The sequence below is a fragment of the Mytilus trossulus genome, chromosome 5 (assembly GCF_036588685.1).
Source record: "Mytilus trossulus isolate FHL-02 chromosome 5, PNRI_Mtr1.1.1.hap1, whole genome shotgun sequence".
NCBI lineage: Eukaryota > Metazoa > Mollusca > Bivalvia > Mytilida > Mytilidae > Mytilus > Mytilus trossulus.
The window spans coordinates 4702073-4774161 of record NC_086377.1 but is presented as its reverse complement, the minus strand read 5'-3'; the positions used below and the strand labels follow the sequence as shown (position 1 = coordinate 4774161).

Genomic DNA, 72089 nt, shown 5'->3' with positions numbered 1-72089 from the left:
ACCTAGTGTATCTTTAGATTGCAATGTATTCTGCTAATAAGTTCACTATGTGTGTTGAGTTTTTGTCAAATAATGCAATCATTGAATTTCTTTCAAAAGAATGAGAATAGATTGATTCGTTATATACACTGAAACCTGTTCAAACCGAACCTTTTCGGGACTTAAGATTTTGTTCGGTTTTATCAGGTTCACAACGCATAAACATTGATATTACAGTGCTTAAGAACATGTTTGGTTTATACAAGTTTAACAGTGTATGCAGGATTCTGTTTGGCTAGGTTACACTGTATTTATATAACCTTGAAGAATATTAGCTGATATCCTGTTTTATGAGAAAATAACTGTTTATGTCTTCAAAAGGTTTTAACGAACGAATACTGTGGGCAATATAATTTTACTTAAAATGTAAATGACAATACAACGGTTATGTCATCTTGATGAAATTGAAAGAAATTTCACTTTGATCTTTGCTACAAAAAATATAAATTATAAAATTGAAATGGGGAATGTGTCAAAGAGACAACAACCCGAACATAGAAAAAACAACAGCAGAAGGTCACAAACAGGTCTTCAATGTAGCGAGAAATTCCCGCACCCGGAGGCGTCCTTCAGCTGGCCCCTTTAAAATAAATACTAGTTCAGTGATAATGAACGCTATACTAATTTCCAAATTGTACACAAGAAACTAGGCGCAAAAATATGTATATTTTGGTGGTTTCTTTTCTATTTTTCTACAAAAATAAACTTTCATAATGTCTTAATTGCACATTTCAATTTGTACACTCTTAACTATAAAACTTTAAAATGCTAGATTTAATTTAGACAGTTTGTATATGACAGTGTTATTTCTTCTCTGAAAAAAAATAATATGTATATTTTATAATCAAATTCGAAATTGAAATTGGGGATAACCTGACCAGAAATCAGCCGAAGGTCACCAATGTGTCTTCGACGCCGAGAGAAAATTCCGCACCCGTAAGTGTGGGTTACATTGGGTTTTTTTCTGCATGTTGACATGTCTGTGTTGTCGTCTATTACATATGACATTATGCTACTTTGTATCATTGCTTAAAATTCGATTCTTGCGTTTGTTTATTTGTTAGTCCTTATATGACATTAAAAGTGCGAGACTTGGCTAGCCACAAAACCAGGTTCAACCCACCGTTTATTCTTACAATATCCTGTACCAAATCAGAAACATGGCCATTGTTATTTTATAGATTAACGTTTCTGTATGTGTTACACTTAATTGGTGTGTTTCTGTTGAGTCGTAGTTCTCTTATATTTGATGTGTTCCCCTCAGATTTAGTTTGTAACCCGGATTTGTTTTTTTCTCAATTGATTTATTAATTTTGAACATCGGTATGCTACTTTTGTCTCTACTTATACGTTATCGTGTGATTAATTATTTTGTTGTTAACATTTTGGAAACCACCTTGATGATTAAAAATAAATTTACTGGACAATTATCTTTTTCTATATATAACATTTTTAATATACTTTTGTATTTTACAAGTATTATGAAATCTGTTTATGTATTGGGTCTACTTGCACTGCCAGAACCTTACTTATAAAGTTTTAAGAGTTGGTATTCAACTTTTGATTTATTAAAGCCTAGAAAAACGTCTAGATGAAAGTAGATGCACGACCCATTGACACTGTAATTTGAAGACATTTATCTATTTTATAGACGAGTGGAATAAAGTATGTGAAATGGCTATAAACCAAATAACATTAACAAATATAGGTTCACTGTCAGTAACAACCGTACCAAGTCTTAATACCAAAAACAATCAAATCATAAAACCCCAATTTTCTGATAAAACGTGATGTCTCGGTAACCAGCGAGACTCTCTGATATTTAGTGTTTGTTTTACAAACCTTCACATGAAAATTTACACTTGAAAATAATTGACAATGTTTACATTAGACATTTTATTGACAAGAAGTTTGATAAAACTTCAATATTTTTGATAAGCGTATAAGTGATTGTGATCATAGTCCATAAAAGGCTTGACACCTAACATTACCTCGGTATAATTATACAATATTTGCACAAATAGTGTTGCATCTCTTATCGAAAATAAAGTACTCATAAAAAAGATACATATTATAAACATAAACATTGCAATTTGACCTCGTAGCAAGAAATATGCAACTTACAAATGTATAGTCAATAAAAAGTATTAATTAACTACTGTATCACTGCAAAACATTTTAAGGAAGTTCGCTACTCGGTTTTAAAATAACAAGCTTTACAAGACACAAGTTTATATTGTTAGGGATTAATAATAGAACCAAAAGAGCAAAAATAAAATATAAATCAATGTGCTTGTTAAAGAATATTTAACAATGCCATGAAAGCGCGAGCTTTGGCTAGCCACAAAACTAGGTTAAACCCTCCATTTTTTTTAATTGTCCTGTACCAATTCAGGCAAAGGGCAATTGTCATCTGTCATCCTATAGTTCGTTTCTGTGTTTCATTGTCGTTTGTATTTTGTTGCACATTTATTTAGTGATTCTGTTGTTTTGTTGTTTTCCTCTTTTAGTTGACATGTTTCCCTTGGTTGTAGTTTGTACATTTAGGCAACAGTAGTATACCGCTGTTCAAAACTCATAAATCCATGGACAAAAAACAAAATCGGGGTAACAAACTAAAACTGAGGGAAACGCATTAAAAATAAGAGAACAACGACACAACATTAAAATGTAACATACACAGAAACGGACTAAGCATTAGACAAAATCCTATGAGAATTGCAAATATAACATCGAAACCAAATACATGAATTTGGGATAGAAAAGTACCGTGACACGTCTTATAGTAATGTGAATTCACACTCAAAATCAAAACAAAACAAAACAAACGACACAACGCAATTTTGTAACCCGGATTTGCAATCGATTAATGACTTTCGAACAGCGGTATACTACTTTGTCTTTGTTTGACAACTTATTTGAGTTTACTGAGCAAGGACTACTAAGTCAATGTTTATGTAAGACGAAAACGGGATTTCTTTTCGAGAAGTGCATTGTTTTAGCAAAAATGTCTACTGGCATTTTCAAAAACCTTATTTACTCGTCATTTCTTGACACCTCTCAGCGGGCTCTCAGTAATTATATAGGACTTGTGTACTCACATTTATAATCAGATTACTAAAACAGCATATACGTGTTATTTAACGGTTCTCAAAGATCCCGGATGAGCTATATCATTAATTTTATTAGACAGCTGATTGTTTGTGTCCATAATGTAAATGTCTATTTAAGAACTCATCAATCAACTTTCAAAATGGCTGCCATTGTTAGTGGGTCTTTTAAGACACAGTAAAAAGTAAACATGCGATTCTTCAAATTTTTTTAATTTATTTTGTTAGAATAATAAATTATGTTACGTCACGGTACTTCACGTAGGGTTATCAAATAAAATAGAATATTTTATGGATTTTTGATAATTTTACTATTCACATCCAAATGTTTTTTCACAGAGGGCTACAGGATTCTGCATGTTTGGACCACGGTGGTCCAATATTTTATAAATTGTTAATAATTTACGGACCAGAGTGTTAAGATTGAAATATTTAACATATCCCATTAAAATGTTATTTCACAGAGGGCTACAGGATTCTGCATGTTTGGCCCACGGTGGTCCAATATTTTATAGATTATTAATAATTTCCAAACCAGAGTGTTAAGATTGAAATATTTAACATATCCCATTAAACTGTTATTTCACAGAGAGCTACAGGAACCTGCATGTTTGTCTATGTATTAAGGCCTTAAACATGATAAATTATTGTTCTATTAATTTCTCAGTTCTCTATGTGATAAGTATTACATAGTTATCAAAGGTACCAGGATTATAATTTAGTACGCCAGACGCGCGTTTCGTCTACATAAGACTCATCAGTGACGCTCATATCGAATAAGTTATAAACCAAACAAATACAAAGTTGAAGAGCATTGAGGATCCAAAATTCCAAAAAGTTGTGCCAAATACGGCTAAGGTAATCTATGCCTGGGATAAGAAAATCCTTAGTTTTTCGAAAAATTCAAAGTTTTGTAAACAGGAAATTTATAAAAATGACCACATAATTGATATGCATGTCAACACCGAAGTGCTGACTACTGGGCTGGTGATACCCTCGGGGACGAAACGTCCACTAGCAGAGGCATCGACCCAGTGGTGTAACTTTTACTCACAAGTAGTACGTAGGATTTATACAAAATGTTGACTACATCCATATATAATTATAAACAGGACAAAATATTTTTTGTCAGTGTTTTTATAAATGTGTCGCCATGCTAATTAAAACTGTGTGTAATTTCTTGGTGAAATAAAATAGACCAGAACAGCGATCTTTCCCTATTTTAGGTCTGAAAGGATTTATAGTAAAAAAATAACAGTTGATTCTGGCTATATACAAGGGTTTAAGAAAACATTAGGGATGGTTTAATAACATAATGCACTGTAAACTGTATATAGTGTATCACAAAACATTCACTGCCAATTTTGCATAGGTACTATTTTTGTACTTAAAATCTGAAGTACTGAAAATTTACTTTTGATATTTAGGACTATTACTACTTTACAGTACTTGATTTGTACTTAAGATTTTGGTACAGAAATAATACTAAAAGCGATCACAATGTCCCATGTTTGAAATCATAATTTCAAGAGATTTGAAATAGGCATACTATCAAATTGCTGAAAATGTAACGTTGTAATCAAAATATGTAATACTTAAATTTTCAAGTACAAATCAAGTACTTTAAAATACAGGTACCTAAATATTACAATAATTTTAGAGTAACAAAATAGTACTGAATATGAAAAGTAGATTTTTAGTACTACAGATTGTTGGTACAGACATAGTACCTTTGGCTGTGTACGCAAGTTTTATTTTGATATATTTTCATGTCTTTTGACTTACAAATTTGATAACGAACCCTTAATCTCATGGAACATTAACTTTATTGATATATATAACATTTCTCACATAACGCTAGACTAGTAAACATAAGAAAGTAAATTATAAAATGGTTTATATGAAATAGATAGATTGCATTTAGTGATCAGTAATGCATTGCAAATTATAACAAATCTTCCATTGCTATATAACTCTTTTGTATTGGAAACCACGTTTAGTATGTACATTTATAGATTTTATTTAAATTACGTATGGGACATTCCGGCAAAGCTGATTTGTCTGGCTTAGAGCGTGGGAATGTAAAATGAATGTCATTTCTTATGTATTGTATAAAATCTATTTATTGTGCAAATATTACATTGACGAATAAATTATCAAACTTAAAATAGTTACTAGGGCTAAAAAATTAATTTGATCATTGACCTCAAGTGCAACGGGATAAACTATTGAATTTTGATATAAAATGTTGGATGAATAGAGAAGACTAAATAGAAATTAATGATCATCGAAAGATAAAATAACAAATAAAAGTTTTTAATTCTTTGAATGAAATATTCATGGAGGTCATCGCTTTAGAACGGGAGCTGATAGCGAACGAGTTAAATTATGAAATAAAAATGATTATGGTAAAATTATTAAACATAAATCATAGCTAATATTCTGTACAATGCATTGATGTTCTGATGACGACACGACATAATATTTCATTTGGATAGGTGTTTCTAAAATTTGTTATCTTCATCAAGTTGTGAAATGGACCGAAAAGTTCAAAGCCATTATAAATTAATAATTCAAAAAGATAAATATAGCTACAGAAAAAAACGAGAAAAAACAGGGAAATACTTACTAATGAACACAAAGCTCATATTTATGGTTCCGTCAGATTTATTAAAACTTATTCTGCTTTCACTTGAAAACTACCGTGGCCTACCACAATTCGCTCATACCAACTCAAAAATGTGACAGTCAACATTCAATTGGTATATTAGTTTTTTGGCGTTTTGATTTCGAGATTTTTCCATCTCAATGCACTTTGATATGTTCTATTGCGTAGCTACCGGTCAACTGAACGGTCTTCGTGACGGCGTCCATTATCGTAGCCGGTGTTATTTATAGACACTTCGTACATGTTCCATTTCTGTATCTGCCATCCATTTAAATGCAATTTTTGTATGTTCCATTGTCATAGACACCTTCCATCTGAATGCACGTGTTACAAAGTTAATTGTTGTGGGCGCCTCCTACGGGGCGCCGAATGGGACTCTTGTGGTTTTGTACTCAAAATTCAATTTTGTACGGACAAAAGTGACTTTTGTTCAACAAAAGTGAATTCAGTTTAACAAAATTTGTAACATACTACAAAATTATCTTTCAGTGGACAAAAGTCACTCTCGTCATGACAAAATTCATTTTTGTTACACAGACTTGACTTTTGTTACCTAATTTGAAAATTGGGCGACAAAAGTAAATTTAGCATGCACATTAGTTTAGTTTAGATTCTGTGAACTAATTTGCATACAAAATCGACTTTTGTGAGACAAAATTGACTTTTGTGAGACAAATTGAAGAGACAAAATTCAATTTTGTCGCACAAAAAATGAGACAACATTCAATTTTGTCAATTTTGTCTAACAAAAGTAACAAAATTTACTTTTTTGATACAAAATTCAATTTAGTAAGACAAAATTGAGACACAATTCAATTTTGTCAATTTTGTCGTGACAAAAACGAATGTTGTCGTCACAAAATTGACTTTTGTGAGACGTAATTAACAAAATTGAATTTTGTCTCACAAAATTGAATTTTGTTGTCACAAAATGAATTTTGTCGCACAAAATTTTATTTTGTCTTCACAAAATTGTGTGAGACAAAAATGACAAAATTGAATTTTGTCTCATAAAAGTCAATTTTGTCTCACAAAAGTCAATTTTGTCTCACAAAAGTCAATTTTGTCTCACAAAAGTCAATTTTGTCTCACAAAAGTCAATTTTGTCTCACAAAAATCAATTTTGTCTCACAAAAATCAATTTTGTCTCACAAAAATCAATTTTGTCTCACAAAAATCAATTTTGTCTCACACAATTGACTTTTGTGTTTTACTTTCCATATCAGGTAACAACAATCAATTTTGTATGCAAATAAGCTTATATTTGCATACCTTTTTGACAAAATTGACTTTTGTCATGACAAAAATGAATTTAGTCTACAAAAATGAATTTCGTCATGACAAAATTCGAACAAAATCGAATTTTGTCTACAAAAATTAATTTTGTCATCACAAAATTGAAGTTCTATTAAAACAAGGCTGTATCACATAGTTTTGTAAGACAAAAATGATTTTGTCATGACAAAATTGAATTTTGTACAAAACCACAAGAGTCCCATTCGGCGCCCCGTACCTCCCATCTAAATTCTCTATTTATATGTTCCATTGTAGCTCTTAGTCAGAAAATGAAAGAACTATATATATTCCATTGTCGTGGTCTCCCTCCATCTAAATGCACTTTATATATTGTCTCTTCCAAAAACTGTAACCACAACCGAAGCACATCAGTGTACCCATGGCATTTGATGGGGTGTAATGTTGCTCATTCCTCAATCAAAGTTGTCCGTGTAGTTAGTTGTGTGGATAGTTTGTTGTGATTTTTTTTCTTTTTTGGCAGTGGCTTTGTCTTCTTTGTTTTGGTTATTGATTTTTTGATTTTTTATTTTAGCCCTGGCTTTGTTTTTTTTTTTATTTTGGCCATAGTGTTGTCTTTTTTGTTTTGATCATGGTTTTGTCTTTTTTGTTTTGGCCATGATTTGGTCTTTTTTGTTTTGGCCATGCATGAGATTGTCTTTTTTGTTTTTGCCATGTTTTTGTCTTTTTTATTTTGGCCGAAATTTTGTCTTTTTAATTTTATCGGTGATGGCTCATATCTTAATACATATTTTTTTGTGATTCAGTGGGTAACCACCTTGCTTCTGAAAGAACCTTTTATATATATATGTGTTCCATTGTCATAGCCGGCTACCGTGTAAATGCATGTGCTACAGATTCCGTTATCCTAGCTGCCTTACATATAAATCCTCTTTGACATGTGCCTTATAAAATAGTTCGTTTCTATGTACGTTGGTTTTTATTTTTGTTGCACTTCAGTGTTCCTGTTGTTCGTTCGTTTGTTTTTCGCAGTATTATAGTTCATATGCTTTAATCGGTTTTAGTTTGTAACCCTGATTTGTTTTCTCTAAATCAGTTATTGACTTTGGCACACCGGTATATTACTATCGCCTTTATTATTCACCATAACTCAATATACAATATGCAAAAGGCCTCAACATAACCAATGGGAAACATAACAATTTCAAGTTTATTTCAATATACAAAGTGTGTACATGTTAAGTATGTTTAAATGAAGATATGTTCCCATAGTTTTAGACTATTCATTATAGGTTGGTTAATACAAGCAAATTTAAGATGTTTGTGAAGTGTCCCATTTTACTTTAGTACAACCTTAAATATCAAAAGGACTTTAAACGAATCTGCAGGTACATCTTAAAAATATTATTATGTAGACTCTAGATCAACTGATCAGACATTGTCATTAAAAATCGTGCTAAAACATGTAAAAGTAATTAAATTGAGAATGGAAATGGGGAATGTGTCAAAGAGACAACAATCCGACCATAGACAAAACAACAGCAGAAGGTCACCAACAGGTCTTCAATGTAGCGGGGAATTCCCTCACCCGGGGGCGTCATTCAGGATCAGCTGGCAGTAAGGACAGTTGTTTTAACTAGAAAATACCGAAGAAGACCAGTATGTACACCATTCGTGTAAGGTATTGTAATTAGGATATAGGTTCACTGATAAATAGTAAGTACGCTACATAAGACTCATCATTGGCGCCCATATCAAAACAGTTTTCAAGTTAAAACAAGTACAAAGTTGAAGAGCATGAGGATCCAAAATTCCAAAAAAATTGTTCCAAATACGCCTAAGGTCATTTTTTCCTGGGACAAAAAAATCCTTAGTTTTTTTTCTCGAAAAATTCAAAGTTTTGTAAACAGGAAATTTATAAAAATGTCAACACCGAAGTGTTGACTACTGGGCTGGTGATACCCTCGGGATAACATTGTCGCATCAGTCACGTTAGTGCATGAAGGTTTACCCAAAAAGTAGGTGATCTACTTTTCAAAATGATTGTAAAGAACCTGCATATACATGCATTCATACCGAAACTAGCTGTGTTTATTTCCTAAATATAGTAACACAGATATATTTTGTGCAAAATCAATTTCATTATGGATCACTTTTCCTACAACAAGGGGTTCCTTAAAGGATGAAAATGAGTTTGCAATTAGTTTAACAATTTAAATAGATATCACTGTATCATTTTAAATTGCAGTATAAAAACAATATTAGGTCAATATATCAGAAAAATATAAACTCTTTTGTATGCGGCATTACTGGGGAAGGGCTCTGTAGAACCTCGCCCTTCCCTAGTTTTCAGCCTCATACAACAAAGTGTATATTTTGCTGACATTGACCTAATATTGTATATTTATTGGTACTATTTGTAAACTCTTGGTTCACTGATCAGACATGGTCGCAGCCCACTAGTCAGCACTTCTGTTTTGACATGAATTATCATTGATATGGTCATATATATACTGTTGATTTTTGAAATTCTAATGCGGCTTGTCTACCTCGGGGAATAGATTTCCTTAGTTGTATGTATTCGGCAAACCTTTTAGGAATTTGATCTTCAATGCTCTTCAACTTCATACTTTATTTGGTCTTTTTGATTTTTTACTTTTTTTTTAATTAAGCGGCACTGATGAGTCTTCTGTAGAGGAAATACGCGTTTGGGTCAAATATAGAAATTTCAATCCTGGTATCTACGATGAGTTAATTCACAGTAGTCGTGTTATTACATGCTAAATTATTCACGAGGAAACACATAGTAAGAACAGTTGTGTATATCTAAAAATACCTAGCTGCAAAGAGCCTGCACTTACATGTCATTCTATTGGTGTATTATATACTATTGTGTATAGGATCTAGGTTCACTGACTATACATTGTCGTTTCTGTTTTGACAAAGATTCAGAATAGTCATAAATCAAAGAATATTTTACCGTGTGACGTAATAGGAAAAAGACATACTGCTGAATTATGTAAATCTGTTTGGTATTAAAATATGAAAAATCGTCGCTCTATAGAATTCTTGCTTTTACTTATATTTTTAACTGCAGAATAATGATAATATAGATTTACATTGTGCATATTCTCAGTCATGCTTTCGTTGTTTTAATGTGCAGCTAATGTGATTTTATATGTTACCTATGTCTGTTTGTTACTTTGCTTTTTATTGGTCTTATTTCCTTGTTAAACAGTGCGGGCATGTTCAGGGCCGTTTCATGTTTACATGTTTAAGTGCAAGTTCATATCTGTATATTTCAGTTGTAGATATTGCTGTATTTATTCACACTTTGTCGCCTGTTGAAATTTAAAAAAATAATATTTAAAATAAAAACGGGAAAACCAAGGTACAATAGAAAACATGAAAGTGAAATAAACAAAGACATAACCATGACCAAAACAAACAAAAAGTACCATGGCCAAAACAAAACACAAAAGACAAAACCACGGCCAAAACAAAGAAAAAAACAACACCATGGCAAAAACATACAGAAGAGACAAAACCATGGCCAAAACAAAACAAAAAGACAAAACCATGGCCAAAACTAAACCGACAAGATCGCAACAAACAATCCACGCAACAAACTTCCCGGAAAACTTTGATTGAGGGTTGAGTAATACGCATCCCATCAAATACAATGGGTAGACTGATGTGCTCCAGTTGAGGTAACTGTTTTTTTACCACTAGCAGCATCTGTCCTTCCTAATGTTTGAATGACATCGCGTTTACAAATCTATCAGGAAAACCTGCCCTTGGTTGATAAATAAAGATGAGGGAATGGAATTTTAATTTTATCGCTGATGGCTCATATCTTAATACATATTTTTTTGTGATTCAGTGGGTAACCACCTTGCTTCTGAAAGAACCTTTTATATACATATGTGTTCCATTGTCATAGCCGGCTACCGTGTAAATGCATGTGCTACAGATTCCGTTATCCTAGCTGCCTTACATATAAATCCTCTTTGACATGTGCCTTATAAAATAGTTCGTTTCTATGTATGTTGGTTTTTATTTTTGTTGCACTTCAGTGTTCCTGTTGTTCGTTCGTTTGTTTTCCTTAGTATTATAGTTCACATGTTTTAATCGGTTTTAGTTTGTAACCCTGATTTGTTTTCTCTAAATCAGTTTATGACTTTGGAACACCGGTATATTACTATCGCCTTTATTATTCACCATATCTCAATATACAATATACAAAAGGCCTCAACATAACCAATGGGAAACATAACAATTTCAAGTTTATTTCAATATACAAAGTGTGTATATGTTAAGTATGTTTAAATGAAGATATGTTCCCATAGTTTAGGACTTTATTCGTTATAGGTTGGAAAGTACTAGCAAGGTTTAGATGTTTAAGAAGTGTCCCATATTTTTACTTTAGTACAACCTTAAATATCAAAAGGTCTTTAAACGAATCTGCAGGTACATCTTAAAAATATTATTATGTAGACTCTAGATTAACTAATCAGACATTGTCATTAAAAACCGTGCTAAAACATGTAAAAGTACTAGTAATTAAATTGAGAATGGAAATGGGGAATGTGTCAAAGAGACAACAACCCGACCATAAACAAAAAAACAGCAGAAGGTCACCAACAGGTCTTCAATGTAGCGAGTAATTCCCACACCCGGGGGCGTCATTCAGGATCAGCTGGCAGTAAGAACAGTTGTTATTAACTAGAAAATACCGAAGAGTACCAGTATGTACACCATTCGTGTAAGGCTATTGTACTAGGATATAGGTTCACTGATAAATAGTAAGTACGCTACATAAGACTCACCATTCGTGTAAGGCTATTGTAATTAGGATATAGGTTCACTGATAAATAGTGAGTACGCTACATAAGACTCATCATTGGCGCTCATATCAAAACAGTTTTCAAGCTAAAACAAGAACAAAGTTGAAGAGCATGAGGATCCAAAATTCCATAAAAGTTGTTCCAAATACGGCTAAGGTCATTTTTTCCTGGGACAAAACAATCCTTAGTTTTTTTTTCGAAAAATTCAAAGTTTTGTAAACAGGAAATATATAAAAATGACCACATTATTGATATTCATGAAGTGTTAACTACTGGGCTGGTGATACCCTCGGGATAACATTGTCGCATCAGTCACGTTAGTGCATGAAGGTTTTCCCAAAAAGTAGGCGATCTATTTTTCAAAATGATTGTAAAGAACGTGCATATACATGCATTCATACCGAAACTAGTTGTATTTTGTCCTAAATATAGTAACACAGCTATATTTGGTGCAATTTCATTATGGATCACTTTTCCTACAAGGGGTTCCTTAAAGGATGAAAAAAAGTTTGGAATTAGTTTAACAATTTAAATAACTATCAATGTATTAATTTAAGTTGCAGTATAAAAACAATATTAGGTCAATGTCAGAAAGATAATTTTGACCTAATACAAACAATATTAGGTCTATGTCAGAAAGATATAAACTTTTGTGTATTCGGCGCAAAACTGGGGAAGGGCTCTGTAGAACCTCGCCCTTCTCCAGATTCTCAGCCTCATACAAAAAAAGTTTATATTTTTCTGACATAGACCTAATAATGTATATTTATTGGTTCTATTTGTAAACTCATGGTTCACTGAACAGACATGGTCGCAGCCCAGTAGTCAGCACTTCTGTTTTGACATGAATTTTCATTGATATGGTCATATTTTAAATTAACTGTTGACAAAATTTTGGATCTTTGAAATTTTAAGGCTTGTCCACCTCGGGAATTTTGGCAAACCTTTTAGAAATTTTATTCCTCAATGCTCTTCAACTTCATCCTTTTTGATTTCTTACCTTTTTTAAATTAAGCGGCACGGATGAGTCTTTTGTAGACGAAATAATTACGCGTTTGAGTCAAATATAGAAATTTCAATCCTGGTATCTACGATGAGTTAATTCGCAGTAGACGTGTTATTACATGTTAAATTATTCACCAGGAAACAAATAGTTAGAACAGTTATGGTGGGGTTCGTGTTGTTTATTCTTTAGTTTTCTATGTTGTGTCATGTGTACTATTGTTTTTCTGTGTCTTTTTCATTTTTAGCCATGGCGTTGTCAGTTTGTTTTAGATTTATGAGTTTGACTGTCCCTTTGGTATCTTTCGTCCCTCTTTTGTTTATATCTGAAAATACCTAGCTGCAAAGAGCCTGCACTTACATGTCTATTGGTATATTATATATAATTGTGTATAGAATCTAGGTTCACTGATTATACATTATCGTTTCTGTTTTGACATAGATTCAGAATAGTCATAAATCAAAGAATATTTTACCGTGTGACGTAATAGGAAAAAGACATACTGCTGAATTATGTAAATTTGTTTGGTATTAAAATATGAAAAATCATCGCTCTATAGAATTCATGCTTTTACTTATATTTTTAACTGCAGAATAATCATAATATAGATTTACATTGTGCATATTCTCAGTCATGCTTTTGTTGTTTTAATGTGCAACTAATGTGTTTTTATATGTTACCTATGTCTGTTTGTTACTTTGCTTTTTATTGGTCATATTTCCTTGTTAAATAGTGCGGGCATGTTCAGGGCCGTTTCATGTCTACATGTTTAAGTGCAAGTTCATATCTGTATATTTCAGTTGTAGATATTGCTGTATTTATTCACACTTTGTCGCCTGTTGAAATTTAAAAAAATAATTTTTAAAATAAAAACGGGAAAACCAAGGTACAATAGAAAACATGAAAGTGAAATAAACAAAGATAAAACCATGACCAAACAAAAAAGACAAAATCATGACCAAAACAAAAAAGACATAACCATGACCAAAACAAACAAAAAATACCATGGCCAAAACAAAACACAAAAGACAAAACCACTGCCAAAACAAAGAAAAAAGCAAAACCATGGCAAAAACATACAAAAAAGGACAAACCCATGGCCAAAACTAAACCGACAAGATCGCAACAAACAATCCACGGAACAAACTTCCCGGTAAACTTTGATTGAGGGTTGAGCAATACGCATCCCATCAAATACCATGAGTAGACTGATGTGCTGTAGTTGGGGTTACAGTTTTAGTACCACTAGCAGCATCTGTCCTTCCTAATGTTTGATAAATTATATTTTTAACTGCAAAATAATGATAATATAGATTTATATTGTGCATATTCTCAGTCATGCTTTCGTTGTTTTAATGTGCAACTAATGTGTTTTTATATGTTACCTATGTCTGTTTGTTACTTTGCTTTTTATTGGTCTTATTTCATTGTTAAATAGTGCGCGCATGTTCAGGGCCGTTACATGTCAACATGTTTAAGTGCAAGTTCACAGCCGTTCCATATTTGTATATTTCAGTTGTAGATATTGCTGTATATATTCACACTATGTCTCCTGTTGAAATTAAAAATAACAACATTTAAAACAAAAAATCAAAAACCAAGTTCCAATAGAAAATATTGGAAGTCAAATAAACAAAGATAAAACCATGACCAATCAAAAAATACAAAACCATGACCAAAACAAAAATAAAGCAAAACCATGGCCAAAACAAAAGACAAAAGACAAAACCAAGACCAAAACTAAACCGGCGAAATCACAACAAATAATCCACGTAACAAACTTCCCAGGAAAATTTGAGGGTTGAGCTATACGCATCCCATCAAATACAATGGGTAGACTGATGTGCTGCAGGTGGGGTTACAGTTTTTGTACCACAAACAGCCTCTGTCCTTCCTAATGTTTGAAAAATGACATCGCGTTTACAAAACTATCAGGAAAACCTTCCATTTGTTGATAAATAAAGATGAGGGAATGGAAAAGGGGAATGTGTAAAAGAAACAATTGAAACAGCACAAGGCCCCCGATGGGTCGTCAACGTATTAAAAATGTATGCCAAATTTGTCCAAGGTTTCCTAGGTGTATTTAACTTTTATGAGTTGATAATACGGTAAGCAATTTAACCCCTTTGTAGTTCTTACATTATATAATTTTAAACTCATCTCAAATCTTCACCATTCCAATGATGAACTGATTATCGTTAGAGCTCAACATGTCAACATAGTTTCGTATAGATATTTCAGAAGCTCAACATATCAACATAGTTTCGTATACATTTGAATAGATATTTCAGAAGAGGGCAATAAATTAAATTGCACAGAAATTTAAAAATGAGATTTTTCCAGCTGATTTCATTTTTGTCATGATGACATATTTAAAATTGGCATTGTGAAAATAAGTATGTCGTATAAATGTCATTAAAGCATGACAATGAGAATATAACAAGGGGAGACAATTGTAAAGACTTTTATATCTCTATAAAACGACATGAACTAATCTGTGTGTTCTATTTAGCTGAAAAAGGTAACAAAATAAATGGTTTAATTTGCAATTGTAATGAGCATTGGCTTTAATAAAATTGTAACGATCTCAATATAATCTGCAAAACACGGCAATAAATTTTATTGTTTGATAAACCATTACAAAAAATTCATATGGAATTTTAAAACAGTTCTGAGAATCTCATTGCTCATCGCGTAATTTGTAAATAGCTCATTCCCCATCACCTGATCAAATGTTAACTTATCTATGAGGTTCTGTCTGACCAATTCCTTGCTTATTCATTTTTCTGTTATTGCTTCTTTAATTGAGTTTTTTCCTAACCCGGCTGTTTACATATTGCCTCAGCCCTACTGAAGATATAACAGATTGCAACAAAGGGCGGATGCTGACCCTCTGTTTAACCTCAGATCCTGTTTTGCCCCTTGAATCTGTGGTTGTATCCTGTAATTTGAAATATTAGGTAATATTGATTACATTTCCTCGAGTAATTAATATATATTTCGGGATCCGGTTTAAAATGCAGATTTTAAATGCACAATAATATAATATCGGTTTATTGTTTCAGTGTTGGCTTGAAATATACACCGTTAACCGTCCTAAATCATATTTTAAACACGGATACGATGGTACAAGGTTGTGTCTATGCATATTATTTTTTCTAATGAAACCGGAGTTCTGTTTTACATTTTTATATTGTGGTGGTACCTAACACTACAGGGAGATAACTCTGTAAAGTCAGCTAAACGTTTTAATTACGTAGTGTTGTAAAAGGAATAATAAGCTTCTCAATGATCAAAATTGGTGGTTGTCAAATTGCTATATAACCAGTGTAACTTTTCTGACAAAACGGTTAGTACAAAAAAAAATGTTTTATACTTTTGTTAAAGTTTCAAAGTAAATACTTTGACAAAATTTTATGAAAATTCAACGAGCCAAATTAATCTTAGTGAAAGTGTTGGGTACCACCTTAAATGATCACATATAGTGGTACAATGTACTATGTTCTTGTTTATCAGTAATATTGAGAATGAAAATGAGGAATGTGTCAAAGCGACAACCACACGACCAAAGAGCAGACAACAGCCGAAGGCCTCCAATGGGTCTTCAATGTAACGAGAAACTCCCGCATCCTTTAGATTGGCCCTTAAACAAATATGTATGATAGTTCAGTAATAATGGACATCATACTAAACTGTATCTACAAAAAGACATGATCTTATATTAAAACAAGGAATTTTAATACTTTTTTTCAGCAAACTCATGAGTTGAATACCAGTATAGGAAGAAAGAAAAAATATAGCATATCTTTCCCATCAAACTTGAAATAAAAGTTACAAAAGATATGGTTAAGTCTGGCTCATTGGCTCATATCTGGACTTACATCTACTAATTGTCAAAGGTAGGCTGAGAAGAAAACTTAACGTCTATATAAAGGAACAATTTGATTAAATATGTATTCGCGTCTACAATACTAGAAGATACCCGCGAAATTGCGATACAGTTGGATAAGTGATGAAACAAAAAGTTTTCAAATTCCGCGGTCAGTACATCAATGAGCATGCACGAATGCATTTAAAATTGGCGTTTTCTGTAAAATAAAAGATGGTTTTAAAAACAAATTTATGATTTACAAAACACTACATTTATATGTAATGTCACAAATATTTCTGACTTTGTATGGTTTCAGAGAAGTTGTATGTCAATGAAACAGGGTTCTTCCTTTTGTGGTATAGATATAAAATATATATTAATTCTTAAAGACATTTTTGTATTTCTAATGGTCTTGGTGGGTGAGTGGCAAACAAAGGTTCATCTAAAGGGATCACTAGTTAAGGTTGTGGAGTCGATATGTGAGTAAAACTCATAACTTATGAAATAGATTGCAAGTTTCCACGATTAAGGGCTGTGATTCTTTCCGGTTATTTCGTGTGTTTTCAGTGGTTAAGGCATGGGTTAAACACTAATTTGGACCTTTTTTTGTAATAACAGAACTTCTCTGTAAAAAAAGGCAACAGTAGTATACCGATGTTCAAAACTCATAAATCGATAGACAAAAAAAATCCGGGTCACAAACCAAAACTGAGGGAAATGCATTAAACATAAGAGAATGACGACACAACATTAAAATGTAATACACACAGAAACGAACTAAGCGTTAGACAAAATCCGATGATAACAAATATAACATCAAAATAAATACATGAATTTGGGATAGAAAAGTATCGTGACACGTCTTATAATAATGTGAATTCACACTCAAATATAAGAGAAAACAAACGACACAAAAGAAACACAATGTTAAAATGTGACAAACACAGAAACAAACTATAATATAACAATGACCATATTTCTGACTTGGTGGGTTGAACCTGTTGTAACCAAGCAATTGGTCTTTCTGCAGTCATTAGAGTAACAAAAAGAACAGATGGCAGTTACCGTTGCTTTTAAGAATATATATAAGCGACTATAAAGGAGATTATTTATAGATTATCGTTTGTCATCTCAACGAACTTGATTTTATCGCTTGAGCCAGTAAGAAAGAGAGAAAGTAATCGAGTTGAGATGACCAATTATAATATGTTTGTACCTTTTTCCATATGACGACGTTGTTAATTTCATTGACAACAGGACGTGCGCTCTTAGTTTCTAGCGATAATTTTTCATATCACTCTACTGTGCTGAGAAATGAAATTATCAGTTAATAAGATCAATGGAAAATGTTGTAAAATAGCGATAAATATAATTTGTGTATAATTTCAAAAGCATTATGTCCAGATTATATATTTCTAAATCTGTTGCAACAAACTGCTCTGTTCATCATGGACCTTTTAATTTGAAAATGAGCTTTTCTAATTTTCTTGTGACAAAAATTGCACAAGCGCAAAAATTACTTTTAACTAAGCAATCATAAGCGTCACAAAAAAGGATAGATGACAGCAACCGTTTCATTCAAGTTTAAGAATACAAGCGACAACACCCTATTCTATATAAATACAATTTAAATACTTAAATAGAATCATTATCAGTAAATTTATCAATTGAAATTTAAATTTAAATGCACATTAATAGTAAATTGAATTAAAATCATTTTGTTAAAGAAAGAAAAAGGTTCCGATCTGACGTCATAATTAGGACAATATAATAGTGTGAAATTAAAGAGATATGAACACGTTATGACTTGTAACGATAAATGTCATAAACTTAGTTTCGTGTGACGGTTGTGGTGCGTTTTTCCCATCGACTTATTTCCACACACTATTTGACAGTCATGTACGCATTTAAATCAGTTGTGCAATTGAATTGTAATAAAATAGAAGTTTAAAATCATAAATGATAAGCAATCACAAAAACATAATAAAGGGCTTTATTGAGATGCAGAAGCAGTAACAACATAACATTAACGGTACCAATTTGTTTGCACCAGATGTGCATTTCGACAATACTTCTCTTCAGTGATACTCGTGGCCAAAATATTTGAAACAAATGGAAGTTTTTAACGACCTTGACTGGCTATACAGCCCTTGCACGGTCGGTATATTTGAAATCCAAAGTTTATATGCTTATATAACAAATTTGTAAGGGTTCCGCGGAACCCAGTGTCCCGCCTATTTTTGCTGTAAATCGCAGGCTCAACAACAATGAGGAAAAAAAATCGATAAAAATATTCCTCTTGTTACTATTTTATGATTGTAAGAAAATCAAAGTCCATTAAAAAGTAAATTACAGAAAAAACGGAGTAATCTTTTTACAAACTTTACTTCTGGATACAATCTTATGATCATAAATAGGCTTCTGTCCAAGTTTGGTACAAACCCAGGATAGTTTAAGAAAGTTATTAAAATTTTAAAAACTTTAACCACAGAGTGAATGTAATGGTGCCCCGCAGAAAAACTAAGTCCATTTAAAAGTAAAATATGGTAAAAATGGATATATTTATTTACAAGATTTACTTCTGGACACTATCTTATGATCACAAACAAGCTTCTGTCCAAGTTTGGTACAAACCCAGCATAGTTGGAGAAAGTTATTAAAATTCTAAAAACTTTAACCACAGAGTGAATGTAATGTTTCCCCGCAGAAAAAACTAAGTCCATTTATTAGTAAAATACGGAAAAAATGGAATTTTATTTTTACAAAATTTACCTCTGGATATTATCTTTTGATCATAAACAAGCTTCTGTCCAAGTTTGGTACAAACCAAGGATAGTTGGAGAAAGTTATTAAAATTCTAAAAACTTGAACCATAGAGTGAATGTTTTGTTTCCCTGCAGAAAAAACTAAGTCCATTTATAGTAAAATACGGACAAAATGGAATTTTATTTTTACAAAATTTACTTCTGGATACAATCTTATGATCATAAATAAGCTTCTGTCCAAGTTTGGTACAAACCCAGGATAGTTTAAGAAAGTTATTAAAATTTTAAAAACTTTAACCACAGAGTGAATGTAATGGTGTCCCGCAGAAAAACTAAGTCCATTTAAAAGTAAAATATGGAAAAAATGGATATATTTATTTACAAGATTTACTTCTGGACACTATCTTATGATCACAAACAAGCTTCTGTCCAAGTTTGGTACAAACCCAGCATAGTTGGAGAAAGTTATTAAAATTCTAAAAACTTTAACCACAGAGTGAATGTAATGTTTCCCCGCAGAAAAAACTAAGTCCATTTATTAGTAAAATACGGAAAAAATGGAATTTTATTTTTACAAAATTTACCTCTGGATATTATCTTTTGATCATAAACAAGCTTCTGTCCAAGTTTGGTACAAACCAAGGATAGTTGGAGAAAGTTATTAAAATTCTAAAAACTTGAACCATAGAGTGAATGTTTTGTTTCCCTGCAGAAAAAACTAAGTCCATTTATAGTAAAATACGGACAAAATGGAATTTTATTTTTACAAAATTTACTTCTGGATACTATCTTATGATCATAAACAAGCTTCTGTCAAAGTTTGGTAGAAATCCAGTATAGTTTAAGAAAGTTATTAAAATTTCAAAAACTTTAACCACAGAGTGAATATTTGTTGACGCCGTCGCCGACGACGACGGAATGTAGGATCGCTTAGTCTCGCTTTTTCGACTGAAGTCGAAGGCTCGACAAAAATGAAGAGCTATAATCCAAAAGGTAAAAAAACACAGATTGGTCCTATGCTTTCAACCTGAGGGAAAGGGCTTGTGGGGAAGAAAGACAGGATCCAAACACAAAATGCCCCATCCCACCAACACGAAATGCGTTATCATTTAAAGACTTCAGTTTGCACGTTTTGTTTTGTGTACAGTTGCTGTCTTTTGGTTGTTGTTTGTTTGTTTTTTTCTTGTTGTTTTTACTGATTTCGTCATTATCTGTTGGGGTGTTTTTTTTTACTAATGAGTTTGAAAATCCTTATAGATTATACAAATATATATACTAGTAGTCTATGCAGATCAAATTCTATCCTGATCTTTATAAGTACACGAAAAACTGATTTATTTTCATAAACTTTTTAAAGTTTGACTTTTGCTTAGCTGCTTTTGGCACAATTCTATAAAATAAATTTATACAACAATAGGTTTTGAAAAAATACAACGAACATGTATATGGAAAGCTCTATTATTGAAGAAATTTTAGTATCTTTCTTATTAGCGCCGCCATTGTTCAAGTTTTTTTTTACGTCAACATGTATATTAGTAAACGGTTCCAGCATCAACATAACTTTAAAATGATCATCTCTACAAAGGTACATAAATAAAGTTCGGAGGTAACTTGTTTCATCATGACTAAAGTTTATCAGAAAGTTACTTTTTTTCGTTTGCACTGATTTTCCTTTAATAATTCCTGGAATTTATATATATATATATATCTTCCACTGCGGCTTGGGTTTTGCCAATATTTGATAGCTGCATTGTGCAGATATTTATTTCATGTCGTTTCGTTCTTAAATAGAAAGGTGTCTTGTGTTTCATTTAAAATAAAACCATCACGATTTAAAATCAGGATGGGAAGTCCCTTTTATTTCCTGTTTTAAAATGAGAAAGGGTCTATTTTGGGTCATCATTCCTGTATTCTGTAAATAAGTAATTTTCTCTATTTATTTTAATGTTTTCCTTCTATTTGTTGTTCTCGGTTATAAAGCACTCCCATTTCTTTAAAGTTAGCTCCCAATTATTCTCTCTTTTTTATTGTTTGTCCTTTAGTTGGTCCTTTTTTTCAAATTTGTAAACCGTACGCTGTCCCTCTGAAATAAAATATTCTATTTTCTAGTGTTCTGCGACTGTCACTCGTCATCTCTATGTGTCCTTACTGTCCTTACTGTCACCTTCTGACCACTTTGTACCACCAGTTTTACTGTTTTATTTTAATTACATATACCCGTTTTCCTTACTTGATCTTTTGATTATCTTAAACTTCACAAAAACATTTCTTCTCTAAGTTGACAAATGTAAAAAGATTGAAGGGTGTGAACTACTTTGATCTTCTATTGTCGATATAATTGGTAAGGATTCATCAAAAGCTATCATTTTCAACACAATATTTGTACAAGTTATTGTATAAATTAAGTGTTTTAGTCAAATAAAAGTCCAGTGTTTATACGGTCATTATCTTCCATGTGATAATTGGTTTTCAACACAACCTTTCGATCTTTTGTCAATAGAGGCGTAAAAAGACGTGTCATCCTTGTTACAAAGGGTGCCCCATGCTGCGAATTATAGAAACTCAGAGAGAAAAGATAACTAAATTTGTTTCTATAACGTTTAGCATATTTTTTTTGTCAATTTAGTTTTTTCGTTTCACATGGTTCACTTTATACTGGACTCAAATTTATGCATTAAATTTTTTTGTTGGGAAACGAAGTCAATCATAAGTGGACTAATAAGAACATTATCATATTGCTGAAATTCTTTAATCATGCTAATAAAGGCACGGGCATTAATTAATCACAGACACACGGAAGATTTGAGCTGAAATGCTAAGGGTTCACCGACATAAGAGGTATCCAGAATTTTATTCCTAATTTAAACTCTTTTAGCATTGTACACATATAAAATATCTTGACAAATGAAATTCTGTACATGCATAACATATATCAATATAGAAATTCTATATTTTTTTTCAATTAGGAACAATTTACAATAAAACGGTTTTAAATTTCTACATGTGATTTTGTTTCTATGAATCACTACAATTTTTACTTTCTTTGATTGTGGGAAAAGTAAAGTGTTGAAATGAATAACGAAGTTTATAATCCTTTGATCTTTTAAATCATTCAGTTTTCACTTTACTTATTAAATTTTACAATATTTTTGCCGACAAGTTTGATTCAATAAATAAATTTGTGTCACTGTTCCCATTATAAATGTGGATGTAATCATTTTCATGAAAAATCAATTAAACTTTATTTAGTTGATAAATACAAATAAAGACGTCGTGAGGAAAGAGATTTATTAAATTCGGTGTATAGGGACGTACCCACAATTTGCTGGACAAAATAGTCGTATTTATAATGGCCTGACGGAGCATACTAACATTAATTTGAAACTTTAAGCATTGTCGTTGATATAGTCATCTTATCAACCTGACAGATTTTGAAGTGAGGAAATCACAATTTATCGACAAAGGACGTAGATATTTGAAACGGACCTGCATCTTGGTTTTTCTATTATATATCATTTCTCACAAAATTGCGCATGTAAACTGTACAGTGCAAGTATTAAAACATCGCCAAAATTAACAACACAGATGTGAATAAATGAATAATTTATAATAACTAAAATCGAGAGCAATGTATAGTACTCAAGAATAGTAAAGTTTTTTTATTTATCCAATTTTAATATAGTTGATGTATGCTTATTAATAAAGTATCATTGAATACCGTATATTATTTACAGTTTGTATTTCTGTGTTTGTATGCGCATATGTTTGTTCGTACTCACAAAATATTTCGGCATGTTTTAGAATGGTACCGACTTTTACAACATAAACATGATAATTAAATACTTCTCTAATCGTTAAATCTTCAAGTTTAATCCACAATTTTCTTAATACGAAAATGCTTGTATCAAGTCAGAAATATGACATTTGTTACTGGTTTGATGTGTATGAGCTTTTGAATTTGCAACTTCACAAGGGTCTTTCCTTTTGAATTTATCCTCGGAGTTCATTTAATTGTAAATACTCTTTTTTTAGAATATAATAGTCTTGTTTTACAGGAGTTTCCATAAACGACAAGTCTAGGGTTCTTTGGCATCACTTTATACGGTATACTCTTTTCTAATTTATTTTTGTTTTCTCTTCTTTTTATAGTTTTTGTTACAGTCTCAGTGTCAGAGGATCCAAGAGAAAACAAATGACATCCGGGAATCGACACTGTGTTACATGTATGACAATGTCATAAAAAGTCACGTTTGACAAGTGATGTCTTTGTAAATGTAAGTCTCGTTTTGACAAGTTTAAGATCGTTTAATATTTCTATCTCTTCACAAAAGATCTGATTTCATACCGATATTACTGTATTCAGGATGAAGACATATTAATATCTACAACGCAAACGAACTTTAATACTACATGAAAGATGATAATATTTCTGTTTTCCATTGTAATTATATATATACCTCGTGTAATTACAGATGTAAAATAAAAATATTTGACAGCTTATTTTTGATGAGTAGTTCTCTGCATAATTCTTTGGTTTATCTATAAGAAAGCGATTTAAGAAGAATTTTAAGATTGTCTAATTGCTATAGTATATCTTTTTATCAGTTCAATTGGGTAGAAAGTATTTATATTTGGACCTTTATCAGACTGAATGAGTAAGACTGTTATGTGACTGAACCCTTATAGGAACGTAACAGGGATTTATATTGATTAAGATTTAATCCTCTACAAACATGGTATATCGTAGAGAACGTGTAGTAGATTTACTGGGCGATGTGATCAAAGTGAAAATACAAGTATTAGAGCCTGAATTTGTAGAAACATGAATTAAGAAATAAAAAAGCAGCGGTAAAGAAATAAGCTTAAAGAAATAAAATTAGAAAAAAAGCTTTGTTTGAGCCTTTGTTTTAGTATTACTGAACAATGATACATTTTTGTTTAGGGACCATCTGATACACACTTCCGGGTATGTGATTTTCACGCTGCATTGAAGACCGATTGGTGGCCTTCGTCTATTATATCTGCTTTTTTGTCAGTTTGTTGTCTCATTGACACAATTCCCGTTTTCATTCTCTTTTTAATTTGACCAATAATGGTTTACCTTTACAAATTATGACTTGGATGGAGAGTTGTATCATTAGCACTCATACCACATCTTGTCTTGTCTTGTCTTGTCTATATATCTATACAATCGGAACAACTCGGCCTTTCTGGTTGCACGAAGAAATAACTATTGTACTGCGTAGCGAGAATGGCCGAGTAGTTACGATTGTATATCTATATACTGTAGAAGACTTGCTCCTGGCGTAACAAATGATAAGCCAGTTATCATTGATCAGGTGTTTTTTCGACAACAACTGTGACAATTTTCGAAAGGAAAAGTTGGATATTTGTTAAAATCTAAAATTTTATCAAGAAAAGTCACCGGATCAAAATGTTCATGGACTGTGAATCCAAAATAGATACACACATCAATAGTTTTTACAGAAAAAAACTTATCTATAAAATTTGTTATAAATTTTGTCATAACGGGGCAAACATTTACTAGTAGTATAATATATAGTCTTTAAACAAAGATTTTGGACGAAAGGAAGTCACTTGTAAAAACATTTTCAAACTGTTTCTATGGCTTTATGTTATTACTTATAATAAGAAACTTGCCTTGAACATCTTTTACGATACGTTAATAATCGTGAAAGTGTGGTACTGATACTTCATTTCTTCTTTGTTAGAAACCGATGTAGATTAAAATATGACGACAAACATGATCTTAACCGAAAAAGGTCATCCGTATTTCTTGTCGAGATGAGGCTTCTTGTTAGTACAAACATGAAAGAATTATATTTTCATTTTACTTCCATGGTACAAATTATTTCTCCCTGTAACTAAGAAACAGACACAAGAACAACGTTATATTAAAACCAATACAGAAACCACAATTTTTAGAAATGACCATAGAGATTTGTGTTCTGATAACCAGATTTCCTTATTAAATTCCACCCATCTCACAAATCAATGATGATACTCTTGTGACAAAAGCCCCGGATATATCAACAAATATAACGGTACTTATACACCTATCTTTTCTTTGTTGTCGCCGCCTTTGATGCTCCATAACTCAGACTATGGACGATTAACAGGTAAATATTAAACTGTCTGTAAATCTAACATGCAAACACAATATATCTGTATATTAATGAATAAAAACGTAATGACAAAGACTCTATATCTATCCTTGACATCCGACATATTGTATGTGTGAGGTGTATATTAAAGAATAAAAGCACAATGAGAAAGACTCTATATCTATCCTTGAGAATGTACATGTAAACACAACATATCTGTATATTAAAGAAGAAAAGCATAATGAGTATCTTTGAGATTTAACATATAAACACAATATATCTGTTTATTAAAGAAGAAAAGCATAATGACAAAGACTCTATATCTATCCTTGAGATTTAACGTGTAAACATTTTGCTAATTTTCTTTGGTTACATCTTCTGACATCAGACTCGGACTTCTCTTGAATTGAATATTAAATGTAATATTGTTATGCGTTTACTTTTCTACATTAGCTAGAGGTATACATTGAAGACCGACCTGTTGGTGACCTTCTGCTGTTGTTTTTTCTATGGTCGACTTGTTGTCTCTTTGATACATTCCCCATTTCCCTTCTCAATTTTAGAATATATCTGTACATTAAAGAATAAAAGCATAATAAGAAAGACTATATCTACCCTTGGGATCCGAGATTGTATGTGTGGGGTGTACGTTAAAGGTTCATCAATGAAGCACAGCAATGCAAGACTTTAAAACAAAACCAACGGACCTATGAAAAAGGGAACACACAGTGATGCTAAACGGGACTGGTGTCTATATAATATTCATATTCAAAAATATTTTAAACACGGTTGTATAAAACTATTCAAAAAGCGCATTGTACTGTTGCCGTCACCTTTGCGCACGCAGTCATTATTAAATTATCAACGTCCGATTCAAGGATCTTCGTTAACAGGTGTCTTTTGTATGAGTTTGACTGTCCCTTTGGTATCTTTCGTCCCTCTTTTGTAAGAAGTAGTAATTTGGAAGGGTTAATAATCGAAATCGGCAAGAAAAATATGTAATTGCAATCTTTTTATTTTCAAAATAACTTGATATTCCAAATCATTTCCATTTCACTGCGTTTAGCATATATTTATTTATATTTCCAGAATGTGCATTTTCTGCACTTTTATATTCGAAAGAAAAAAGAAATATGTCGAACGTAAATATTTAAAGTTATGTGATAAACTAAGTGTCCAGTGTTTATGTCACGCGCTTGTTTTTTGGTGGAAAATGCCGACGTCGTAAATGGTTTTAGTAATTTGAAGACGCTACGTTTGTGGACTCAGCTTTGTGCACGCCGTCATTCCATCCATTTTTTTTTTATATTTCAACCCTCCCTCTTTAATTTTTAATTGCAATCAGTAGAGGAATAAGGCGTACTCTCATAATGAACGTCATACTAAACTCCGAAATATATAAAAGAAACTAAATTAAAATCATACAAGACTAACAAAGGCCAGATGCTCCTCAATTGGAACATGCGCAAAATTGCGGCGGGGTTAAACATGCTTTTTTGATATCTCAACCCTCCCTCTATACCTGTAGCTAATGTCGAAAAAAACAACACAAAAGAGAAGAAACAAGTATGAACCACATCAACAAACGTAAACCACTAAACATCACTAGGCTTTTAATTGGCACTCGACGCAATAGGAAAGCTAAATGAAAAACGAAAGTGAAGAGCCTTAAAAGGCAAAAATTCTAAAAGGCTGTGCCTAATGTGATGAAGCAGTTTTTGTGTGTGAGTGTTTAAAAATTATTCAGTATTAAATAAAAAGTAAAAATACAGCAAAGGAACATTCCAATGGTATTCCCTGTCAACAGTATCGGAATAGTGCTAAAATGTAACCTCGGGTGCCGAAACGACACCAGTAATGGCATCAACCCAGTGGTTGTTAAAGCTCATCAAATATATCAGGAATGTGTATGTAGCATAGAACGCTAATAGCGCTTTGTTTAACAATTGAACTCCAAAATATTTTACAAAAGAAGCATTCAATTCTTACGCATTACATTAACTAGAACTTGCACCTGCGAACAAAAAATTACTAATGGCATATCCCGCGATTATCTGTCTTTACAGAAATATTAATCACTGAAGATAAAGCTGACAATATGATTATTTATTTCGGATTTGTTGGTAAATCCTCGGACTTTTTAATAAGCCTCTATACTGCAAATAGACAAATGGTCAACAATAAAGTCAAGTAAAGTATGACTAATACACCCTAATACACCCTTCAATGTTATTAATAAGTTTCCAATAAAGTGAGAAATACCTGTAATCACAGATGGTAGTTTTAATAGAAGAAGGATTAGTGGATTACCCTGCATAGCGCTGTAGCTGAGACTGTAATAGTTGTAGGTGTTATTTCAGGCATTTTATTTTATCTAATTATGATTAATAAGCAAATATACGTTATACCCTGTGTTTAGCATTGTATTTTTTGAATATTTTTCTCATTAATCATTTATCATTTTCTTTTCTGTTTACTGATTGATTGATTGGTTAATTTTGATTGCATTGCCAAAATGGCGAAAATTATTTAGTTTATTTGTTTTATTTTCAGTATTAATAAGATATGAAAAGATTTGTTAATTTAAATGTTTAACTGACTATTATATATAGTTTGTTTATAACTACATCCTAATTAAAGCATATATCTCTCTGTCTCCTGTCTATCTCTCTTAATTCAGATTAGTTCCTATACATGCCTTGGTTCTATTTGCAGGCTGGAATGTAAAACTAAACTACGACAATTTGTCAAAAATATTTTCGATTCGTTTTAATATCAATGTTGCATGGACTAGTCATACAGGAAAAGACTTCCTTTGAATAGTTTAACTATGAGTAGTTGATTTTGGTGTATATCTGAAGACTTAAGTTCAAACATACGAAGAATTAAAAATATACCATACAACCGTCATAGCGATTAAAACGTTCTTAAACAATTAAAAGTGCTTACACACGCAGTCGTCAAAAGCGATAAAAAGGTTTATAAGCAATTACAAAAACCGTCGCATACAACTGTCAATAACGATTAAAAGGTATTTGTAATATATATAAACAATTACAACTCCTGACGCAATATACTTACAATTGAAAAGATTAATTACGACGAAGACAATGTTTTGAAGAGCTGGTTAAATAAGGTAAAAAGTAGGATATGATTTACAATAACGTATAATGATTATGGTTCAGGAATTCGCTACAGGAATTTTCATTGTGATGCCTGTCGCACGTGTCTTGATTATTCGCCTTTGAAGTTTATGATTTTTAAAATATACTTCGCTTTAAGTAGATTAGTTTGTAAGCTGATATCTTACTAGGAAAAAAACAACTTCATTTTTGAAAAGATACTAAGCAGATCCAGCCATTTTAAAAGGCGGTCTCAACCCATTCAAAAGCATTGATCGTTTCCCCCGGACCCTCAAACAAAAACAGACAGCGCCATAAATAAATAAAGTTTAAAACAAACCACTATGACAAAACATTTACAAACTCAAGTTTTCTTAATATGGCACTGAGTGAACCCGCTGCATTTGTTTGCAACTGTCCTAAGTCAGGAACCTTGTGTTTTTTTATTTGTTTGACTATAGAATGTTTTCACTTATGACACTGGCCAAGTTTCGTAAGACCAGGAAAAGCCGGGTAATAAGTCATAAACGAGACAACAATAATGGGATAGTGATATTGTCTGTCCTGCTAGAATCATCTATGGTGTTGGCCATCTGTGATGTAGTATATTTTGATGATGTCACGTGGTCGACATACCGTTTCTAGTCTCATGATAGAAGAGTTCCAACATCTTGAAAACGATGTAGATTTATCACGTGTAATAAAACATTTTTTGTTCTTGTGAGCAGGTCAGTTTGAATTACTTTTCATTATTTGTTTACTTTTGTTCCAGTTTACATCAATAGTTCCTATATCTGGCACTACACACATCTGTGTCGGTTTCTGGTTTGTGGTGTCCCGTTTATAGGAGATGTCCGTTGTTATTTTTAGGAGATGTCCATTGTTATTCATATGTGATGTCTGATGTTATTGATAGGAGATGTCCGTTGTTATTCATAGGAGATGTCCGTTGTTAATTAAAGGAGATGTCCGTTGTTATTTATAGGAGATGTCCGTTGTTATTTATAGGAGATGTCCGTTGTTAATTATATGAGATGTCCGTTGTTATTTATAAGAGATGTCCGTTGTTATTTATAAGAGATGTCTGTTGTTATGTATAGGAGATGTCCGTTGTTATGTATAGGAGATGTCCGTTGTTATTTATAGGAGATGTCCGTTATTATTTGTAGGACATGTCCGTTGTTATTTATAAGAGATGTCCGTTGTCATTTATAGGATATGTCCGTGGTTATCTATAGGAGATGTTCATTGTTATTTTTAGGAGATGTCCGTTGTTATTTATAGGACATGTCCGTTGTTATTTATAAGAGATTTCCGTTGTTATTTATAGAAGATGTCCGTTGTTAATTAAAAGAGATGCCCGTTGTTATTTATAGATGTCGGTTGTAATTTATAGGAGATGTCCGTTATTATTTGTAGATGTTCGTTGTTATTTTTAGATGTCCGTTGTTATTGATAGATGTCCGTTATTATTTTTAGATGTTCGTTGTTATTTTTAGGAGATATCCGTTGTTATTCATAGATGTCCGTTGTTATTTTTACGAGATGTCCGTTGTTATTTATAGAAGATGTCCGGTGTTATTTATAGATGTCCGTTGTTATTCATAGATGTCCGTTGTTATTAATAGGAGATGTCCGTTGTTATTCATAGGAGATGTCGGTTGTAATTTATAGGAGATGTCCGTTATTATTTGTAGATGTTCGTTGTTATTTTTAGATGTCCGTTGTTATTCATAGATGTCCGTTGTTATTCATAGATGTCCGTTGTTATTTTTAGATGTCCGTTGTTATTCATAGATGTCCGTTGTTATTCATAGATGTCCGTTGTTATTTTTACGAGATGTCCGTTGTTATTTATTGGAGATATCCGTTGTTATTTGTAGATGTTCGTTGTTATATTTAGATGTCCGTTGTTATTCATAGATGACCGTTATTATTTGTAGATGTTCGTTGTTATTTTTAGGAGATGTCCGTTGTTTTTCATAGATGTCCGTTTTAATTTAACGAGATGTCCGTTGTTATTTATAGGAGATGTCCGTTATTATTTGTAGATGTTCGTTGTTATTTTTAGATGTCCGTTGTTATTCATAGATGACCGTTATTATTTGTAGATGTTCGTTGTTATTTTTAGGAGATGTCCGTTGTTATTCATAGATGTCCGTTGTTATTTTTACGAGATGTCCGTTGTTATTTATTGGAGATGTCCGTTGTTATTATAGGAGATGTCGGTTGTAATTTATAGGAGATGTCCGTTGTTATTTGTAGATGTTCGTTGTTATTTTTAGGAGATGTCCGTTGTTTTTCATAGATGTCCGTTTTAATTTAACGAGATGTCCGTTGTTATTTATAGGAGATGTCCGTTATTATTTGTAGATGTTCGTTGTTATTTTTAGATGTTCGTTGTTATTTTTAGATGTTCGTTGTTATTTTTAGGAGATGTCCGTTGTTTTTCATAGGAGATGTCCGTTGTTATTTATATAAGATGTCCGTTATTATTCATAGGAGATGTCCGTTGTTATTTATAGATGTTCGTTGTTATTTTTAGATGTTCGTTGTTATTTTTACGAGATGTCCGTTATTATTCATAGGAGATGTCCGTTGTTATTTATAGATGTTCGTTGTTATTTTTAGATGTTCGTTGTTATTTTTACGAGATGTCCGTTATTATTCATAGGAGATGTCCGTTGTTATTTTTACGAGATGTCCGTTATTATTCATAGGAGATGTCCGTTGTTATTTCACTTTTTACATGCGGTAATGTTCTATTATATTATTTATTTATGCATTTCTCTGTACTGAGTGTACTGAGTGTTCTTGTGTTTGTTTGTATTGTATTGCTATCGCGAAGTGTTATCATTTAAGCTATACGTTTTAAACATTGTCATATAAGCAGGAGGTTTGGCTAGCCATAAAACCAAGTTCAACCCACCATTGTTTTTTTCCTATCAAAATAGCCTATACCAAGTCATGAATATGGCAGTTGTTACCAAGAAGTCCGTTTTATGTATGTTGGCGTTTGTTTTTGTTGATCAGTGTTTCTGGTGTTCCGTTGATTTCATCTTATAAATAGTTGATGCGTTTCCCGCGGTTTTAGTTTGTAACCCGGATTTGTTTCCTCTTAAACGATTTTTGACTTTTTAACAGCGGTATACTACTGTTTCCTATATTTCTTGCTAAGTAATTACAAAAAATTGTAACAAATATTAAGGGTTTTCTATCATTTTATTCAAAAATATATTTTCTCAAAAATAATTTACATCACAACTTTTACACAAATAATTCTAAATCCCTAGAAATCATGGACGGATTGATAAGGGAATAGATCTGACATCAGATCATACAATGTTACAAATACTATATAATTGTTAAATAAATATACGAGAAGATTACTGACAGAAAAGACAACAATAACATGCACAACTATCGTATCGTTACCATAGCAACAACATATACAATATAGTATCGTATTGTAACTAAAGAAAAAGGATGGAATTAAGCTAAAGAAAATAAATATGACCAAAATTGAACGGTAAATATTTTTGAAAGATTTCATAAAGAATAAATATGGTTTAATTTATTAGATCAACCTAAGTACTAAAATAACCTAAAGATATCTAGAGGTCAAAATAACCTAAAGATATCTAGAGGTCAAAATAAAGTGCATTAAACAACTTCGACGTTAGCATTCCAAAGAATTTGTATCAGAAAAAGGAAAGGAGTAGAAAAAATAACCGGAAGTAGAGTAAGGCCGTACCGGAAGTAGAGTAAAGCCTTTACTGAATGAACCGGAAGTGCAGTTTTAATGTTGTCTTATCTGCCACGATAGTGTAAGAAATAGTGTTCTATTCTAATGTAAAGGTGGTAATTAATAAATAAGTATAAATTAATCTATAAATAATTAAATAAACTCTATCAAGTATCACTGGTTGTCAATATCATCACACAACACAATACAATACAGGCAAAGTAAAATAATCTTAATATCTCACCATGTCAGGACCACGTGGTCAGGACAATATATCATGTGTCGCCATGTCAAAGCTTATCTGTCATATGTCCTTGTAAAAACTTGAATTTTATATCACCCTATCGAACTGCAATTTAATTTGTTCCCAATTTCATTTTCAAACTTGAATTAAAAATGGCAGCTTGTTGAAGCTTAAATTTAATATGACGTCATGTGAAAACTATAATTTAATATGCTACCTTTAAACTTGAATTAATATATCGCCATGTTAAAACATGAATTTGATAAGTCAAAATGTTATAAATACAAAATAGTCCATGCTTTTTTAATTTGCTCCCTGAATCAACATTAAATGACAAGCATAAATTTGTTTTTAGAAATAAAAGAGCTGTAAATGCTTTAATACAGTGTCTAACTCATGGTGAAAAAATCAAGGGCGTTTTACTTTGCCTATTGTATTAAATCACACCAAACCACAACAAGCTCACAGCAAAGAAGTAAAATACACAGAGTTCTCTAACGTTATAAATAGTGAATGTAATGAACAATTAAGTAAAAAATGTTAGTGCTCTTCCACACATTCTAACAATGGAGTGTTACCTAAACGTTTATCCATCATGAAGTAACTATGAGATGAAAATGATCATGTGACATACTAACCTAAATACAGATATATACTAATTAACATGTTTTCATGGTAACACTTTTTCCACTTTATTTTGAGTTACACTCGTGAAAATAAATAACATGGATTTTTTTGTTCGTTCAAATTTCGAGTTAAACTCTGTTGATGTATAATGAATGAAATTGTAAACAAGGACGGTTGTTTTTATCATTATAAATAAAACAATGTTTGAACACATATAATAGTCAAGCCATAGAATGTTTATAATTTGCAGTCGTTGTACCAAAGTCAAATTGTCAAAATTGAATTATGCATGAGACGAGACAAAAATATATTGTTTTAATTTGCAGATAGATAGTTATGAAGAGTTGAACAATATTAAAAAATTTAAGACAAGAAAGAAAATTAAATAAAGTAACCAAACCTATAAAGGGAATTTTCGACCATTATTTACAATGCATTTTGGAAAGTTAGTTTATTCTAACTGTAAACTTTTATGTTCATAAACATTCTATGGCAAGTAAAGTTCTTCGGAACATTTCATGGCTAGTAAAGTTCTCTTCGGAACATTTGTTTCTGAACACATTGTATAAAGAACACTTTCAAATAAATATCTAAAAAATAACAATAATATATTGAGATATATCACTAGAGTCACTTGCAGACAGTTTAACAAAGCGATGAAAGATCATTATCTGAATAAAATTTATTCACTTTTAACCTGCTGATATAAAAAATTTAGCTGCTTGTAATTGCATGGTCAATATATATTTTGCTTAATATGAAATCACTTAATTCGAACTTGTACTTCGGATACAGATTTAAGGAACACATAAAATAAAGAACACAAAAGTTACTAATAATGATCTCTTAGCGCTATACAACTTTGTACAATAAAAAATACATCGTTTTCTATCTGAAAGTGACTTTGATGAAAATAACTTATGGACGGCTGTTCGATATATTGTTCGGAAGGCATCGTCTGTTTTCGTTCAAATATATCAATGAAAAACATTTTAAATGTTATTTCAAAATTATTTTTGATTTCACTAAAATAGCAACTGAATTCTGTGTGATGTTAAAAAGAAAAGATTTGATGTATCACAGTTAGCTGTCTTATATACTACACTCTCTTTTCAAGTTGACACGAGACATTCTTTGACATGCCACCTGGTGGCAATTAAATAAAATAATAAATAATATTCTTATTTCTTTACAAAAACATCGTTCAAATAAAACCCCAGAGATTTCCTCATTGTTGTGAGGGGCAGTTTGATTTATAAATAAATAAATAATATAACAATAAATAGAATTCAACAATAAATAAATATGTAAAAAAAACATGTATTACGTCAACCCGACGACAGAACGGTGTTCACAAAACTCTTTCATATTGTTTAGTACTGTTAATGAGTCCTTAAGAATCTTATTTGTTTCAGTTAATTCTTTGCGAAACTGTGCAAATCCGTCAGCAGATGTGTCATGTCTGCGTATGTTTTTGTAGGCATTTTCAGCCATTTGTAAGAAATTTCTCTCCATGATTGCGCATGAGCAATTTTCTGGTCTGGTTTCCAGTTCCGATTGACGAAGTTGTTTGTTAAGAACAGTAACATCCGTTTCGAGTTGTTTCAAATAGTTCATGTTCATCTGCCGTTTCAAGTCTGAAATTAAATTAGAAACAATAAAGAGACTATTTGGATTGTATTATACATTTGCATTTATACTTAATATATTCGTGTATCTGAAATTTCATAATTATACATATGCTTTACATACACTATAGACTACAAAAAGTGTGTTTTTTTTTAAATAAACTACAACTATGCTTAACGTTCTGTATATGACGTACAAAAATATTGCTATACGCAAATTGAAAACCAATCGGTCTTGAAATAGTGACTGACGTTACTCACGATGTGTGTCGTTCATGATTTTATTGAAATAATTCAAATATTAGCTATCTTAAAACACTTACCTGATCGTCTTTTCTTTGCAGACCTGTCCTCATAATCACAGTCACAATCAGATCGTTCAGACGTTTTTCTTTTTCGTTTCGATAATTGGTCGAGAATTTGAGACAAAAGTGCAGTAGATTCTGGATCTCTAAGACGCTCTGACAAAACATCTGCCTCTTCATAATCGAAACGTTGATTCGACGTTGATTGCAATCTTGGGGAATACTGCTCTCTGTGACAATACATATCTGAATAGAAATAAAAGCATTTTTATTAAAAGTTTTCACTAGCTGAATGAAATATTTCAGCTGTACATTACATAACCAAACACGCTCATACAATAGAATTGTTGCAACAGTCTCTGAATAAAGAAAGACAATTAATAAAAAAATACTTTCAACATTACGTTAAGCCATTACGTACCAATGTGGCAAGCAGAGCCCAACAATCAATCGTTGAGCTACATAGAAATATTATCATCCAGCAATGCTTACCTTCTTGTCTTCGGGGATGGTTTTCAAAAACAAGTTGTTTTCTAACTCCTCGTCTTTCATCGACATAGTCAGCAGGAAAGTCTGGTATTCTTCTAACAGGTGAAGATCGATTCACTACTTCTCTTGCATAGTAACCCGGAGATAATTGATCCGAATTTGATTCAGTTTTATGTGAACTTCCTGTCATTGATCTTGCAGGTAACTGAGGGTCTTGGGAAACTTGTTTTACTGGTGTTTTCTCCAAAAAGTCATGATGTTCCAATCGATTTCGAGGAGATGTGCATCGTTTCTGTGAAGTTCTTTCTAATCGAGGAGATTGTAAATACCTTTCCATTCTCGGTGATGGCGATGGACAAACAAAGCATGATTCCGGAGAGCGATTGAGCACCTGGAACAGAATCAAAAGGTCATAACAATGTTTTATTGGTAATACCTATTGAATATCAATACCCAACTTTATTAAACACCTGTATTGATTAATTCTTTACAGCTTTTAACATTGCCAATTATCACTTCTGTTCACAATTTTCTTTCCACAAACGAGGCTCTGCCTGCGAGGCTCAATAAGGTGTTAATATACAACAGGAAAAATATATCGCTTTCTCTTCAACAATCTAACTCACATGTCATGCAGAGTCATAAACTTAGTCAGAAAACGTGAATTTATTATATATTTTCCAATAATTTTATTTGATTCAGAAAACTCTTCAAATGATTCTACTTTTCTTATCAGGCCTCTAACAGAATTCAAACTAGGCTATTTATTATCATTTGTTTGGAGTTATTGAACATTGATTTGTCGTTACAAAATTGTGAAAGTGATAATAGTCATTATCATCAGAAATAATAGTCTCACATAGAATTCTTTTGTAGTGTTAATTAACCAAGTAATCGTTATGCCAATACCGTGGTTAAACATTTATAGTGCCAGAATCGGAACCTTGTATAATGATATCAAATAATTACATTTTACAGATAATATGGGCTGCTGTACCAAAGCAAATGGAAGAGTTGAAACGTAAAAGCGTTTGTACTTTAGTGTAAAACATACGTTAATGTTCTCCCCGGAGCAGCTTATATAGGGTTTTCTCATTGTGGTTGAAGGTCTACAGTAGTCGATAAGGGTTAAAACATCGAATGTTTAAATTTATAGTTTTTGCATTAGCATCATACTAAACCGCGGTATTTTATATTCTTATGTTACTTACCGGGTATCGGTCTCTGTCATTGAAGGAGCATGTAGATGATCTTGAAGAGGTATCCGGTGAGACGGGTGGGGTTCTGGGTTTTAATCTCTCCGCCATCATCCAATCAGAGTTATCTCCAAAAACCTGACAATGGTCGGTGTCAGAGTACGGTGAATGTCCTGCTCTTTCCAGATATTTCCTGGGAGATTTAAGTCCATTATTTTCACTGAAGTCCTGAAACGAGGGTGGATATTTGAAAACTAAATCGTCCGATAACTTTGATCTTGGAGTTGATGGTGAACTTGAAACTCTTGACCTCGGAGTAGACGGCAGGTCACATGATCTACTCCTAAAACAATCCTCGACTTCTGCATCGTCTGTTCTTTCTTCCTGGATTGACCGGTAGTCTTTAAGTTTTTCTAAGATATCTTTTGGTAGTGAATCTAGTGACACCAGTAGGGAGTTGGATTTCTTATCCACGTATTGCATCCTGTTCTTTTCATCTACGTCAGTTTAAACTGCAAATACAATAAAAAATAAATTATTACATGTAGTAATGAAATTTAATATTACAACAATCACTTTTAAAATCATGAAATTTAATTAAAAAATATTTATTTATTTACTATGTATGTAGGATGGCTCTTTACCTCTTTGATAAATCCAATGCATCCATTTTCCTAGTACCCAACAAATCATTAAAATGTCTTTAAACGGATGCCATCGTAATGTCTCATTTGAATATCTTAATTATAATAAGATACTTTAAACAGGTGCCCTTTTTCAATTTATTTATAACGTTCCAGTGGAATTCATCTCCACAACCGTTATTGTCCAGAGATTATACATGACTAATGGATTCAGCAAAACGTTTTAAGATATTTACCTGAGCCGGTCTCGTGTCGGTCTATCGAACACCGTTATACCTATAACTTATAGATTATTGAATTTCATGTCTCTTTCATGTACCGTCACCTTTATAACGGCAACAATGAGTACGAAGGAAAATCTTAATCACTTAGATGTTTGGACAGGTGAGAGGCTGATTACTTTTGTTTCAGAACGAGATAATTGGTACTAACGGGATTTAACGAGATTTTATCCCCAGATTAAAATTCTCTTACTTTAAAATCTTGTCATTAAACAGATAGGTCTATAAATTATGCAAGAAACATTTAATGAATTGATTTAAATTCTTTGAACATACAAAAATTTTAATATGCATTAAGCCCCTGATCAATATTTATAAACATTCTCTATCAATAGTAGACAAAATCGGGTTTAAAATAATGTAAAATGAATAGATATCTATTCTAGTATCTCTAAATAATAAATCGCCTTATCGTCTCTTTTCGATCCGCTTTGAAGAATTTATTTGTAATAAATATCTCCTAATTAAATTATATAGATAGCTAGTTGTTCTGACTAATGCATCGAGAGTAGTCCCTTACAATTTAACAACAATTATCTAACCGACCATTTCTCAAGAATAACTAGTACGTGTATGATGCTTTAAAAGAACACTAGCTGTATGTTGCAATAGAAACCAAAAGAACATGTACTTCACTAACAGTGGCATCGGCTGAAGGTGTAATAGAAACAATGAGAACATGTACTCCACTAACAGTGGCATCGGCTGAAGGTGTAATAGAAACAACAGTGGCATCGGCTGAAGGAGTAATAGAAACAACAGTGGCATCGGCTGAAGGTGTAATAGAAACAATGAGAATATGTACTCCACTAACAGATGCATCGGCTGAAGGTGTAATAGAAACAATGAAAACTTGTACTCCACTAACAGTGGCATCGGCTGAAGGTGTAATAGAAACAATGTGAACATGTACTCCACTAACAGTGGCATCGGCTGAAGGTGTAATAGAAACAATGAGAACTTGTACACCACTAGCAGTGGCTTTGACCCAGTTACAGTAAAACCTAGTCTCCCTTTCGGGTGAATGAAATGTACTTTTGAGGTCTACATGTGCATGTTAAAATTACTTCAGGTTGATTGCATTATAATGTTGGAACACCCTCTTATCCGTCAATCTAATTTTTAAATTGTTATCATAAATTAAATGCAAAAAAGTTTAAATCGTTTACTGTATTTGTACATAATCTCACATTAAGATATCTATTAATCAATGCGGCCATGTGTGCACCAATGACTGCACACACTACACAACAGTGTGCATGTCGTCAGGCAATGTATTACACTTATTTTGACATTCTTATAAAACTTCAACATTAAGTACAATACGTGCCGATAACATCGCGATAATATAAGGTTTAGGATTATGCAGATTAATTAATCTTTTTTTCCATAAATTATTCGATGTTTGATAAAATTGATTTATTTTAGGATAAGCAATCGGTATTTTTATCAGTGCTCAAACAGCGTGTCCTTTATCACACGAAGTCATTAAACCAGGACAAAAACTCAACAAAATATACCAATAAACTGCAACAATTGTATCTATTTCCTTTCAAAGTACATTGATATGTATTTCTTTATCGTTTCTGAGGTCAGAGGTCGGATACCTTTAACGGTTCTTATTAAATAAACTGGAACTAATAGACCTCCTTGTTGAATAGCATCAACCAGGAAGAACAATAGAAAATGTGATGTTCACCGAGTATCAGTGTCGAGGGCGGGTATGGGGTTACATTGTAATCAATGTTCTGCACATCATTCTATTGTATAAGTTGATGTTTTACAAACAAATATGTAAAAAGTGCTGAGAATATTTAACAAATAACGTTTCCCAGGAGTTTTTATTCTGTCATCTGAATACACTTTACAAGTTGTATACTAAAATGTTTTGTTAGATAAAATGCTTATGTACTTTTAATAAGATGCCGTTTAAAACGACTGGAATTTTTCTCATGTTTGTGAACCAATGAAATCCCTTATCTTAAATAATGAATAATTAACCTTCATTTTTTTGGAGAAAAAAGCATGGCACTTGTCATGAAAATAAGGCGAGTTTTGGGTGTACAAACCCAAATAAGATCGCAGACCCAACAATTTAAAAACAAGATACATAACTTGAACAATCTTTCTTACTTCTTTTGGATATCATAGGATACGTTAATAAGTACATTAAATTCCAAATACATTCATAACTTATTTTCACATTTAAAAATTGTGCTTTTTCAGATATTGTTAAAATTTCTTTTTCATACCATTTCTAAAGCCTTTTATCTAATGTACATTTAAATGCAATCCGAATTTTATCCATTTGAATTAATTCACAGTATTCTATTACCACAAGCTCTTTGTAAAATTTTATTTGCAAACTTCTTTTCAATAGAAAAACATTGATAAGCATTTCAGTTTTTAAATATATTTCAATAACGGTAAAATTATAGAATACACGTAGGAATTTTGTTGACATTGAAGTTATTCATATGTTTGTTTTCTTTGGTAATGCCTTACACAAGCACAACAAGGGGAGGAGCGCGGATGCATGGGAAAATAACGACACGTAATAGAATCCCAATGAAGCATGTACATTGTTTCCCCATCACGTTCTTTAACGGTTTGATCAAATCATAGGCTTTCTTGAACTTCTTTTAATGGAAAGAATAAAACTATTCGTACGATTTACACATATTAAATACTGTTACTTGACTAAATTCCGCGTTTTTTTTAAATAATGGGTTTAAAAATATTAAGTAACGTAGCGTGTGAAAAAAAAATTATGAATCGCACCCATTTACACCTAGTGCATATTTCAATAATATATAAACAATGATTAGTTTATTTGAAACTGATGACTAAGTATAAAATAAATGGTCATTCATAAATTTAAATTTTTATTTACCAATGTATAATGTGTCCCATTCATTTAATAATGTTACCGCAAATAGTATACCATTGTGTATTATAATAAGGGTATTCTATTATTTCACATTACAACTCATTGTAAATTAGAATGAAACTCTGTTACGTTTAAATTAAAATGCTCCGAAACTGCGGTTGTATTCGAATAAAGACAATACGGACACTGTTTCGGAGGTTGATAAGTGAGTGGCAGAATCTATATATCGACTATTTGACTTTTAAATAGTTACTCTGTTACTGTATAATAACTTATTAATGTGAATTTCGATCTTATTGATCAACATTAGCGTTTGGTTTCAATTTTAATTTTATTGTTACTTACAAATTTCACGTGTGTTTGAATAACAGGTAGAAATCAATTATCTCTCTACAATCTTTGTTTTTGTCAATGATTTTGCAAAAACATTGAATATTTAAAGGTCTGCTATAAAATAGAATTAATAGTCATTTTTTTATCAATTTAAAAGTACGTCAAATCTTTTCGGGGTTTAACCATTTAAAAGTACGTCCAATCTTTTCTTGTGTATACCGATTGAACTTTACCGCGTCACTTTCCTTATTAACTATTTATTATTTGTATGGTTTTAAAAGGAGACAGGTATTCACGTAATCACATACCCATACCAATTGTTTTGGGTTAACATTAGGTATACAGAAGTTCAATGAGACAAAGTTACATGAATTTAAAAACCAAAATCATCGCGTGTCGCTAACATGTCTTTCAATCATTTTAGTCAGCTCTCGCGTGTCACTATAAATTCTTTAATATAAGTCCTTCATTTTTGATTTTTTTTATGTAATGCAATTTTATTCACCTGTTTATAAATATTAAGGAGTAAGAATAAATGCAAGAACGAAAGTACATTTTACTACTATACGCGGGAAGTAAATTTGGGTCCTTTGTATTATAACAAGCACGTGAAATTACAACGGATAGTATCTACTGATTGGATGATTATTAAAATCTGGTGCTCAAACGGTAGTTGATTCAAATTCCTCTTCTCGGTAGAAGTTAAATAAAACGAGAATGAGAATGAGAGTAAAGAAAAACGCCCTAACGACCGAGAGTGGAGAGACTAACGGGTTTTGATAACACAAATGTTAACAGAACTTCACTGAAGCCCAGGGCCCATATGCATAAAACTACAAAAAATCCAATCATAGTCCTAATTTATCGTTGCACAAGTAGAAAAATTCGTTGGGAACAAATCTTAAATTTCAGTAGCTTTATGCATATGCGGGGCCTAGACTTGCATGACACCAGAGCAATAGAAAACAATTAGACAAGGTGTCTATATCACAAGTGAAAGCCTAATGTTCCTGGTTCTCATCACCATTGATCCTTGTGTTGGATGGCATGATACAGGTCCATTTAAACCAATTATACAGGAACAAACACCTGTTACCGTGTTAATACATGTACAGGAATCAGAACCTGTAGCTGTGTCAATACTTATACTGGAATAAGAACCTGCTTGTACGTACTATGCATGCAATATGTGTTATATTAGGGACGAGAGATCAACAATTAATATATCACTTTAAATTGATATAGCTTTAGGAACGATACTTGATCAGCATTCTCACGACAGTGGTGACATTTTCTAAGTATTCATTTCCAGGCAAGTTTACGAATATTGCGTTTTGACAGTTGCGTATCTCTTTTCAATCATCCTATTCTTGTTCATATTCTATATTTTGAGATATAGTGCTATGGCCTGTGTATAGATAGTATCTATTGTATGACTGCAACATTTAAACCGACAATTAGAAAAGAGGGACGAAAGATACCAAAGGGACAGTCAAACTCATAAATCTAAAACAAACTGACAACGCCATGGCTAAAAGTGAAAAAGACAAACAGAAAAACAATAGTACACATGACACAACATAGAAAACTAAAGAATAAACAACACGAACCCCACCAAAAAGTAGGGGTGATCTCAGGTGCTCCGGACTAATATTCCTGTACTTAGAACTATTGTGCTTCTGCATGCATGTCAAGTAACTGTAACATTTAATCGAGTTTATAGTTCCTTGCTGCCCACACTCCGATTAATAGTAAATTAACAGCCATAACGCTAATGTTTACCAAATATTACAGCGCCAGTGCTGAAATATCTGTTTTATTGTAACGTAAGTAGTTACACGCCGGTAGTACATTACTAGCAGGCTTTAAACCATCATGCTGATGTTTAAGTAATATTACAGCGACAGTGCTGGAATATCTGTTTTATTGTAATATAAGTAGGTACACGCTCCGGTTTGTTATCGTTATAATGGGCGATTTTAATGTGTAAACACCATGTCGAATCCTGTTTTATTGATGTTTGTCTTTATTTAGACCAAACTCATTTTCAACATAGACATAGTAATTTGTCAATGAACGGACAGATTTAAACCCTACAAAATAATCAATAAATTCTGACAAAAATTTATTAAGTTTTCCTCCAGTTACCTGAGTTTTATATATATATAGGTAACGGCCATTGACACCACTTTCAAATCTTCAAAAGACCTCTTTTCTATCTGCTGATTTCAGCACTATAATTTATTGCATGATAAGGTAAATGTTAACAGGTAAAATACGAATTTCAATATTTGATTGAAATGACAACATTATTAGTTTGCCTATAAAATGTTTGGTTCTCATAATATTGGCTTCATGGGTGTACTTTCCGTTGGCCTTTGATGTTATTTATTTTTGCAAAAAAAAACATTATTGAAAACATAATTAGAAATGTCAGTATATATAGCGAGTATTGCCTTTCGCGATTCATGCGCGTATGATTAATTAAGTTACAAAATGAATTCATCTATAACTGAGCTCAAATTGCTTTATAAAGTCATGTGCGGCTGGTTATTTAATATATATGTAATTATTGTCAATGTATTTCCCATAACCAAAATTGTTTTTTGTCTGTTTTGCAAATAAAAAATTATTATTATTTTTTCTGAAACATATGAGACGGTGGACAGTCTCTATTTTTTATTATATTTTTATTGCCTTTGCTTATTAAATAAAGTTTATGTATTCCGTTCTATTTCATTTATTCGCTGGTCTATTTAGTTTTTCGTTATTATTTTTTATTTCCATTTAATGAAGTTCATAAAAAGTAGTTTTGATTTAACATCTTTATAAAGACTACCTAAGACTGTATTCTTTTAAACGCTTTAGAGAGTCGAGTCTTGTTCCTGCATCGCCGCTGCGTTTTAAATGGCAAATGCAATTTACTGTGCAGGATAATTTAAATTCAATTTACGAATTTATTATTAAGGTTTAATTTAACGTACCGTTCACATTTGACTTTCAAATTTAACATCGCTGTTTCTATTTAATTTATAACTAATAAGCGGGTTTTTTTTTTTTTTGCAAATTGGCGTCTGACAAAATGCATATACAAAAGCATATTTCAGTAATGAAAAGTCATGTCAAACGTTCTTGCCCAATTGAGTTTAATCAAAATCGGTGATCCCCAACTAAATAATCCAAAGCACTAATTTGTTCTTTAATTGATAATTAAATTACACCCTACCTTTAAAATAAAACTTCATTTTTTCTTCCAATATCTTCAAGTCACGTTAGTAAATCCGAGAAACACATCATGTTTTGTCCGTCACTATCATAGTCCCCGAGACGTTTAAATATACACAGGTAGTATAACGGGATATATCGCTTTTATCTTTGAATTCAAAATTTGCACCTGAATATTCGAATGTCAACATAAGCTTTTTACTATAACCACGTGGTAACCTTTAACCCTAAGATTCTATATAGATTTAAACGTTACCTTTAAAATCGATTCATGTCAATCCAACGCTTGTCAATAGATCTGGACACGCCCCGTAGCCCCGCCCCAAACAAGGGATCACCCACAGGTTGGGTAAACCCGTGGAGATATGAAGAAAAGAAGTTATATATAATACCATGGGTTTGTTTACCTATGTTGAACGATTGGAATTTCAATTAGTTTGTATTTTACATTTGCATAAACCGTTAAGTGGATTCGAATTCTTATCGTCGATAATATGCAAAAATATTGAAAAATAGTCCGAAAATTGTAAACTGTATTTTCTAACATGATGCAACTTGTTCTAATATTAAAATAGAAATTTGCATTGGTTTCAAGGATGTAGTGCAAGTGTTTTTAAAAAAACATTATATTAATGCAATTTGTATACGATCTTTTATCGCTTTGAAACGTCTTTTTTATATATGACAATATTCTTTGAATATGCCACTGCATAAATATAAGCATACACTATTTTTTAATAAACTATACAGTATGATGTTTAATCTTTTGTTATGGATGTGATTTGTTTTTTCTGCTTTTGCAGGATTCAATTTTTTAAATTCAATAAATTAACTTATGGTGTAAACAGTGCCTGTGATGTGATTATGTTTTGCTAGATTTATACGAGTATCAAGCTTCTACAGAACCTTTTGGAATTAAGCAACACCATACCTCCATTGGCCTGCCCTTTCGGTAAACCCTAAATAACTCTTTGAGGCCAGCATAGCACCTTTTTCAAAAGTGGTCCTTATGTTCTACGCAAAGTTTGGCAAAGATTGTCGTGCAAATTTTACAAGAAAGCCATAAGTCAAGTAGAGTAGCGGAATCACCCGTGGATTGCCGATTGGACTTTCCGCCAGAGACCAAAGTGAACTACAAGTTAAAAATGCATAAAAGCCATACAGGTAAAAGGTTATAACAGACCTCGATATGAAATACGTCAAGAAAATAATTTACAAGAGAAAACCAGCGGCATGATTAATGATAAAAATAACGTAAACAAAAACATATATGGTAGTCAGTGACCAAAGTTAATCGCTAAATAACAAGACTCTTGGCTTAGGACGAAATAACACAAAATGTGGCAGGGTAAAAAGGGTTCCCTTTTCCATTGCAAAACTGGTCACCTTAAATTTGCGTTTTTTTGTTGAATCAAATATAATGTCGCAGCATAAGTGCGTTTCCATTCTATTAATTTTTGTTCGATTTATTTTGTTCACACTACTTAAACCTTTTCCACGCTTTAAAACATGTCTATCGCGGTTCATCCATGTGTGTTATCTATAGTGCTTATCATCTTAAAACATACTATTTTTGCGCCTTTCCCAAGTCAGGAGCATCGGGCCTTTGTTAGTCTTGATTTATTTTAACTTTTAGTTTCTTGTGTACAATTTGGAGTTTAGTTTGGCGTTCATTATCACTGAACTAGTATATATTTGTTTAGAGGCCAGCTTTAGGACGCCTCCGGTTGCGGCAATTTCTCGTTACATTGATGACCTGTTGGTGACCTTCTGTTGTTATCTGCTCTATGGTCGGGTTGTTGTCTCTTTGACACATTCCCCATTTCCATTCTCAATTTTATCTATATTCTACTAACATTATATATATTAAAGATCATTAAATGTTGAGAAAACAGGAGAATCAAACGCGAATTTTCTTATATGTTTTCTTCCCTTTATAAAGGAGTAGGTCCGGTAAGGACCGATTTTGGCCTCAAATTTCAGTTTCATCTGACGAAAGATTTTGACCACTTTTTAAACACTTAAGTGTCTATTTCATACGATTCAGTTAATTTATGTGAAAGATTTTAACTTATTTTGTCATTAAAAACGATCCGATTCAAGCTCAAATATGAAAAAAATATCAAATATGCGAAAAAATGTCACTTTTCAGATGTTTTTTGTCAAAAACGAAAGTGGCCGCATCCGTGTTCATCCTCAATCTTTATATATGTTATGTATTATCATCAAATACAACTTCCATTTCAATATTTTGGATGAACACGAATGCGGCCACTTTCGTTTTACACGGACACCGTCTAAAAATTAAGTAAAATGCTGTAATTGTTAAGATTTTAGTAACTTAGCATGAGTTTATGGTGCTAGTACCCAATATATGTGCATTGTATTGTCAAAAACAGCCCATATTTATGTAGCAGAACCATTCTACTATCCAATAAATAACTGAAAGTTTACATTTTAACAATTTTGTAAAACTGCCATATTTTGGGGCCAAAAAGGGGTCTTACTGGATTTACTCCTTTGCCAGTTATTACGAAATTTTGAAATAACATGAATATTTTACAAACGATTCGTGTGCGACTTCAAACATTAATACCAAACAATATCTTGACCTTTCTATGTAGAAATCAAAAAAATATATACAAACACAAACGAAACCTAATCTTGTTTTCCTTATTACGCTTTTTGTTTTTAAAATTATAAGACAACTACAAATTCGGAGATCAATATTTTAATTCCGTGTTTGAGCGTAATGACACAAGGTACTTGACGAGGAATCCTTTGTTGTAGCGCCTCGATGGAATGTCTGATAACCACAAACAAGGTGACAATTACACGTAAGCCGTTATAATAACACGACCTATAATTACCCAGGTAACTCGCACTTCCAACGGTTTTAGTTTTTATCATAAAGCTTTCACCGTGTTTTTTTTATATCGATTAAATAAATTTCATTGGTAAATTTTAATTTGCTTTTATTTTTTAATGAGTCGAAGAGCCCATATATGATACCAGGAACTGTAAACCGGAAAAGTATTAAATTGGCAATTCAATTCAATTTTACAGCTCTTTAACTTTAAAGTAAAATGTTTGGCATAGGTATTACGTAAACAACTCCATTTTAATATGAAAAGGGTTTAAATCTGCCTTTTCTTATATATTCGAAAACGGTTTATTATGGACAGTATTGCACAGTGGAGAGGTGCATCTTGTTGAACTTGCTGATGTGTGCAAAAGATAAAATCACAAAAATACCGAACTCTCGGGGAAAATTCCAAAGGGAAAGTCACCAATCAAATGGCAAAATCTAAAGCTCAAACACATCAAACGAATGGAAAACAAATGTCATATTCCTGTCTTTGCAGAAAATGGTGGATTAAACCTGCTGTTAACTAGTCAAACATATCACTTGTATGACATTCGCATATAATTTCATATATGACAACGCTGTGTACAAAATAAACAGACATAATGTTAGGTAAAAATGTTTTTAAAAAAAGTAGGGATAATAGGTTACAAATACATCCTTGTCATGGTTTCGTTTTCATGTCGCTATCGCGTTGTCGGTTTCACTTCGGACTACCAGTTTTGAATATCCCTTTGGTATGTTCCGGCTTTTTTATCATTGTATCTGATGTACCAACCCAACGATGTTGTGTATTGCTCACATAATATTAATGAATAGACGTCACTTCCATTCCAATGTTGAGCAAGTGGTTGGAAAACTATAATTCTATATTGTACGATTTATTCAACAAATTGAATACTCATCATCACTGCTGTCATTAGGGATTTGTCAATAAGTACATACAGAGCAACCATTATTTCTAGTTTATCCTGCACAATGACGATCGCTAAGACGCTTGATGAACGTAAATAGTGCAGGGATACAGGCGACCCCCTCTATCTGGCAAATGACGTCATAAAGGCGTTCATAATTGACGAGTTTTTGCCGGTGACCAATGAAATCGAAAGTGGTCTATTCCGTAATCAAGTATTGTGTTGATATATCGTCTATCGATTTAGATTTTTTTAATACAAAACTTGTATTCGAAACACCATTAAAACTTTCGAACACGATTATCGTACCACGACTAAATTTCACTAAACAAAATGCTGGATTCGATGTGTTGCGCACACATTTTGCAGTGAGTAAAGTTTTATGACATATTTGGTTTTCCCGAGTCTGCGTAAGATTATCCTGCACGAAATGTTTTTGGTCGTTCTTTGGTTTGTTTCATGCAGGGATTGCTTATAATATAGGATTCATAATTTTATATATACATATATCACATATATATTTATAGTGTGTCTTTCTATGTGGTGATGTTATACTACTGATTTGGAAAAGGGAGAAGGTTTTGAACCATTAAAACGTTAATCCCGCTGCAATTGTTTGCACCTTGCTGAGTCAGGAATATGATGTTCAGTGTTTGTCGTTTGTTTATGTGGTGCATACGTGTTTCTCGTTTTTCATATAGATTAGACCAGGGACTCTCTATACTATCAGTCCCTGATTAGACCGTTGCTTTTCCCGTTTGAATTGTTTTACACTAGCCACTTTTTGGGGTCCTTTATAGCTTGCTGTTTGGTGTGAACAAAGGCCGTTCACTGACCTATAATGGTTTACTTATATAATTTGTGACTTGGATAGAGAGTTGTCTAATTGGCACTCTTATCCCGTCTTCCTTAATCTATTAACTTCAATTCTAGTGCCAACTATTCAGAAGTCAAAGATTCAAAGCACTTTCTGGAAATTGGAGGAGAAACATACTTTATAGCTTGTTGTTCGGTGTGAGCCAAAGCTCCGTGTTGAAGGCCGTATATTGACCTATACTGGTTTACTTTTTTTTAAATTGTTATTTGGATAGAGAGTTGTCTCATTGGCACTCTTATCCCGTCTTCCTTCTAGTGCAAACTATTCAGAAGTCAAAGATTCAAAGCATTTTTTTGAAACTGGGAGAGAATAAAATTGAGAAGCGAAATGGGGAATGTGTCAAAGAGACAACAACCCGACCATAGAGAAAACACAACAGCAGAAGGTCACCAACAGGTCTTCAATGTAGCGAGAAATTCCCGCACCCGGATGCGTCCTTCAGCTGGACCCTAAAGAAACATACTTTTGAATTTATAACCTATTATTTACCATAGTTGTCTCATTGGCAACCATACCACATCTTCTTTTTTATATTTGGAATTTATAACCTATTATTTTGTTACCATATTTGTATTCTCGTTTAATTGAATTATATTATATGAGCTCTATTAAGGGTTATTTTATACATAAATTGTTAACACTACATGATGGGTTGAATAACATCTGCCAGTAATACTTTACAAGCAGATGAAAAGTTAATTCACAATTTATATGCAGATGTAAAAAGACGCGGGAAACGTGATACAGTACGTACGTGAAGAAACATAATCTCGTTCGGACGAGTGTTCGGCTCGCGACTTGAATACATTTATTTTTTAATAAATACCAATGAATAACTGTTATTAGAGACTTTAGTTTTTATTTAACGATTTCTGTAAAGAACCATTTAAAAAACAGAAAAAGACGTGCTAAAAGGAAGATCCCATTTCGGTTTATTTGATATCTCATATGTGAAAAAATGCAGGTTTAATGTGCCTTTTTTCGTCCGTTATTATTCAAATTTATAACACTATATTGTTAAACAACTTTAATTTCTTCCTTGTAATGATGCTTGCTTCAGATGCCGTGACATCTTGTGATCAAGTTTTATTAACGTCATGGAGGCGTCCTTGAAGAGTCTAGTCTCGTCGACCCTAAAGTTTTATTGTTAAGAATGCATGTCAGATTCCGTACGTCACGAATACCTGTTGTAGTAAATCTGGTACCGATAAATACTACCAGTGATAAGCGCGAGTCACACGGTTTGTGTCGAGTGAGTAAAACGAGACAAAACAAATTCAATCATACTGTTTCGAGCAACTTCCCGATATTTAAAAATATCATTAGAATTAACAGTATACCACTATTACTAGATGCTCCTTTCTATCTCCTCAAGACCTGATAAAACAGTAAAGCTAAATCTGGTTTAGGAAACAGAGTCTTGCATAAGGAAGATATCTGTTCTTTTTTTTAAATAATTTCAAAAATCGTACTACCAAAGTGATCATCATCAAAGGTTGAGAATCTGTGATAATTCTATTTTTTTTCTTGATAAATTAAAACATGTTATCAATGCTTTCAATAGAACTTGTCAAGTCAAATTGTGTCGGCTAAACCATTGTGACTTCGCTGAAAACACATTCAAATTAAAACCATCATGGTAAATCTATATGCTACATTAAAGTTGCATTGTTAATAATACATTAAAGCGCACGCACACTGAAAATGTCCGAATCCGTGAAAATAAAAGATAACAGGCACCATTTCAGTAAACCAACTGTATCAACCTTTAGTTATTTGTAATTGGTTATACTGTGTTGTTACGTTGCTGACAAATTGATTAAAGTGCAAAACGGATATATCATTCTATTCATATCAATGCATAATCGTTCCGGTTACGGACATCATTTGTTAAAGAGCTGTTAAATCACAAAGCTTTTGCAAAATTTAATGTATATATTTATCTTTTCCTTTTAGCACCTGTTTCAATCTAAAACATGTCACGTTTTCTTAAAATACGCGCGAGCATGTTCAAATTAATTATTTATATTACCACATCAACAGATTTTTTTGTCAGTCAGTTTATTTTTCATAACGGTGTGAAATGTCCTGAGACGGCTTTATATGCAGGTAATAAAAAAACTGCCGATCCAACAAATAAAGTATATATACATAATAAATCTATACCTATTTATCCTGTTCTGTTCTTTCCGTATCATTCAGTATATGGAGAATTATCATAAAAAAAGATTGAAAAACAAATTATAGGATTAGTTTTCAGTTCGTAACATGACTCAACCTGATTTATAAAATAATCCGTTAATTTTAAGATCAATCTGCAGATAATGAAAGCGATCAGACGACAAAATACCCGGATTGACAAAAGCTAGTTAATGGCCGCTTTCTCCAGGCGACGGCGTTATACATCACGCTGGGAGGGTACAAATTGTTTGTTTGAAAAAATACATTTATTATCGTGTGTTAATTAACTTATTATTAAAACGTCAACACATGATAACATTCAAATTAAGGTGTTTATAATTGTTATTTACCGTCAAACAGTTTGTTCAAATTTTGATTTTAAGTTATGAAAGTGATAAAATGACGATAAGTAAAGAATGTGGTTGTATATCAATTCCGACCAGTTTACTTAATAATAACATGACGCAAAGAAAAAAACTATAAAAGTATTTTATCTGAAGGTTTTATTAAAATGGGGAAGGAATTGTATATCACGATTTAATACTAATAATAAAGATGAGCGAAATATATCAAAGGAACATTCAAACTCATATATAACTAAATAAACTGACAATGGTAAATAACAAAGAAGAAAAGACAAACAATAGTACGCAAAACACAAAATAGAAAAATAAAGACTAAGCAACACAAACCCCACCAAAAACTAGGGTGCGATCTGAGACCGATGCTCCGAAAGAGTCAGCAGATCCTGCTCTACATGTGGCACCCCTCGTGTTGCTCATTTCGGGTATAAGTTTGAATGAGAGTGTTATTTTTATTCGCAACCACATCCTGTTGGAATGGGGATTGTAAATTTGATTCTCTCTGTAGGGCACGTTCCACATTCTTTGACCATACGACAGTTAATGAAACAATTTCGTGGGGGGGGGACGTAGTGGCCTGTTGCAAAGCAGAATGCCTACCTTATTTTCGTGCGGCAAATTATCGCCAATCATTTCGAACGTTGTATTTGGCAGAACCTATACATGTTGTGTGTATTGTTAATTTTTATGCATTGTAAATATGCATGAAAAAAAGATTGCAACTGGACTTTAGGAAAGTATTAACAATCAATGCATTACCGACCATTTCGCTGCCAATAGTCAATACAATTACACAAAAACACCTGATGGAAATAGACCTGTATATATATTTATTTCTATTCCGTTATATTTGGAATTTCCCTATTCTATTTCTATCTTTAGACTTGTGGTACAAGTTTGGCTAGTATGTACAATGTAAATCAGAAGTGGTCTGATGTTACTGTTGTTTTCTGCACGAATATTTCGAGGGCGGTAGTACGGGTGGGGTTTTATAGGCATATATCTAAGTCCTGATTACGTTTGATTATTATCGATGTGCTCGAGTAACTTTGATAGACGAAGTTAACGTTAAGCTCTGCATAATATATTACAGTTATGTTTGTATTGATATGTATTTAGAGGACATTGTGAATGTATATAGATGGAATTGTGGTATATTTTTGTAATTTGTAAAATGTTTACAAGATATTAAATGTTGTTTCGCTGAGAAAATAAGAAAGTTACTGCGAGCAAACAAACCTAAATTATGACTTGTCTCTTATTTAGCCATGTATTTAGTATAGAAATGTTTTAAATTCGGACGAATTCATGAGGGAGAATTTAAAAATTGTCTTCAGCATTGGTCTTACTCTAAAGAAGTCCGGCCAAACAAAAAATTAATCGTCACCAAAACTAGCAAGTGTTCTGCCAAAGGCCAAAACAATTACTAAAATGGAAATACATATATAGTTGTCTTCAGTATTGGTCAAGATCTCAATAGATCCCAAACAAAATCAATTGTCCATTGATCGATATTTGAGTTTATTATGTGTGAAATTACAACAGTTTATTGTCTATTGTGTTTACATGTCAAAGTTAAATGACTTTGTCAAACTTAATAAAACTCCATTCATTATTTGATTGACTCTGACACGAGAGTGACGTGGACACAGGTCAAGACTGACCATTGTAATCTTATCGATTCATTATGGATCTTGATGACTTTTTATCAGTTTGATTATTTACTTAAATTGAATTGAATTAAAATTCCGGTGTAATATTTCTGAATTATATTCCATTATAATTATAACGGTATATTGTATGACACTTATAAATGACCTGTCAACTATCGGAGAGTCACGTGATATACTTTTACCGATAATAGATACAAGGCTGTAAAAGAATTGCACGGGGCTATGTAAAAAGCACAATGTCCTTTTTTAAGAACAAATACCCTATGGTTTAAAGCGCAAATGTCCTTTGATTTGAAGCGCAAGTGTAAAAAAAACCAACGTAAATCTCATATGAAAAAGCGCAAAAATCCCGCACCCTGAAATGCTCAGACTTAGTGCATGGCGAACAATCAAAAGTTAATATAAATAATTCAATAGACAAACAACATATCACAATGGCAAAACACTTTTTCGAAAAAAAATGATCTGGCCGCACGAATCCTCCTTAAAAACAAAACCGAATATAATCTACCTGGTACTTCTGAAAGGGAATGCAATAATCAATGAAACTAGACTGATGTCCAATTGCCAATGTTATGCAGCAGATGACCTCAATGTACTTTCCGATTCTCAATGTAATACAAAACCAGAATGAAAATGGAAAAACTAGTAAAAAAACGTTAGACAATAGACAAAAAACGCTCGTGACGTGCTTTTTCAGTCTGGTGACAGATAAAAATAGATTAATCAATTCGATGGCTGAAAGTTCTAGGCTCTATGATTTCAGTTGTTCTTTGGCAAAGAACACCAAGACCATAAAAAATTAAGGTGTTAGTCACTTATTTAACATTGACTAAAATGATTTCAACAATCTGCATTGTAATCTTGTAAGTGAGAAAAAGTGCGAGAAAATGTGCCGTACCTTGTTTTAAGGTGTTAATAAATGAAAATGTTCAACACGACTATTTTCAGCTTCATTACCAAACAATAGCCTTGTATTGGATATATTACTGGCATCAATGACCATGTAATATATTTCAGATCGGATTTCACCACCAACCTATTCAAGTAATTGCCGTTTCATTAAACCTTGTATAAATACTTCACAATGAAGATTGTTTGTAATATATAACCATACTCTTTTTCTCCGCCCCTGTTTCGTATTAATTTTTATAGGCGAGTCACTTGACCGGGTAGCGATTAAAACATTACAAACACAACAATTGTTTGGTTTTTAGACATTCAGTACAATTACAAACAGCGGATCAAGAAGTCTATTGTAATGAGATGGCTTTATAAAAATAAAGAACTTTAGGCTTTACAATGAAGTATTGAATTAATACCAAACAGATTATGGCAAATATAGACAACAGTCACTTAAGTATATATTGAGTTTTGTACTTAAAATAGTTCTACTAATCGATAATACGACATTGAGGGTGAAACTTATTTATTATTGTAGTGCTCCAAAAAACAATGAAACCGAATAACTGTAATTTGAAGAACAAACAGCCCTAATAAAATGTTCTGACGTTTGTCATATATCTTTGCGTCCCATACAACACTCTGGCTAGCACTGAGCAGATACGAATGTCGATGGACTGTTATTCTTAGTGGGTATCACCAGTTCTGAACTTCATAGGTACTGGCACGATTTATAATTAATTGTTTTTTATCTTTAAAATCAACTCGTTGACACGACAATTATTAGTTATTCACCTTTTTTATATATTCATCTTTGGCTTTCCAATATTTCCGTTTGAGCATTCCTGACGAAGGTTTGGTGGGAAAAGCAATCCACGGGTGCAAGACTCATGACTGGTAAACTTGGAATCAGATAAAATAGATTTCAGTATTCGTTTTATACTACGAATGTCAAATCGAATACATTGTTCAATGAACATACGAATTATCAAGCCGTTTTCAGAAAACATAATTAAAAATTGCGAAATCAATTGTAAATTGCGAAATTGAGAAGTAAAAGAATTTGCCAAAGATGTCATAGTACAAAATCGGTCGTTTCAAGTGTTTATGTTTCGGTATTCGTCGATGGGACTAAACACTTATCATGGGGTCAGTTCCCACTCCACATGAAGTGGACAATTATTAATACTCATTTGACAATTTTAAATGACCAATTCATTTCACATCAAATTTGTCAATATTTACTATAGCTGCTGAGTGACACATTGGTAATAAAAACTTGTCACATTCCATTCGGATCTTTCTTAATCCGGGTATTCATGTTCCGAATAAAACTTGTCTCATCCGGGAATTTGTTAAATAAATACCCGTATTATATCCATCCAAAATATGTATTATTGATTGAGTTCATTATTTTGATAATTTGGCTTATTAATTTGGAAGAAATTTCATGGATTTTGAAAAGTAAATAATATTAGAGATAAAATTTCGTGTGAAATAGCTAGTCTGTTTATCTCTAACGTGTTGGTTCAGCTTGTTAAACATGTTTAGACAAGTCTTAAAAAACCTATTGACTTAAAATTATTAAAAATTCAAATAATCGTTGTCGTAAAGAATTTGAATTTTATTGGCTTTTATAAAACTATTGAACAAGTTCACACAAGTGTAAGCTATTGACATAATAAAAGAGAAACGCCTTTTATCTATACAGTTATTTTATCAGAAATCGTCAATTTTACCATATTTTTTCGCTTCATTCGTGAGAAAAGTTTATATACAGTTGTAAAAAATCCATTCAAATCTTCAATATTTACAAAAAGGACGGTTTACTTTAAATATGGAAAAAATTAAATAAATGACGTAAATGGGATTTTAATGTCGTAATTTGATCAATTAACTGAATATTAATTTTGCATCAACCTTCTTATTTCTAGAAGTACTGTTTGTAAATACATGCAGTATGACACAGCAGCAAACACACATCAATTAATATAAAAGTCCAAAATCGTTCACACACACGCCGAATTATAAGTCAAGTATCTCGTTGTAGTACTGACGTCACAACTATTTTCAAATTGGATTTTGTCCGAATTTCAGTTATGTGAAAGTTTTGTAAAATCTGGTTTTCGGGTTTCATAGAACTTTGATTTATAATATATGACATGGGACACGGACTGTAAAACAAGTCTCAGAATATTAGTTTCGTTGATTACCAAAAATCATGGCGGCTATACTAGTATATTAGTTGCGAACTGACTAAAATTCTTATTGTTATTAGATATTTTTCAGTGGTAACACATAACATGTTTGACGGTTTTTATACGTATAATTGTCTTTCAAATATTTGGCTTTGAGCGTTCCTGGTGAAAAGTTAAAGAAAAGTTCTTTGTTCTCATAAATCTATTAAGTGTGATTATCATTTTTCCTATTAAACTCCGTTTTTATTATTTCTACATTCTTTTTTCTAAATCGTTTATTTTTATTATTTGATCGATGTTTTATTTACGTAAACTATACATCCCATTAGGGAACTACCATTTAACTTCAAGTGTTCAGGGGGCAGGGTATGTTGAGGAAAAAAGTATTCTGATTTCCCATTTGACGGGGGGCGGGGGGTCAGTCTCAGAAAAAAACTATACTTTCCCTTCCTTTAAAGTTAAATAGTTGCCCATTTATAGCCGTCTGCTAGTCTCAGAAAAAACTATACTTTCCCTTCCTTTAAAGTTAAATCGTTGCCCACTGATAGCCGTCTGCTGGCCACTTTCCGTTAAATAGTTTATAATGTATTTAACGGGGTGACATATTTAAGGTCAAAATAAATTACATCACTGTTGCAGAAGTATACTGAATTACATTCTCTCTTAAAATTAAAAAGAATCGAATGACAAAGAAAAGTATCGTGTAACCTCGTTTTCATATCATCAAAGCTACAAACTTACATTTAAATATTATTTGGATTGTATATTTTGACATGTTCAACTACTGTTATTTTCATTTGTAAAGATTATTTTGACAATTTAAATAATAATTGTGTAGATATGATCGATCAAATCAAAGGTTATAATATTGATATAGGCTATAGGGTGGTGACCGTACGATCAGTACACTCACATACGTTTTATCATGATATACGAACTTGAGCTTGTAATTCTGTGGTTTTCGTTAGTTGATGTGTTTCATATTTCGTTTTTTTTTTTGGTACATCGATTAGGCCGTAAAGTCTTCTCGTTTGAATTGTTATACACTTGTCTTTTATGGGTCTTTTTTTAGCTGACTATGCGGTATGGGCCTTTGTTCAATGTTGAAGGCCGTATGGTGACATATATCTGGTTGTTTATTTCTGTGACATTTGGTCTCTTGTGGAGAGTTGTCTCATTGGCAATTATACCACGTATCCATTTGATACTTGGAGAACTTTATTTAAGATATATTATGATTAGTAAATTGAAAGTATTATTCAATTTAAATATCTGCAGCAATATTATTAGAAACAGTCCCCCCCCCCCCCCCCACCAAAGTGCTGCTGTTGTAAACACGGAAATACTATACATTACCTTAGTACCTTTATTCGTTTCAAAGTTAACGAAAATATTGTAAAGTAAAGTAATTATTAATATTCAGTGAAACCTGTTTAAACAGAACCTATTCGAGACTTAAGATTGTGTTCGGTTTGGGCCAATATTCGGTGTATTAGGTTCACAACGCATACAAATTAATATGATAGTAATTAAAAACATGTTCGGTTTTGTCAGATTTTGGTTTATGCAGGATTCGGTTAAGCCAGGTTTCACTGTATTCCAGTTCAAATTTGTTTTTATTTATTTCTATGATTGTATGTGATTGTTACTGTATGTTGTAATGTATTTATCTCTTGCTTCACATTTTAATGTGACGGAGTGTTTATAAATAAATATAAAGAAAAGAAGATGTGGTATGATTGCCAATGAGACAACTATCCACAAAAGACCAAAATGACACAGACATTAACAACTATAGGTCACCGTACGGCCTTCAACAACGAGCAAAGCCCATACCGCATAGTCAGCTATAAAAGGCCCCGATAAGAGAGGGGGATAGGAGGTTTATCGGGACTCCGGGATCGGGTGTTTTTAAGCTCGGGATTTCGGGATTGACCCTTTCGGGATCCGGGAATTCTTTTTTTTTCGAATTTCGGGACCTCGGGAAGTCGTATTTTTAAGCCCGGGATTTCGGGATTTCGTGTTTTTAAGTCCGGGATTTCGGGATCAGGACCCCTCCTACCCTCCCTCATAAGACAATGTAAAACAATTCAAACGAGAAAACTAACGGCCTTATTAATGTAAAAAAAAATGAACGAAACACAAATATGTAACACATAAACAAACGACAACCACTGAATGTACAGGCTCCTGACTTGGGACAGGCACATACATAAATAATGTGGCGGGGTTAAACATTTTAGCGGGATCCCAATATAATCCAGTTCAAATTTGTTTTATTTCTTTCCATGTTTGTATGTGATTGTATGTTGTATGTATTTACATCTTGTTTCACATTTTAATGTGACGGAGTGTTTATATACAATGAAACCTGTTTAAACCGAACCTATTCGGGACTTAAGATTGTGTTCGGTTTGTGCCAATATTCGGTTTATAAGGTTCACAACGCATACACATTAATATGACAGTGATTAAGAACATGTTCGGTTTAGTCAGGTTTTCGGTTTATGCAGGATTCGGTTTAGCCAGGTTTCACTGTATAAAGCATATTGTAATGTATAGTACATGATCAAACACAATTTATTCATTGCTGATAGTATATACATATTACATGTATAGGGGAATTTTTATTTTTTTCTGCAGCTGCATGAAATTATGTCACGAAAAAGGAAGTGCTCATTAAGTTTCAAATATCTTAATTTTACTTAAATCATCCAATTTTCCCTTTCATTATTTAAATCCTTCAGATTTATGTGCAAAATTGAAAGGCATTAGAAAAGGAAAAGGCGAAAGATATACGAACCCGGATTTTCACTTTTGAAGGACAAGTGGAAATTATTTTAAAGCAACTATTTTTGGACACATACTAAATTATTTGAAATATCAGGTTTAAGTTTTACTCGCAAAATAACCGAAGAAAAATCTTATATACCCTATCAACGGTTAAAATGAATATTTTCAGCTAAAGAACTCGGTGACATTGTCACGTTCAATATTGTTCTAACTATACACAGATTCTTTTAATTTTAATTTTAAACCATGATCATATTCATACAAGTAACGATATACAGTAAAACCTGTTTAAACCGAACCTATTCGGGACTAAAGTTTGTGTTCGGTTTGGGCCAATATTCGGTTTATGAGGTTCACAACGCATACAAATTAATATGACAGTGCTTAAGAACTTGTTTGGTTTATACAGGTTTTCGGTTTATGCAGGATTCGGTTAAGCCAGGTTTTACTGTATTTAAAGTGTGGTTGGTTCAATTCACTATTTTTTACATTAGAAATGCCTCTACCAAGTCAGGAACATGAGTTGTTATCCATTCGTTTGATGCGTTTGGACTTTTGATTTTGGACTTTCCTTTTTGAGTTTTCCTCGAAGTTCAGTATTTTTGTGTTTTTACTTTTTACAGTGTCACTGTGGTTGCTTATCCTTCGGTTTTCTTTGTTGTGTCATGTGTACTATTGTTTGTCTGTTTGTCTTTTTCATTTTTAGCCATGGCGTTGTCAGTTTATTTTAGATTTATGAGTTTGGCTGTCCCCTTGATATCTTTCGTCTCTCTTTTACAGTAAACACTTTATCCACGGCCGTACGATTTAAGATATTTGGATGGGGAGAGGAAATTATACCACATAATGGATTTATTAATATTTACGGATACCAATTTTTCATGTATTGACGAAAGATGACAAAAAAGTCATGTTTGCGGATATCTGTTTTCTAGGTTTAGATAAAAAAAATCTGCATACCAATATATAGATAGGTTATACTTCGTTAAACACCTTACTTCGTGACTTACCTTTACCCACGAAATCCACAAAAATTTTGAAACACACGAATCATAACTTAAATCAAGAGTAGAATGAAATTGTTTTAAAAGTATAGAAAATAAGATCAATATCTAATTCATTGATAGACACATTATGTATTAAGTTTTGCGATATTGAGTCGATTTTGTTTCCATGAATGTTAAACAGCTAAACAAAGGTGGGAAGCAACCAAAGAGCATGTTATTACGATATAATGGTCTAACGTATTGTATTCTAGTTCAATGTTCATAAACCCCGGGAAATATACCCCGGACAATGTCACTACAAACATCAAAAGTAAAGTTGTCGATATAATTAATACAAATCTATAGCATGCCATTGATTACAGGTTTTGTAATAATAAATTAAACAGGTGCCCGTTCACAAAGGTGACAAATAATGACCGACTGTCAACACAACAAAGGTTATTGGACCTGGCCATTCGTGACACTCTGACTTCATTGTAAATTATAAATGACATCAGGAAAAACAATTTCCGATATATCGAGAAACGTAAATATTGTCAGACTAAATAAATATGAGAAAAATAGTAAGATAATTCGTATAACTTGAATATTTCATCATGTGAAAACTAGAGCACCGTTAAACATATACCATGATCATTGTTACTTTTGAATATTGAGCCCAGGTCGTTAAACACCATTGACCCTATGACGATCTTATTTATCAAAACTGTGTTGTTGTTTTTTAGTTCACTAGGCTTATTATGTTTTTTCTCTCGAGAATTTCAACTCCTGTTTTTTCGGACGGCGATGCTGTTTTTGGTCTATTTCTTGCTTGATACAATCCGTGTGAAGATTATGCAGGCTAAATCAGTTTCGGTGCTTGTTTAAAAAAAAATCTTCAAATAGTCCCTTTTAAGTTGTATTGTCCATGAAAAGTTTTTTTCAGGGGTTCTTATAAACAAAAGATACAAATATATGAAAACATAACATACTTATGTTTAAGATAACGTGTGTTAAAGGTTTTGATGTGTTATCAATGTTTGGTGTTTGACAAAGCTGTCAAAAGAAATAAGTTTCTATCACGACCAGTAAATATAAGAGTATAATACCCTGTAACGCCATTCTAGCTAGGACATTCGTGCCTGACGAACACAACATATAACAGTAAACCCGTAAAGTCATTCTGGCTATGACACTCGTGTTTAACGACCTGAAAATGTATACTGTAGTATTTCTAACTACGACTTTCGTGTTTAAGTGGTGCTATCGGTATTATAACAGGTGCCCGTTGAAAAGCTACTCTCCCAATTAATCTTATTGTCAAATAGAAGAATGTTCTTAAAAAGTATAACAAAATACCAAACTCCTTTGCAAATTCAAAAAGACATAAACTGATATAATATCAGAGTGGAAAATTCCAAAGTTCTAACATATCGTGACATTTTCCAATCTTCTTGACATATGTTATACTTAGACTAGATCTTACTCTTTTGTTTCCTTTCGGAACACTTACCTATACATACCGTGTACCGTGCAAGCTTTTACTATAATAGATATAGGAAGATGTGGTGTGAGTGCCAATGCGAAAACTCTCCATCCAAATAACAATTAAAAAAAAGTAAATCATTATAGAAGAAACACGTATAAATTACAGAAACAAACGACAACTAAGTTCACTTATTTTTTTTTGCTTGTAACACTCACCCATACATATATTGTTGAATGCCGTACGGTGACCTATAGTTGTTAATGTCTGTCTCATTTTGGTCTGTTGTGGATAGTTGTCTCATTGGCAATCATACCACATCTTCTTTTGTTTATATCGTGTACCGTGCAATATTTTACTTAGAATTCACTTAATTTGTTTGCTTGTTTGCTTGATCCATTAATGTCCCCAGGATTTAAGGAGGTTTAAAATATTGTTTTGATTCATTATTTCTCATTTGTACTTTAAAAAGCACAATCGCTAATTGAAAGATCGGCCATTAATCCTATAATAAAAAGGTCAATAAGTTTACCTATCCAAACTTTTAACCTCGTAACAGACGGAATTTAAAGTCAAACATCAATTCTTTACTATTGCAAGAGAATTGACAAAACAAATCAAATGTGGTTTATAAACGAGATTGGCTCGCGGCGCCGATATTTGTCAGGACATAAATATATAATTCTAAATCTTATCTTCGTTTTGACTTTTGTAAGTGAATTTTCTTGTCGGTATTGTTGGAGTTGTATAAATGGGATTAACTTATCATAAATACCCATAAAAACTTTAAATTGAATGTTTATACTGTAAGTGTAACTTTCATGATAAAAGTGAAAAGTACAGCTTAGATTGATAACATCTATGCTCAAGCCTATCCACGGGTGATAAAATCACTGGACCGTTGCCGTGATCCGGTTACGGTAGGGTTGTCTGATGGATAACTTAGTCGTACTTTTTAGTGGTAGCTTGTCAATAGATATATAAAAAAAGAGATGTGGTATGAGTGTCAATAGTCAAACTAGATATCCATCCAAGTTATAATTTGCAAAAGTATTTACCATTATAGCTGAAATTATGGTCTTCAACACTGAGCCTTGGCTCACATCGTACAGCACAACAAGCTATAAAGGGCTCAAAATAATGAATAGCGTAATACCATTTAAACGGGAAAACCAACGGTCTAATCTGTAAATAACGGAAAACGAGAAACATTTATGAACACATTAACAAACGACAACTACTGAATACCAGGCCAAGTTCCTGAATTGTCTTCTTTGTTATAAGAAATTCGAATCTCATTGGAATAGAAACGTAGGTGCCTACTTCATGTGCTCAGTCAAACGATATAAGGTGCTCGACGGCAGAATTTTAAAAAGCGTAAGATACTTCGAACACAAACTTACAGTGCCTGGCAAAAAGCAAAAATAAACAAAAAGACGAAATAATCCATAAAACATAGAAACTAAATATGGATAAAAAGAACCTTACCAAAAAAACGCGGACAAATTCACCTGATGCAAAAGGGTTAGCAACCTTTAGGAACTAAAACACATAAAGCTTTTGTTTAATTGGACATTTATATCAGGTAAACCAATCGACCCACCAACATCGTCACAGTAAAGTCTTAAATACTTATTTGACAGGGAAAGTTTGTCCTTCTTGAGAAATGTCTTACATTTGTCAAAAATTTTAAATTAGAAAAGGGTCAGGTTTTTATAAACTTGTTGATTATTTAGACCTAATATTCGACCCCTCTACAAAACGCAATCCATTTGTAGCTTTTTTGCCGCCCCTGCTCACCCTTTAGCCCGAAAATAAACACACAAAAAAGATCGGCGAAGTCTATGTTTTAGAATAACCACCCCACACACGCTTTTAAACTATTTTTACTGATTTTTATCAGATATTATTTCAATGTATTTCTATTTTTAATTTCATTTCAATATCAAGATGACAAGAAGGAAGCGTCCAGAACCAAAATATAAAGTATTCAATATCAATGAAAAGAAAAGTATTAAAAGAGTAAAATATTTGTAGTTAGTTGATATGTCGTATAGTTTTGTTCTATCCAATACTATTATATCTGACCAATATTTCAATGTTGTAGAATTGTTCAGTCATGTTTCTTTCAAGTGACAATTTTGATTTCGTAAAACTATGTATAGTTTTCATATCGGGAAACCTGTGCGTCTTTCATTCGATATTTGGGTCAATTTTGAATTGCAATGACAGGAAAAAAACCAAACGAAATGTTAACGAGATTTTAATTCTGTGATGCTCCATTCAGTAGCTCCTTTAAATTTCATGGACTTGTTTTTTAGTGCGATTGCACTAAAAATAACTTCCATTCAAGGTTAAATATTAAATATCTATATTATTGTTTTTTAAAAGTATAGAAAGTATATTATTTATATTTTGATAGCAAGATAAAAAAAAAATTATTTCAATAATAAGATGACACAATTTCAAAGGTCGCGTGGGAATTTTTTGGAAATTCCATAATAAAAATATCAGCTCTTCGAAATAATTTAAAAGAAAATCTGAAATTTATTCAAATATAAGATATTTGTGGTTTATTGCCATTGTCGAATATTTTAGTAACTTTCTGATAAATGATCAATTAGACTGACCCTATACATTTGTATTTAGATTTTGTAGAAATTGTCCAGTCATGATGCTTTCAAATGACAAATCAAATTTTAATTTGGTTTTCATAAAACTACTTTAAATGACCTCAAATGACCTTCGAAAGCCAGAATGGATAATAACATTAGTTAAATATTTCACCAATTATTAACAGTATATAATTAAAGTATTTTTTATTTCGTTCCTGATTTCATCAAAAACAAGGTCAGATCTTTATTTTTACTTAAATTTGATAAAAAGAAAAACGAAATTGTATCTAAAAATGTCAAAATCTGACAAGGAGTTTAGACGACCGATTTTTATTGATAAGCTATAATATATATCAATTAAAGTATTGAGTAAAATTTAAATTACTTGACCCTTCACATTTACAATTAAACAGGCTGACATCAGATACAAAACTACACTTTCTCTGCTTTTATTATTGTGTATTGATGTTTTATAATTACCCCCTATCTGATAGAAATTTGAATATCATATTATAGGTAATCGTGACATCGCCTCTATTAGTCTATAGATGTTAAACTGCTTTATATATATACAGACTTTATTTATAGCTGTCTGCGCTGTTCCGGGTCCACCCAAATGTTTTAATAGGATATGCAAGTGCATGTAAATTGTCGATAAACACTTTGTATAATTCACATCGTCACTTACGTGAACAGGTATTTATTAAATTGATACAATAGAAAAAAGAAAAAAACGAAAATACGTCAAGATGGTTATCTGAAGGGAACAAGTATATATGTCAATATTCAATATGTTATAATGTTATCGAGAAAGCTTGACATCTTAAAACGAGAACATACGAAAATTCGAGATGGCTTAATTTGCAGTCGAACTTATTATCATAAAGTTCGTTTATCATCACTAACAACACTCAACGAAATGATGTCTTATGACACTACCTTGAAGTTTATGAAAATAAGTACAGGGCCTTTTATAGCTAACTATGTATTATGGGTTTTTCTAATTGTTGAAGGCTGTACGTTGACCTATAGTTTTTTTTGTGCCATTTGGTGTCTCGTGTAGAGTTGTCTCATTGGCAATCATACAACATCTTCTTTTTACAGCTGAGTGTGCGGTATGGGCATTGCTCATTGTCCGTACAGTGAGTGACTTGTTAATTTTTGTTTCTTTTGGTCTCTTGTGAATAATAGTCTCATTGGCAATCATATCACTTATTTTGATTCGTAAAAATGCATTGATTTGATTATGTGTGATACCGGTAGCAGGTGCTTTAGTAATAGCAAGGTCAAGATCAAAAGAGGACCACTAATGAACATACCTGCGTAGTATCTTCTTTTATCATCAACTATATTTAGTGCCAAAAAGACAGCGCAGAAATTCCAATCATTCTGAAGGTTTTCTTTTTTTTTTTTATCAGTGAAGTTGATATTTTGATTTTGTTTTGATGAATAAATTGCACCATTCTCAACATCTTTAAGAAAGCAAATGCGATGTCATTGATTAAAAAAACAGAGAAAAACAAATGGTTCCAATTGCAAATTGGGGGCCACGATACAACATTGTATTTCCAAAATTATATCTTGCTAATTGTTCCTGTTTTTATACACAAAAGGCCAAACATCCAATCGTCAATGACTCAGCAATTTATTTCTCATTAAAAGTCAGAGAACTCGTAGTCAGTATGTCCAAAGAGGACATAACCTCCTTGGTATGTCCATGGGTCATTGCAATATTAATCAAACGAGGTCAAATATGTACTTCTACGTAACATCATACACATGTAAGTAAAGAAAATATTTAAATTTGAATTTTAAGACAATGGAATAAAAGACATATATATGCTGTCCTTATATACCACGTGGTACGCGTTACCTATAAAATTACAAAAAGTATTATATCCTAATTCGGTTATCTGAGAGAGATAAGGTTGCTGTATATTGTATGTCTGTTAGACGCCACACTTCACTTTTCCATTCAGTTCGTAAAACAAATGCTTTTAAAACGTTTATTGAATATATGTCATGGTTCATTGGCCTATTACTGTTTTCGGCATATCACAAAAATTCAGAAATGAGAGTGTCAAGGAGATTTTAAATATTATTATATGTTTTTTGCATAGCTTTTTAGTTGAAGATTAATATCTCCAGAAATATGAAACACTATATTGTTATAACCATGTTTCATAAAGAACATAAGGACATTAGAAAAATATAACATAAGAAAATTATAAATATATAACATAAGAAAATTATAAATATATAACATAAGAAAATTATAAATATATAACATCAGCACATTAAAAATATATAACATAAGAAATTAGAAATATATAACATCAGCACATTAAAAATATATAACATAAGAAATTAGAAATATATAACATCAGCACATTAAAAATATATAACATAAGAAAATTATAAATATATAACATCAGCACATTAAAAATATATAACATAAGAAATTAGAAATATATAACATCAGCACATTAAAAATATATAACATAAGAAAATTAGAAATATATAACATCAGCACATTAAAAATATATAACATAAGAAAATTATAAATATATAACATCAGCACATTAAAAATATATAACATAAGAAAATTATAAATATATAACATCAGCACATTAAAAATATATAACATAAGAAAATTATAAATATAAAGTATTATAACAGTCGAATTATGTAATATAAGGTATAATTAGTTATCAAAGGTACCAGGATCATAATTTAATACGCCAGACGCGCGTGTCGTCTACATAAGACTCTTCAGTGACGCTCATATCAAAATATTTATAAAGCCAAACAAGTACGAAGTTAAAGAGCATTGAGGGTAAAAAATTCCAAAAAAGTTGTGCCAAATACGGCTAAGGTAATCTATTCCTGGAATAAGGAAATCATTAGTTTATCATTTGAAAATTAAAATTAAAATAAAACAAAAACAAAAACATTATTTAGCTCCAAAGTAGATATTAATTAATGTGGTTGAAAATATGTTTTATAATTAAAACAATCATGCTATTTATATTATAAAAAAAGACGTGAAATTTCAAATACAAAAATATATATTAGTTATGATTTATATTTGAAGGGCAGATATTTCTTAACGTAATGGAACAAAGCGAAGATAAGAAAAGGTGAAGTCATCTATTACAAACAGAACACGGGACAAAACACCTCATAATAGGTGCATCCATCCCGTACAGATAGCGACCATGATAATGGAATCCTTCAATCGTCTAAAATCTCTTTTCTTTCATTTCTTCACATTTAAATAGTTTTTCACACATTGAAGGCCAAAGTAACTCGATAAATGACAGATAAAATAACAAAAGCAAACAAATAGATGTTTTGTAGTATGATAGAAGTCTTGGTATGATAATCACAACTATCATAGCTTGAATTGTGTTATAATTATTGTCTAATTGTAAAATTAACATAATTTGTATTATTGTTACGTGTTATTATTGAGGATTTAGATGAGGAATCACTCAAATATGTTGATCGTTGATTTACAGGGTTAAATCAGGCGTTAAAACGACAACGTAAATATTGGAGTAACAACACCAATATTATTTTAAACATTGTAAAAAAAATTCTTTAAAGGTGAACACAAAAAAAACCGACTAATCATCGAACTGTTATTGGTATGAATACAATTGATTATAAACCTTCAGGAAAAATGTTAAGTAGGCTTATTGTATAATTGTATAACCGCAATTTTTCTCTCTCTCTCTCTCTCATATTATTTTTCTTTCATTCCATCATTTGGCATGACAATTTGTATCTTTTATATATTTCAACATGACGGTCTCTCTCTTGCTTCCTCTTTTGCTCTCTCACTTTACAGCGTATGGCAGTCTCTATCAAAATCATTCTGAAATATACGATCTTCCAATTCACAATGACAAAAGCGTTGAAAAGAGAAGTTTTGAAAATGCGACGAAATTCCTGTGACTGCAATTCACTGTCCATGACATAAAAATATTTTTGAAAATGTCTGAATCTTTGATTCTACTCAAACTGTTAGCTAAATGAGTACGCCTCATTGACATCATACCACACGTCATTTTTATATGGTAATATTTAAAAGACTAAAGGTTTAATGAATAACATCCAAATTCTCATAAAATGATTTATTTATATAAAGAAACAACGTATGTATATTGTGTATTGTCCATTGTATACCTAACACAGTAATACTGTTATATTGCGTGTTATGGAGGGGGATATAAATCGATATCACCCTCAACATTTATAAAAGAATGTCAAAAAGTGCAGTGTGACATTATAGTCGCTTATGAACTTCACTTATTATATTATAACGTCACAGGGTGCAAACTAGTATTAAATATCCACGTATTATAAACAGTCAACGTTATGTGATTGATGTTTGGTATATTTCAATTATACTTTTTTAAAACTGCATAATTGTCAAAACTAGAAAGTAAATTTCAAATTATTGTAATTTTTAAATGTTAAGGCATTTTTTTAGGCACTATTGATACCATGCAGAGCCTGCAGTTCAAAAAGGGTGAGGCGGGAGGGTGTCAAAAAATTAGAAAACAGCTTTTCGGTCGTAAGGTAGGTTTGATCCATTCCCCTGGAATAAAACTTGCGACCTACAAATGAACCTATGATACAACAGAAGTAAAGTTAAAGTGATACAAAAAGTGCAGTGTGACATTATAGTCTTTTGTGAACTTCACTTATTATAATCTAACGTCACAGGGTGCAAACTAGTATTAAATATCTACCTATTATAAACAGTCAACGTTATTTGATTGATGTTTGGTATATTTCAATTATACTTTTTTTTAAACTGAATTATTGTCAAAATTAGATCCTTAATTTCAAATTATTGCAATTGTAAATGTTAAATGCATTTTTGGACGTTTAATACACTGCAGAGCCTGCAGTTAAACAAAATGGAAGCCAAAAAACAGAAAACGTATAATATGTAAAAGTTTTGGCCGTAAGAGAGGTTTTATCCCCTTCCCCTTGAACAGTCCATACACCCTATAGCTGAAGTTCAGAACCTACGATACAATTAAAGTAAAATGTTATTAATACAAGAAGCTTCTATTTTATCACAGGGACAATGAAAAAGTGTTTTGGTCGTAAGAAAGCTAGTTATAGGTATCCCCTTCCCCTTGCATTGAACAGTCCATAAACCCTATAGCTGAACCTACGATACAATAAAAGTAAAATGATATTAATACAACATGAACAAGAAGCTTCCATTTTACCACCGGTACAATGCAACAGTGTTTTGGCTGTAAGGGATGTTAAATGTAACCCCTTTCCCTTGAACAATCCTAACACCCTACATCTGAACCTATGATATAATAAAAGTAAAAGGATATTAATACAAGAAGCTACTCTTTTACCACGAGGACAACAGTCACCATGTGACGAAGCGTCTACTAGTAAAAATTGGATTTACAATAAAAATCACATTTCTTGTATAAGATCAATACATTCATTGCACCTTGATTAAATAAAACAAAAAGTTTCAAGGATTGATCAGCATAAAAAACATACCCTGGCAATGCTAAAATCTACGTATTTCTAGGACATTTAATTTGGCCAAAACAGAACTGGACAGATTTTCCATGGCTTCATTTATTAAACCACAAGTTATGCTATATTTCTGTAGATTTCATACCCATGATATTAACCCTTTGTTAAAAGAAGCCTATGAATTAAATAAGTCTCTGCATAATGATGGTTTTCATAGATGGTATACATTTGCTCTAAATATTTTTCAATAGACTGGATTAAATGCTGAAGATTTTGAAACTTATGATAAACCATGCAATAAAATTAAATATTCCTTAAAGATGAAGTTTAAACAGATATCACATGAATTTTAGATAATAAAAAAGTCTTGAATAAACTTTCTTCTATAACAGACAGTTCGAAATTATTTCTATATAGTCAAATAAAAACTGAGATAAAAATTGAAAATTATTTATTAAAAGAATCAAATTTTAAAACCAGACAATTAATTTCTAAATTAAGGGTTAGTGACCATAACATAAAAGTTGAAATGGGACGATATAAAAATGTACCCAGAGATCAAAGGATATGTAAACTAAGTAATAAAATTGATGATGAATACCATTTTTTTCTATATTGCAAACTAAACTCAACTTTAAGAGATTGCTTATTTATAAAGATTATTAATATAAATCCTGATTTTACAAATTATCAACCACTTTTAAAGCTAAAACAACTTTTAAATCCTTAATCTGAGCTTTTGAAAGAAATTGGTGACTTTATAAAGCAATCTTAACCTTTTTCAACTGATTTTTATAGTTCGTTCTTATGTTGTACTGTTATACCACTGTCCCAGGTTAGGTGGAGGGTTTGGGTCCCGCTAACATGTTTAACCCCGCCACATTATTTATGTATGTGCCTGTCCCAAGTCAGGAGCCTGTAATTCAGTGGTTGTCGTTTGTTTATGTGTTACATATTTGTTTTTCGTTCATTTTTTTACATAAATAAGGCCGTTAGTTTTCTCGCTTGAATTGTTTTACATTGTCTTATTGGGGCCTTTTATAGCTGACTATATGCGGTATGGGCTTTGCTCATTGTTAAAGGCCGTACGGTGACCTATAATTGTTAATCTTTGTGTCATTTTGGTCTTTTGTGGATATTTGTCTCATTGGCAATCATACCACATCTTCTTTTTTATATTAAGACTTGCGAAAATGAGGTCCATGTCCATCAAAGGTTACATTAATTACCATTTATAACTATGTTTTTTATGTTTATATTTGTAATTCTTCACTGTCTGTATTAAATGTTGTATTTGTGTTTGCTTGACCCATATGGGTGTATTTTACAAATAAAATTATTATTATTTAATGTATTCTTAATGGAAATTGATTTTTGTACTGTTTATGAATTTTGTGAAAAAAATACTTTAAACTCCGCCACATTATTTATGTCTGTGCCTGTACCAAGTCAGGAATCTGTAATTCAGTGGTTGTCGTTTGTTTATGTGTTACATATTTGTTTTTCGTTAATTTTCTTTACATAAATTAGGCCGTTAGGTCTCGTTTGAAATGTTTTACATTGTCTTATCGGACTTTTATAGCTGACTATGCGGTATGTGCTTTGTTCATTGTTGAAGGCCGTACGGTGACCTATAGTTGTTAATGTTTGTGTCATTTTGGTCTTTTGTGGATAGTTGTCTCATTGGTAATCATACCACATCTTCTTTTTTATATTTAAGTTAAGCAGTTATAATTTGAAGTAAATACAAGAAGAATCAAAAGTACATTCCATTTACAACATCGATTGCGTACGGTGGAACAAATCTCAGGCTGATACAGGATTGGGCAAATGTTCGCAGACCCGCCAACCGGTTTGCCAAGCTGCAAAAATTCTGTCTGCTTGCCAAGTTCCTCAACCACTGACAATCTCCTTACATTCAGTTCTACAATGGCACAACGTTTTGCAATCTCCTTACTTTTACTTTTACGGTAGCACACCGTTTACCTTTTTATAACAATATTTTTGTTTTATCTTTAAATAATATTATATTGTAGTGACTAAAGAGCGACAACTCATTTTCACTCATGTAAAATTATAATTATTCTTATTCGTCACTTTGGAGGATTTTAAATGATCTCTATAATTACAATTAATTGATGATCAACTTTATTATTCTTTGAGATCAACTCCTACACTTGCAGTAGTGTGCTGAAATTTGTGCCTGTGAAAAAAGGGTTCCGGTGGCATATAATTATCACAGGAAATATATTCCTGAAATGTATTTCAAAGATATTTTCGATATTATTTGTACCATCT

At 32.0% G+C, this 72089-nt stretch overlaps 1 protein-coding gene across 3 annotated transcripts; it reads right to left on the bottom strand.

Moving 5' to 3' along the window:
• Positions 1–32007: 32007 nt before the first annotated feature.
• LOC134718471 (uncharacterized) lies at positions 32008–51345 on the bottom strand. Of its 3 annotated transcripts, none has more exons than XM_063581012.1 (5): positions 51235–51345; positions 37054–37550; positions 35846–36233; positions 35372–35599; positions 32008–35057 (listed from the first exon to the last, which is right to left on the bottom strand). In XM_063581012.1, the coding sequence occupies exons 2-5, from the start codon at positions 37519–37521 to the stop codon at positions 34744–34746; spliced, it is 1398 nt and encodes a 465-aa protein (XP_063437082.1). In that variant the 5' UTR covers positions 37522–37550; positions 51235–51345; the 3' UTR covers positions 32008–34743. The 3 variants fall into 3 exon arrangements, with proteins under 3 accessions (XP_063437082.1, XP_063437081.1, XP_063437083.1); XM_063581011.1 differs by lacking the exon at positions 51235–51345 and adding an exon at positions 44413–44637; XM_063581013.1 differs by lacking the exon at positions 51235–51345 and adding an exon at positions 37683–37885.
• Positions 51346–72089: the final 20744 nt, after the last annotated feature.

Bases quoted from the DNA above. Each gene is read 5' to 3' on its own strand.
- LOC134718471 (XM_063581012.1), bottom strand. From the start codon at position 37,521: ATGCAATACGTGGATAAGAAATCCAACTCCCTACTGGTGTCACTAGAT. The intron at 35,600-35,845 runs GTAAGCATTGCT...ATTTCTATTCAG, and splicing joins CCATCCCCGAAGACAAGAAG to ATATGTATTGTCACAGAGAG. The intron at 35,058-35,371 runs GTAAGTGTTTTA...ATTTAATTTCAG, and splicing joins TGCAAAGAAAAGACGATCAG to ACTTGAAACGGCAGATGAAC.